Raw genomic sequence first — 72,089 nt, forward strand, 5'->3', positions numbered from 1 at the left:
CAATTACAATGAGATTGAAGCCAGGACTATTGTTAAAGAAAGTGCATTCTTGAATGCAGAATGAGGTTGGTTAAATAGGTGACCTTCTGATTTGAGCTACAAAACCCCAGAAATCCACTAGAGGGCACCCAAAGCAATGCAGAACATTCTGGCTCTGCTCTGTCCTCTAGTGGCCTTCTGGATCTCTGCAGCCCAGATGTTGTGGCAAGCAATGTACACGCTCCCATCATTTTAAGACAACATGCTTGAGTGAATTAAATTGTAATGAGTTCAAATCCTACAGCGAAGCATCTTCCCCTCAACCAGACAGAACACACCTATGTATGCACATGTACAAAGAAAAGAGAAGGGCAGAAAAAAAAAAGATTCTAAAATGGGAAGGGGAAAATATTTGGCTCCAATTTTCAGTTGATTTAACAGCAGAGGGAGTGCTTCCCTTTGGCTCCAGAGATGCAGACATTTGCTTGAGCTCTTAATTTGCACAGCTGACAGCAACCCTGATTATCAGTCCGACTTGATTTGAGAATCATACACCCCTTATTGCTCTCTCGCTTTCTCTCCCTCCCTCCCTCTCTCTCACACACACACATACACAGATGGAGACCCTCAGTTGGTTTACATTGTATAGCAAGGCAAATTTTCACGCACACAAGCAAGCATCCAGCACCTGCTTTTCAAGGAAATGATTCCTTTTACTAAATAGAAACATTCCAGCACCCAGACCCATAGCAGCTGCTAATCAAATTAGAAGCATGCAAACATGACGGATTTATCAAGGCGATCAAGTGATGCCTTGTTTTCTTGGAAGGTAGAGAGAGGTAAAGAAATAACACGGAATCCCCCTTTTTTAAAAAAAAAATAGTTAGCAACAGTGTGTTTCTTTCCTCTCCACAAAGACATTATCCATACACATGAAAATACAACCACTTATCACACACACACACTCATGCATGTACAACCAGGCATGAAATGCATGATGTTGTGTTATATAATTGTCAATTTTCAATTGTCTCTGCCTGCTGCCCAGAGTTGAACATAGAATCATAGGGCTAGGAGGGACTTCAGAGGTCTTCTAGTCCACCTCCCTGCTCAAGGCAGGGAACCTTATGCCAACAGTGGGTTGCTCCTGGTTTGGCCCAGTTCTGTGAACCATTAGTGGTGGCAGCAGGAGGCTCTGCATACACAGAAGTTTTGTACGTGCACACACTCATGAGCAAACTGGTAGAGATGGGGTTTAGAACCCACGACTGCCATATACCATCCCAGTCAAATGGTTGTACATTCTATTATTTGAAAACCCCCAAAGATGAAGCATCCACAACACAGAGGGGCAAGCTGTCTCACTAGTTATCGGTCCTCACTCTTCTGTTGTCCACGTCTGCTTCAAAGGGATGTTCTAACAAAGCCCTGCTATATTTGTATCTCAGCTGGAAAGAAAGAAACATTTGAGATGATAGAAAGGAGTTTAAGAAAGAGAAGAAACAACAAAAAAGAAAGAAAAAGAAAGAAAGAAAGAAAGAAAGAAAGAAAGAAAGAGAGAAACACAGGGGAGAAAGAGAGAGAGAGAAAGAAAGAAAGAAAGAAAGAAAGAAAGAAAGAAAGAAAAAGAGAGAGAGAGATGGTAGCAGATCGATAGGCAGCTAGATAGCTAGATGGATAGCTGGATAGCTGGCTGGCTGGCTGGCCGGATGGATGGATGGACGGATGGGTGGATGGATGGACGGATGGATAGGTGAATAGGTGAATAGGTGGTTAGGTGGATGGATGGATGGAAGTATGGATGTGGGAGTCTATGGAGAGGGGCGGCATACAAATCTAATAAATAAATAAAATAAATACATAAGTCGGAGGAAATCCAGATGCGAGGCACGATAAGTGAGTGAAAAGATTACCCAAGACTTCTGGTGGCATCTAGGATAATAGCTGACTCATGTTGACCATCTTCCTTTGGCCAGCTTGCTGCAATGCAACTTGTTGTGGGATAACTCAAGAGAGGGACAAGTGAATTGCAGCTGGCCTTGTCATGCTTTAGGTTTGAACCTTCTTAAGCCAGAAGTCCTTGCAGCTAGGGTGAGCTGAAGTTCTACGTGTCCCTCTCTTGAGTTGTCCCATGTTGGGTTGTCCCATGGCTGGTAAGAAGAAATCAAAGGGATTTTGCAATAGTAAAAATACCGCAACGCAACAGAAGAAGCTGCCTTAGCTACATTATAGGCATCAGTGGGATCCACCAAGCTAAAAATTCTAAATTTCTTGGGAGGAAATGGAAAAAAAAGTTTGCAGCTTGTGAGATCCAGAGGTGGAACACAGAATATAGGAGAAGCTGATGGCACTATGGAATAAGGTGAAAGGTTATATGCTGAGTAGAATCTGTGACGAAAATGTGAAAAATAAACTCCAATCACTCTTTTAATAATAACAAATGCAAAGTAGAGCTAAGGAAATTAAAATATATATATATATATATAAAAACTAGTAAATATTTGAACCCCCCGCAATTGGTGGTGGTGGTGGTGGGATTGTCAGTCGGGTGATGGGCACATGCACTGTGCACCATTTTACGTTTGTTTTATGTAACTTTATGTGCAAAACCAATAAATATATATATATATATATATATATTTAAAAAGGAACACAGAATATAGAATAATAGAGTTGGAAGGGAATTTGGAGATCTTCTAGTCTAAACCTCTGCTCGAGCAAGAGACCCTATACCAGGGGTAGGCAAAGTTGGCTCTTCTGTGACATATGGACTTCAACTCCCAATTCAAGTTCAATTCTTGAGCTAGCATGATTGGCTTGGGAATTCTGGGAGTTGAAATCCACAAATCATAGAAGAGCCAACTTTGCCTACCCTGCCCTATAACCTTGGTGGCGAACCTTTTTTTCAACTGGTGCCGAAAGAGGGTACGCACATGTGCTATCACGCATGCGTGAGTGCCCACGCCCATAATTCAATGCCAGGGGAGAGCGAACAGCACCCCCATACCCCAGAGGCCCTCTGGAGGCCGGAAACAGACTGTTTCCCAACTTCTGGTGGGCCCAGTAGGCTCGTGTTTCACCCTCCCCAGGCTCCAAAGGCTTCCCTGGAGCCAGGGAAGGGTAAAAACACCCTCCCCCATCCTCCTGGAGGCTCCCTGGAAGCCAAAAAACGCCCTCCCAGAGCCTCTGTGTGAGCCAAAAATCAGCTATCCGGAACCCACATGCACGTTGGAGCTGAGCCAGGGCAATGGCTGGCGTACCAGCAGATATGGCTCCATGTGCCACCTGTGGCACCCATGCCATAGTATCACCATCACTGCCCTCTACATTTCAGACAAATGCTTGTGCAATCTCTCTTTGAATGGCTCCAATGATGGAGCACCCACCACTTCTGCAGGCAAGGCATTCTACTGGTTAATTGTTCTCACTGTCAGGAATTTCCACTTTAGTTCTAGGTTGGTTCTCTCCTTGGTTAGGTTCCAGCCATTGTTTCTTGCCTTGTCTTTTGGGGCTTTGGAAAATAGTTTGACACCCCTGGCCCCTCGTCTTTATAAGAGCCCCTCAAATGAGCCCCTCAAAGCACCACAATCAAAAGTGTTTGAGAAATCATCTAGCGCAGCATTCAGAAGTGAAGGCTGCACTACCCGATCCTGAAACTCGGCTAACTTAACTCGGCTGCTTGGCTTGTGCTTTTAAGCTCCCTCTTTGATAGATCCCACGATAACATTTGGAAGCATGCTCAAAAAGTTTACTGAAATATCAAACATGCTTTCAACTCAGCAGTGGGGAAAATAACCACAGCGAAAGAAAGGAAACCAGCCAGCATAGGCCAAACGGGAATGTTGATCCATGTAGCTTCATATTGACGAGGGTTTATTTAATGCTTATCACCTTTCCACCCCCAGCAAGATGCTCCAGTCAGTTAATAGCTATATTAGATTTCAGGGAGCTCTGCTTCCCACGATTTGGTATCCTTTAGGTTTTGACGGTTGTTGATTTTTTAAAAAATCAACTGGCAACATTACACATAAATATAACTATTTTGACATTGTACAAAGCTTTTAATTTCATTGCATTGTGGACTTGTTTTTTTTTAAGCTTAGTTTTTCCTTTCCTTTGTACATAGTATTGTTCAGTTTCTTTAAAACTCCCCAGAGTCTTCGAAGAGGGGCGGCATACAAATCTAATAAATTATTATTATTATTATTATTATTATTATTATTATTATTATTATTATTATTATTGATAATATTTTTTTTTCTTTATGTAATGACTGAACAGCAAATTTAAAGTATTGAATTTTGTTTCAGTTGATAAGGCTTTTAAAAAAAACCTCAGTAAGATTTGCATAAATAAATACATTTTAAACTCTTGCCAACCTGGAGTTAAAGCTGAGCAGTTCTGCATGTCATTTGGTGAACCAGGAGGTCACATCCTTACAATTCTTCGGCCATTCCTAGGAAAGAACTGGTAAACTTAAAAAAAAAAAAACCTCACAAAATTTTGCATAAAGAAATACATAAATATCTAAAACTCTTCCCAACTAGGAGTTATGCTCTTTCCCCCCAAAATAAGACATCCCCTGATAATAAGCCCAATCGGGCTTTTGAGTGCATGGCAATAAGGCCAAGTACTTATTTCAGGGTTCAAAAATACAGTATATATACACTGCTCAAAAAAATAAACGGGACACTTAAAAAACAGAATATAACTTCAAGAAAATCAAATTTGAGTGAAATCAAACTGTTCACTTAGTAAGTAACACTGATTGACAGTAAATTTCACATGCTGTGGTGCAAATGGAAGAGTTTTGCAAATGAAATATTCAGTGAGAATATTTCATTCATTCAGATCTAGGATGTGTTATTTGAGTGTTCCCTTTATTTTCTTGAGCAGTATATATATAAGACAGGGTCTTATTTTCAGAAAAAAACAGGGTACTTAAATCTGAACAGTTAGCATGTCATTGTAAAGCAAGAGATGGCATCCTCTCAGGCCATTCCTAAGGAAAGATATACCGATGATAGAAGCTAAGCTTCCACAGCTATACTAAAACATCCCCAGCTCTTCCTGTTGGCCATGCATGCTAAAAGCTGTTGATAGTTGTGGTTCAACAATGCAAGAGAGACACTCTTTAAGATCCAAGCTGCGTTCTTAAATGACATGCGGCAATGCACCCTTTTGACTCAGGTTTGGCTGAAAGCGACAGAAGGTTACATGAGCTAAGAGCAGGGAAGGATGAAGAAAACGGATTGTCGTTGCTGAAATGAATCTCTCCTGAGTTGCGGGTTGGTGTGGCCCCGAGGCTTAGTTCAACCTTGTGTTTGAGGTGTGATGTAACAAAAGGTAGCAAAAGTTGTGGATGGAATGTCAGCCGTTTCTCTAAGCATCCTTTTCTTCCACGGGGCTGGATAACCTAATACCAGAGTCACTTCAACCTTGTATTGGGAGTGCCACCTTATATGCTTTCCCTGTCCAAAGAAGCGATGGAGGTCCATTCAATCAGCTGCCAGAACAAAGGACACTTTCTTGAAGCTCCTGAAAGAACTTTTGGTGGGGTTTGTGTGGCGTAACAGGAAGCAGGATTCAGGATTGTTCTACCTGCCTTAATGAATTCAGGGTCTCCTGACCTTTGCTCAGTCCGTCTGATCCGGTTGCTGATAAATAACATGGACCTCGCGAAAGAGCCCTCTTCCCAGCAGTTACTTGTGAACTCTCCCCAAACTTCTGAACCTAAGAAAGAAAGTGCTTAATAGCTTTCAGCAAATTAAAAAAAAAAAGCAGAGGTAAAAGCCTTCAAACAAAACCTGCTAAGAAAAAAATAGCAGTGTTTGTCTTCCTTGCTGTTCATTTGCTATGGAACTGGTCCATTAAAAAAAATACAAAAAACCCTGTTGTAGCCTTGCACAAAAAGTTTCCAACTGCATAAAATATTAGCATAGGTAAGAAATAGACCAAAATAACATTTATCCAGAAATCGAAGCTTTAAAGTTGGACTCCTGGGAATTGTGTTATAATGACTTAATTCTTGGGGATCTTTTCAGTCCACTGCTGACTATGGGTTGACAAATCTATCGGGTTTGATTTCCATCAGTTTTTTCCCTTTCTCTAGGGATTTGGTTCTCTGCTAGTTTTCAATCACTTCACGGCTGACTTCTATTATTATTATTTTTTTAAAGTCTACATGAACATAAGTTTGCATTTTTAACACATTTAAAACTAATGATTTTGCAAGCAGTGTTTTTAATAAAATATCACTTTTTCCCTGTTGAATATGTGTATATATATGTGTGTGTGTGTGTGTGTGTGTGTGTGTGTGTGTGTTTTTTCTGTTGGAAAAAACATGTGATATGTGTGTATATACTGTATATATAGACACTCAAAATATTACACGGGGCAAAACCCGAACTCAGAACAATCTACACACACACACACACACACACACACACATAAATTCCATATTTATTTAAAAAGTGAAATACAATTCTAACTTTCAAAGTGTACCTAAATACATACATACGTACACACACACATACATATAACACACACACACATATAATGAATCTATCTATCTGTCTGTCTGTCTGTCTGTCTGTCTGTCTGTCTGTCTGTCTAATCTATCTATCTATCTATCTATCTATCTATCTATCTATCTATCTATCTATCTATCAATCATCTTTGATTCAGACTACTTTATCTTTGTTTCCAATGACTGGATTCAAATTTCCTTTCCTTTCCTTTCCTCCCCACTCTTTTTCAATAATCCTTGTCTTCTTGATTCAAGAGGATGGGGAGCAGGGTTACATTTATTGTTTCCCAGTTTAAATAGCATGGATTCTTTGTTAGTTTCTTGTATTCTTTATCACTTTCTTTTCCTTTTATGGTCTTTCAGTGGAGGAAACAGAATAAACCTTTTAAAATGTACTGGTTGTTTGTTTTCAGAGGCAAGACTAACATGGGTAAGTATCTACCAATATATTATATATTAGATAAGTGTCTAACATCTCAATATTATGCTTACTATCATGGACTAAGATCCCAGCCGATCAGCTGTTTGAATCTGAAAGAAACAGAAGTGCTAAATAACAATATATTTTGCAGGAGATATTTGGCAGATAATATTCTCAGTTCTTGTTGTCTGAGTGTTAGTTATTCCTTTTGTTGTTTGAGTGTAAGTTATTAACCTACGGCAATTGAGTGAATTAAGTAATGTCTCGCAAGCATCACTCTTCGATTAAATGGATCTTCCCAATCAGCAATTTCTCTCTTTTCTTATAGAGCCAACATTCAGCTTCCTGCCAAGATTTATACTTGAACCTCCCCATTTGTTACTTTATATTCCTGAAGTTATAAGAGACCATTAATAATAGTCATCCTAACATTAGCACTGCCACATTAGATTAACATGTATAACAAAGTAGCTGTACAGCTTTTGTTTGCGGGAGGAATGTACGTCTCTGCGCTTGGTTTCCACTGTAATGGGGATATACTTTATTAACTGCACTTGCATTGCATTTTTATTTCCTCCAGCATCCGTCATTTTCTGGATAGTATACAGAGATTTTTTTAAAAAAGTTTAATTCAAGATGCTGATAAGAAAAGCTCTTATGATGGAATGGTTTTTGGATTGTTCATTAATAATAATAATAATAATAATAATAATAATAATAATAATTATTATTATTATTATTATTATTATTATTTATTAGATTTGTATGCCGCCCCTCTCCGAAGACTTGGAGGGGCTCACAACAATAATAAACAATATACAAATCCAATATTTTAAAAACATCTAAAACCCATATCATTAAAAACCATACAACTCAGTCATACCATTCATCAACCATAATAGCCTGGGGATCTCTCAATTACCCCGTGCCTGGCAACATAGGTGGGTTTTCAATAACTTACGAAATATAAGGAGGGTGTGGGCGGTTCTAATCTCTAGGGGGAGCTGATTCCAGAGAGCGAGGGCTGCCACAGAGAAGGCTCTTCCCCAGGGGCCCACCAGACGACATTGTTTAGTCGACGGGACCTGGAGAAGGCCAACTCTGTGGGACCTTATCGGCTGCTGGGATTCTTGTGGCAGGAGACAGTCCCGAAGGTATTCTGGTCCAATGCCAAAACTTTGAATTGTGACCAGAAACTAATCGGCAGCCAATGCAGGCCACGGAGTGTTGACGAGACTTGGCCGAATCTAGGAAACCCCACAATTGCTCTCTCCTTTTTTCTCCTCCTCCTCCTCCTTTTTCTCCCCCTCCTCCACTCCCTCCTCTTCCTTCTCCTCTCCTCCTCCCCATCCTCCTCCTCCTTGTCTTCCTTCTGAAGTTAGAACCTCAGATTAAGCTTTTAACAGCCTTATTCCATTATTTCACAGGGGGCAAAATCATTAAAGTTGGATGGAAATGTATCTTCAAATATTTCTCAGTTAATTTTACTACCCTTTTCCCAGACTGTGTTTTACTGGAATTTCTCCTCCCTTCAGATTTTTTTTATTAAAGTACAGCAGCTGGAAGTCTTCGGCAACTTGGCTACCTTTCTGAAATGGAATTCATTTTCCATCCCTTGATATATTTTGTTTCTTCCAAAGGTCAACATTAATTGGCAAGACATTGCTTGTAGAAGTCTTGGGACTGATAAATGTAGGGGAAGATTCACACAGTAGTTCTATTTGGTTCTTAAAAGAAATGGGGAAAAAAGTCCTTTGTGCCAATCACCACCCAAAACTCAGCCAATCTGAAATATCTACTTATGGCCTGAAACCTTGAATTACCAATTAACTTTGGATGAAATGCACTTAGCATAGCATTAGCATTTAGACTTATATATCACTTCACAGTGCTTTTACAGCCTTCTGTAAGCGATTTTCAGAATCCGCATATTGCCCCCAGCAATCTGGGTTCGTATTTTACCCACCTTGGAAGGGTGGAAGGCTGAGTCAATCTTTAGCTGGTGGTGAGATTTGAACTGATGAACTACAGCTAGCAGTTAGCTGAAGTAGCCTGCAGTGCTGCACTCTAACCACTGTGCCACCCCGGCTCAAACAACATATTGAGGCTTTCCCTCAACTGTTTTGATCAACCTATTAAAATCTTCACTCTGACTCAAAATTTAACTGCAAAAAATACAACTTCAGCAGCAGAATGGTCAATGCCTGGACTTTACTACCTGACTCTGTGGTTTCTTCCACAAATCCCCAAAATGTTAACCTTAGACTGTCTATTAGCGACCTCACCCCATTCCTAAGAAGTCTATAAGAGGAGTGCATAAGTGCACCAGCTTGCCTACCTGGCAAATACCAGTTCTGGCATCATCTATTTGCTGCCTCCAAGCCCCAGCTGATTGGCTGGATCTTCTTTTGTTGTCCTGCACAGGAGAATGGAGCTGGAAAGCAAGATAGTGGAGTAGGGAGGGAATGGGGATTTTGCAGTATCCTTCCCCTGCCATGCCCATGAATAATAATAATTATTATTTATTAGATTTGTATGCTGCCCCTCTCCGAAGAAAAGCCATGCCCACAAAACCGGTAGTAAAAAAAAATTGAATTCCACCCCTGATGGGAACTAAACATATGTCTGTTCCAGTGATGGGCTCCTACGAGTACGATCAGGTACGCAGAACCAGTAGAAAAAAATTGGCCATGTACACAGAATCATAGAAACATTTTTAATTATTTTCTTTTTTTCCCTTCTGGGCGCTGGGTATGTTTTTCCTATTGCAGTAAATGAAGTTGGGTGTGTATAATTTTAGAAGAGCTGTGTGCACGTATCCCTGTGTGTACATGCACATACAGTTTATATAGTAGATAATGTATATTCTTGTGCGCCTGTGTGTAATATGTATGTACACCTACGGCATATATACATAGAATTAAATAGTATATTTTGGATGGTTCAGTCATAGTAAATAGATAGGGAAATTGTATCTCTTTGAGGTGAGGAGAGGCCAGGCACCCTAACCCTTGACGTGAGTGATGTCAAGTTGGCCACCTTTAAGCCAGTCACATAATCTTTAAGCCATCCCCCCGTCACATGATGGTCACGACACTCCCACCTGATCACATGGCTGGCAACCCACACCCCAAAATAACCTACACCCACAGTGTGGTAGTAAAAATTTTGTAGCCCCTTCACTGGTAAAGAGGGAATATGGATTTTGCAGTATTCTTCCTTGCTATGCCATGAAAACACGCCCACAGAACCAGTAGTGCAAATTGTTTGAATTTCATCCCTGATGGGAATCAAACATATGGCTCAACACTCATATGTCTGTTCAGATCTCAAAAAGCACCATAGGAACCAATTTCCAACATATATCAGAATGTCTTGTTTTAATAAAATAACAGAGTTGGAAGGGACCTTGGAGGTCTTGTAATCCACCTCCCATCCCCCATTCAAGCAGAAGTATCATTTGAGACAAATGCTTGTCCAGTCTCTTCTTTAAAAACGCCAGCGTCGGATCTCTTACAACCTCTGGAGACAAGTCTTTCCACTGATTCATTGTTCTGCCAGGAAATTTCTCCTTAGTTCCAGGTCGGTTCTTGAATAGTTTCCATCGATAGCTTTTGGGAGAATAGATTGACTCCCTCTTCTTTGTGGCAGCCCCTTTGATATTTTTTATGTCAATAATTTTTGACACTGTTGATGTCTCAGTTAACTTTTTTTTAAATTCCAAATCAGCAAATCATTAGTATTCTCTTGCATTATTCCATCTTCCTGCTTTTTGTTAAAAGAAAAGCATAGAATAGAGCTGGAAAGAAATTTCACCCAGACAAGACTAGCCAAAATTTACCCAAATTTAAAAAATGAATGTTGGAAATGTTAATCAACACGTGGCACATTCTACCATATATGGTGGATGTATCCAGAAACAAAAAAAAAAGTTGCATTAAGATTCAAAATTGGTTAAAGAAAATACTAGAGTATGAATTAAAGTTAAAACCCAAAATGTACCTTTTAGGAATAATTAGAGGACAACATGAGAAAGCCAACTATTATTTAATAACTCACCTATTAACTGCGGCACGATTGGTTTTCGCTCAAACTGGAAAAAAGAAAATGTACCATCTGACAATATGGTAATTAGGAAAATATTAGAATGCACAAAATGGAGCAAACTTACACTAGAGCAGTGTTTCTCAACCTTGGGTGTTTGAAGATGGGTGGACTTCAACACCCAGAATTCCCCAGCCAGCATTGCTGGCTGGGGAATTCTGGGAGTTGAAGTCCACCCATCTTCAAATGCCCAAGGTTGAGAAACACTGCACTAGAGTTACAGAACAAACAGGAAAAAGAATACTATACTCTGTGGGCTAAATTCTATAACTGGATTAATGGAAAGCAGGGAATAGGATAATTGTAAACAAAAAAATTGGGGAAACCAAAGAAACAAAAAGAATCAGAATATTAAATATAAACTTGGAGGAATTGAACTTATTGATAACTCTCAATCTGTCAAAGACCTTGGAGTACTCATATCCAATGACCTAAGTCCTAGAGCCCACTGCAACAACATTGCCAAAAAGGCTTTAAGAGTTGTTAGCCTAATCCTTCGCAGCTTCTTCCCTGGTAATTTTGAACTGCTAACAAGAGCTTACAAAACATTTGTCAAACCAATCCTAGAATACAGCTCACCTGTATGGAATCCACATTGCATATCTGACATCAACACAATTGAGAGAGTCCAGAAATATTTCACAAGAAGAGTCCTTCACTCCTTTTCTTACAACAAAATACCTTACTCCGCCAGACTTGAAATTCTTGGTTTAGACAACTTACAACTCCATCGTCTCTGTTCCGACTTATAGTTCATAAAATTATATACCAAAATGTCCTGCCTGTTAACGACTACTTCACCTTCAACCGCAAAAACACACGAGCACGAAATCAATTTAAACTAAATGTCAACCACTCCAAACTTGACTGCAAAAAATACAACTTCAGCAACAGAGTAATCAATGCCTGGAATGCACTACCTGATTCTGTGGTTTCTACTCCTAACCCCCAAACCTTTAGCCTTAGACTATCTACAATTGACCTCTCCTCCTTTCTAAGAATTCTGTAAGGGGCGTGCATGAGCGCACCAATGTGCCTACCGTCCCTGTCCTATTGTCTTCTTTTGTTACTTTTTATCATTACTTATCTAATGTTTTGTTTGTACAAATTATCACCCTATAATTGTTTGACAAAATAAATAAAATAAAAAATATACTCGTATATAAGGTGAGATTTTCAACACAAAAAATGTGCTGAAAAATCCAACTTGGGCTTATATTCGAGTCACTGACCTTCACTGACCTGAAAACTCCCGTGCAGCATTTCCCAGAGCTGCGCAGTTCTGACCTGAAAGGCCAACACCAGGCTTTTTTCTATGCATGGCTACTTCTGTTTTTGCAGGCAAGCCCCCCCTCAGCTGCCTGATTGGCAACAGGCTGAACCAACCACAGCTCCTCCTCTACAGGAAGCACTGGGGGGAAGGGCGGGAGGGTTGAAAAGACTTTTCCTGTTATGTGTTATCTTTTGTTTATTTTATGTTGGATTGTCTTGTTATGTCTTATTATTTTGAAAATAATAAAAAAACATTTTTTTAAAAAAAGAAGAGACTTTCAGAAGGAAGGCACCATGGCTTTCTCTCCTGCTCAGAAAGTAAAATATAAGTTACCCATTTATATTTACAGACCAAAACTGCTTGCAGTATTCCAGGCAGGGTGTTGCTAAGGTTTTATAAAGTAGTACTAATATGGTACTTCACGTGGCTTGTGAAATACCATTCTCAAATACTAACAAGTATGGGGACTTCATGTATAATATCTTCACTTGTGCTACATCACAGATGTATAGATATGGAGGATCTTTCAGCTAGTTTACTTCTTCCTTTGTCTTCTTTGCTGTCTCAATTTGGGTTTTGAGGCTTAAAATGATACCAATCCCATTGTCTTCTTAGTTCTTCTTTCATACGTAGTGGACTTCACATGTTTATGGCAGAAGTAATTGCCCGCATTCCTTCATCCTTTCTTAGTTTGCATTCTCCTGAGATTTAATTTCAGTTAGCTAAGAGTGCTTCACACTTAATTTATACATAATTGTTCATTATCAGATGTATTCACACTTCTTAAAGTGTCTTGAAATCTTGGCTTCCAATTGCTTTTAGCATTTTCTATTATCTCTTCCAGAATGATAGAAGTTTCTTTTTTCTTTCTTTTTATCCTCTGCAATTGTAAAATTACGAGATCATGTTTTGGGAGAGTATTCCTGAAAATGAAGCTATTGCTTTTGGCATTTGTGAGCTTTTGGACTTGTCATATCAGGTAGATTTCTGTCCTAATTTGAGTGTTTACAAGCTAATTGTGAATTGTGTGCAGTTCTATAACATTGCTCCTCATCTAAACATAGATGCATTAAGAATAATTTTAATATTTCAGGAACTTGCATACCATTATCTAAAGTTCAACTATATACTCCCACATAGGCGGAAACAACACAATTGGAGCACTGGTTTTAAGCTGTTCAGCCAAACTTCTTGAAGAATTTTATTATAAAGCTGGTCTTTTGAGTTCCCAAGCTTCTAAAATGATACAGAAAGCATTTTGATGAGTAAGGACACGGGTGGCATTCTTGATCTATTTGAAAAAGGATGGAAATGGGAGAGAAATTGTTAACCTTTCCCTGTTTAATCCCCATATTCCCTTAGATTGTAGTGACCATATTATTTTTGGAAACAATAAAATGCATTTCTGAAACATGGGAAAATCTGAAATAGGTTTATAAGGATTTTAAAAAGATTTCTACTTATAATTTTGTTTTACAAAGAAAAAAATCGAGAGCAAACCTCAGAAAATAAATAAATAAATCCAATAAAACTAAAATCTTTTACACTGAAGGGCACATGGTTACTATCCACTAAATGAATCATTGGTATGGACCTATACAAGAGCTTAAATATATGCACCTATACAGGAATAGAACACAATAACAGATTTGGAAGGGACCTTGGGGGTCTTCTAGTCCAGCCCCTTGCCCAAGCAGGAGACCCTAGCATTCTGGACAAGTGGCTGTCCAGTCTCCTCTTAAAAGCCACCCACAACTCTGAAAACAAGCCATTTTATTGGTTAATTGCTCTCACTGTTAAGGAATTTCCCCTTCGTTCTAGGTTGGTTCTCTCCTTGATTTATTTAGAAACATAGAAGATTGACGGCAGAAAAAGGCCTCATGGTCCATCTAGTCTGCCCTTATACTATTTCTTGTGTTTTATCTTAGGATGGATATATGTTTATCCCAGGCATATTTAAATGTGGATTTACCAACCATGTCTGCTTGAAGTTTGTTCCAGGCATCTACTACTCTTCGATTTAGATTAGATTAAATTAGATTTATTCTTCCAAGCGGTCCTTGGAAGAAGCCGATTATCTAGGCCCTCAGCAGTCGGGTTTCAGGCCCGGTTACAGCACGGAAACTGCTTTGGTCGCATTATTGGATGATCTCTGGCGGGCCCAGGACAGGAGTTTATTCCCTGTCCTGGTGCTTCTTGACCTCTCAGCGGCTTACGATACCATCGACCATGGTATCCTTCTGCGCTGGCTGGAGGGGTTGGGAGTGGGAGGCACTGTTCTCCAGTGGTTCTCCTCCTACCTCTCTGGTCGGTTGCAATCAGTGTTAGTGGGGGGTCAGAGGTCGACCTCTAGGTCTCTCCCTTGCGGGGTGCCTCAGGGGTCGGTCCTCTCCCCCCTGCTATTTAATATCTACATGAAACCACTGGGTGAGATCATCCAAGGGCATGGGGTGAGGTATCATCAATATGCCGATGATACCCAGCTGTACATCTCCACCCCATATCCAGTCAACGAAACAGTGGAAGTGATGTGTTGATGCCTGGAGGCTGTTAGGGTCTGGATGGGTGTCAACAGACTCAAACTCAACCCTGATAAGATGGAGTGGCTGTGGGTTTTGCCTCCCAAGGACAATTCCATCTGTCTGTCCATCACCCTGAGGGGGGAATTATTGACACCCTCAGAGAGGGTTCACAAGTTGGGCATCCTCCTCGATCCACAGCTGACATTAAAGCACCATCTTTCGGCTGTGGCGAGGGGGGCGTTTGCCCAGGTTCGCCTGGTGCACCAGTTGTGGCCCTATTTGGACCGGGAGTCACTGCTCACAGTCACTCATACCCTCATCACCTCGAGGTTCGACTACTGTAACGCTCTCTACATGGGACTACCTTTGAAGAGTGTTCGGAAAATCCAGATCGTGCGAATGCAGCTGCGCGAGCAATCATGGGCTTCCTAGGTATGCCCATATTACACCAACACTCCGCAGTCTGCATTGGTTGCCGATCAGTTTCCGGTCACAATTCAAAGTGTTGGTTATGACCTATAAAGCCCTTCATGGCACCGGACCAAAATATCTGCGAGACCGCCTTCTGCTGCACGAATCCCAGCGGCCAGTTAGGTCCCACAGAGTTGGCCTTCTCCGGGTCCCATCGACTAAACAATGTCATCTGGCGGGACCCAGGGGAAGAGCCTTCTCTGTTGTGGCCCCAACCCTCTGGACCAGCTCCCCCCAGAGATTAGGATTGCCCCCACCCTCCTTGCCTTTCGTAAACTCCTTAAAACCTACCTCTGCCCTCAGGCATGGGGGAACTGAGATATCTCCTCTTGCCTATGCAGTTTTATGTATGGTATGTTGTATGTATGATTTTTAAACAATGGTTTTTTTTAGACTTCTAATGTTAGATTTATTATTACAGATTTTTAATATTAGATTTGTCATTGTATACTGTTTTTATCACTTTTGTGAGGGGCGGCATACAAATCTAATTAATAATAATAATAATAATAATAATAATAATAATAATAATAATAATAATAATAATTTGTATGCCGCCCCTCTCTGAAGACTCGGGGTGGCTCACAGAAAAAACAATACAATATACAAAGTACAAATCCAATATAAATTAAAAAACGAATTTAAAACCCATAAATATTAAAAACGATCATTACCACACAGTCACACCATTCTCATATATTACAGTCAGAAAAAGGTGGTAATGGGGGGAAAAGATCGTTATTCCCCCCATGCCTGGCGACATAGATAGGTCTTCAACATCTTGCGGAAGGCGGGAAGAGTAGGGGCAATTCGAATCTCCGGGGGGAGTTGGTTCCAGAGTTGATTATTTATTGAATAAATAGAAACATAGAAACATAGAAGACTGACGGCAGAAAAAGACCTCATGATCCATCTAGTCTGCCCTTATACTATTTTTTCTATTTTATCTTAGGTGGATATATGTTTATCCCAGGCATGTTTAAATTCAGTTACTGTGGATTTACCAACCACGTCTGCTGGAAGTTTGTTCCAAGCATCTACCACTCTTTCAGTAAAATAATATTTTCCCACGTTGCTTTTGATCTTTCCCCCAACTAACTTCAGATTGTGTTCCCTTGTTCTTGTGTTCACTTGCCTATTAAAAACTCTTCCCTCCTGAACCTTATTGAACCCTTTGACATATTTAAATGTTTCGAATAATTTATTTATTTATTTATTTATTTATTTATTTATTCAATAAATAATCAACTCTGGAATCAACTCCCCCTGGAGATTCGAATTGCCCCTACTCTTCCCACTTTCCGCAAGATGTTAAAGACCTATCTATCTATTTATTTATTTATATTTATTTATTTAAATAATTAATAATTTATTTATTCAATTTTTATGCCACCCTTCTTCTTAGACTCAGGGCGGCTTACAATATGTTAGCAATAGCACTTTTTAATAGAGCCACCCTATTGCCCCCACAATCCGGGTCCCCATTTGACCCACCTCGGAAGAATTGAAGGCTGAGTCAACCTTGAGCCGGTGATGAGATTTGAACCGCTGACCTACAGATCTACAGTCAGCTTCAGTGGCCTGCAGTACAGCACTCTACCTGCTGTGCCACCCCGGCTCTGATTAATTTCCATCCATTGTTTCTAGTCTTGCCTTCTGGGGCTTTAGTAAATAGGTTGACCATCTTTGTGGCATCCCATTTTCATTAAACTAGATAGTCAGGTCCCACAGACTCGGCCTTCTCCAGGTCCTGTCAACTAGACAATGTCACTTGGCGGGGACTAGTGGAAGAGCCTTCTCTGTGGGGCCTCCAGCCCTCTGGAATCAGCTCCCCCCAGAGATATGAAATAAACAGACAAACAAACAAACAAACAAACAAACAAACAAACAGACAAATAAAAAAATTCTGCAACCGTTCTTCATATGTTTTCTCCTCCTGTCTCCTAATCATCTTTATTGTTCTTTTCTGCATTCTTTCCAAAGCTTCTGCCTATTTTTCATAATGTGGTGACCAAAAGCATATGCAGTATTCCAGATGTGGTCTTACTAAGCCTTTATTTATAATGCAGTACTAGTACTTCATGCAATCTTGATTCTGCCTCTCTGTTAAAGCCACCTCGGATTGCATTGGGTTTTTTTCAATCTGCTGCCGCACATTGCTGGCTCATGTTTAAGTGATTTTTCCATGATCTAAAAGTGTAAAAGATTAAGTGCAAAAATATATACAGTCATACCTCGTCTTACGAACCTAATTGGTTCCAGGGAGAGGTTCGTAAGACGAAAGGTTCGTAAGACGAAACATTGTTTCCCATAGGAAACAATGTAAAGTCAATTAATCCGTGCAACCAAAAAAAAAACCCCGTAAAAAAAAGGCATTCGGCGATTGCTGGGAAGCCGCGCGACTATTTTAAAAGGGGACAGCCGGCCTGGGGGGCTTCCCAGCAACCTCCCGAACCCCGAACCGGGAAGTTCAGCAAAGGTTCGGGGTTTGGGAGGTTGCTGGGAAGCCCCCCAGGCCGGCTGTCACCTTTTAAAACAGCTGTGCGGCTTCCCAGCAGCTTCCCGAAGCCGAACGCCAAACCCGAACTTCCGCGTTCGGCATTCGGCGACTGCTGGGAAGCCGCGGGGCTGTTTTAAAAGGTGCCAGCCCCGCTGGGGGGCTTCCCAGCAACCTCCCGAACCCCGAACCCGGAAGTTCAGCAAAAGTTCGGGGTTTGGGAGGTTGCTGGGAAGCCCCCCAGGCCGGCTGTCACCTTTTAAAACAGCCGCGCGGCTTCCCAGCAGCTTCCCGAAGCCGAACGCCAAACCCGAACTTCCGCGTTCGGCGTTCGGCGACTGCTGGGAAGCCGCGCGGCTGTTTTAAAAGGTGACAGCCGGGCTGGGGGGCTTCCCAGCAACCTCCCGAACCGAACCTGGAGTTCAGAAAAATTTTGCCTCTTCTTACGAACTTTTTTCAAGTTACGAACCGGTGTTCGGGAGGCTGCTGAGAAGCCCCGCCGCCCGACTGTCACCTTTTAAAACAGCCGCGCGGCTTCCCAGCAGTCTCCGAATGCTGGTTCGTAACTTGAAAAAAGTTCGTAAGAAGAGGCAAAATTTTTCTGAACCCCGGGTTCGTATCACGAGTTGTTCATAAGACGAGGGGTTCATATCTTGAGGTACCACTGTATATATAAAAATAAGGATTCTCCTTTACGCTGAAGGACATTGTCCTCTCAATGGATCTTTGGAGCTGCTAGCTGTATTTATTTATTTATTTATGAATTGGTAGTATACAAAGATATAACAATGTTTATATACATGATACTAATAAGAGAAAAACGTTAGGACAGGGGAGGGAAGGCACGCAGGTGCACTTATGCACCCCCCTCCCTTACTGACCTCTTAGGAATCGGGAGAGGTCAACAGTGGACAGTCTAACTGGCTAAAGTTTTTGGGGTTTGGTGATGATACTACAGAGCCATTTAGCGAGTTCCATGCATCAACTACTTGGTTACTAAAGTTGCATTTCCTGCAGTTGAGTTTGGAGTGGTTTACTTTAAGTTTGTATCTATTGTGTGCTCATGTATTGCTGTGGTTGAAGCTGAAATAGGAAGGGCGTTGTAGCAGATGATTTTATGGGCTATGCTTAGGTCGTGCTTAAAGAGACAGTTCTAAGCTCTCTAAACCTAGGATTGTAAACCACAGATGCTAACCAACATCTGTGCAAGAGCTCAAATCTATGCTGTCCTATGCTACCCTCACATTAAGAGGAACATTTAGTCCTGGAGATGCCTCATCTGTCCAGCTACTAAACGTCTGGGAAATTATTTGAATACATTTTATGAACTTAAAGTCCACAGAGAGATTCTCCTGCAAGCATTTGAATCTCTCCCCCAGGGTGAAATCTGAGAACTGTTTATGCCTACTATTTGATTTACTGGAGCAAGCTACCAAGCTGACCGTATATAGTTCCTTGCATCAAAACTGGACAATACTATGGTATCAAACGGATAATAATACAAAATGCACAATTTGTTCTCAGACAGTAAGATATTTAGGCAGAACCCCTGGGCATTTGAAAGGGTGTGTGTGAGAGAGATTCCTGTGCAATGTCACACTTTCAAGCGTCGGCATCTCTATGGAAATTCTTCCTAGTAGTTCATATCGCAACAATTAAAGCACATGATAAAAATCAATGAAATGCAATAAAACTAAAAGGAAAGGAACGGCAGTACATTTTTTAAAAAAATTACAAAATTCAGAACAAGGCACAGTCTGGAAGACCGCTGGATTGTTTCTCTGTATCAGATAATATATATATAGGTACAGTGATACCTCTACCTAAGAATGCCTCTACTTACAAACTTTTCTAGATAAGAACCGGGTGTTCAAGATTTTTTTCCCTCTTCTCAAAAACCATTTTCCACTTACAAACCTGATCCTCCAAAACTGTAACCGGAAAAGACAGGGAGAAGCCTCCATGGGGCCTTTCTAGGAATCTCCTGGGAGGAAACAGGGCTGGAAAAGGTGGGGAGAAGCCTCTGTGGGGCCTCTCTAGGAATCTCCTGGGTGGAAAAATGGCCAGAAAAGGTGGGGAGAAGACTGTGGGGCCCCTCTTGGAATCTCCTGGGAGGAAACAGGGCAGGAAAAACCCTCCTTGGGGCCTCTGGAAGAAAACAGGGCTGGAAAAGGTGGGGAGAAGCCTCTGTAAGGCCTCTCTAGGAATCTCCTGAGAAGAAACAGGACCGGAAAAAGTGGGGAGAAGCCTCCAAGGGGCCTCTCTAGGAATCTCCTGGGAAGAAACAGAGCCAGAAAAGGCGGGGAGAAGACTCCATGGGGCCTCTGGAAGGAAACAGGGCTGGAAAAGGTGGGGAGAAGCCTGCAAGGGCCTCTCTAGGAATCTCCTGGGAGGAAACAGGGCCTCCACCCTCCCTGTGGTTTCCCCAGTCGCACACATTATTTGCTTTTATGTTGATTCCTATGGGGAAAATGTCTTCTTGCAAACTTGGATGATAGGAATGATGAGAAAAACTAGTAGAAATAGATGTGCAGATTTAGTAAAAAGTGTGATGGTGTTGAGGAAATTATTTGTTTAGTAGAGTGATGGCGTTTGGGAAAAAACTGTTCTTGTGTCTAGTTTAGTTGTCTTGTCGTGCAGTGCGCTAGATACAAACTTAATAGATACAATAGATGCAAATTTAAAGTAAAACGCTCCAAACTCAATTGCACAAAATACGACTTCAGCACCAGAGTGATCAATGCCTGGAATTCCCTACCCGACTCTGTCTACCTCTGACCTCACCCCATTCCTAAGAGTTTTTTAGAGACGTGCATAACTGCATCATCGTGCCCACCGTCCCTGTCGTAATATCTCAATTTATTTGTATCCATTTCATGTATTCATAAACATGTTTATACTCATATCTATTATCTTATACATACTTGATAAAATAAAATAAATGAAAAAAAACTGTAATCAATGCAGCTCATAAAGCAGGGTTGTCTCATGGGGAAACTGAGGCATGTTCAGCACTGACTGTGTTATTGAATTATTATTTTTGGGGGGGGGGGTCATCTGAAGGTTCCATGTGTTTTTCAGGGGCAATCCCATGTAGGGTGCCTTGTTATAGTTGATCCTTGAGATGATTAGGTCATGGATTACTTTTTGAGGGACATTCTGATCCCGGGAAAAGACCCATTGTCTTGCCAAATGGAGCTGTGCATTAAATTCACTTGGCCAGAGCTCAGCGGTTAACCAAGCAGGAAGTATGAAGCTAAGATTAAACCCCAGATTGTGCATCACTCTTGAGTGGGTGAGTACCGCCTCATCCCATAGTAAAGATGGGAAACCTTCAGATCTTCAGCATCTCTATTAACTTCAAGTAGTTTGGCTAAGAAAACTTTAGAAGATGGCCAGCAGCTTAAGTTGAGTAATTGTGGGGTTTTTTTGCAAAATGTTTTTTTTTATTTTTTTCTCCATCACTCCATACATAAGTTAATATTTCTTAAAGTATTGCAGCATTACAATGAGGTACATAGTTATACATTTAATCAATAATTCATAAATGGTTTATATATAACACTTTATTGCAAGTACATTTTACTAAAATAGTACTGTTTCTAAAAAAAACCCCTAATTTTGTCTTCTGGGATCTCCACCAATTAATTATTCCCCCCCCCCCAATTGATCGCTACTATCTTAATTTACCAAGATTGTTATTCTTTCTCTTGCCTTTTAATTTTAAGTCATATTGCCTATTCACTTTTCTTAATCTTTTTATTCCTTTTTTTAATCACCTATTTTATCATAACTAAATGCCCCATAAAGATCAAAACTTCATTTACGTAATTTTCCTAGGTTCTCATAATACAGTACTTCTCATATTAATGAACTGAGTAATTGTTGAGAAAATCATAATTTTCTTTTATCCACGAGCAACATTTGAAATTTCCAGAGATTAATGAAAGTTTTCTTCTACCACAGCTTCCATTACTAGGGCATCTAAACAGATACAAAAGTTGCTGTCATGGTGACAGATAGTCCTTGACTTACAACCACGACTGAGCTGAACATTAATGTTGCTAAGTGAGACATTGTTAAGTAAATTTTGCTGCATCTTGTGACTTTTGTTGACACTGTTGTTAATTGAATCATGGCAATTGTTTGTTTGTTTGTTTTTTTTATTTTTATTATTATTATTATTATTACTACTACTACTACTACTACTACTACTACTATTATTATTATTATTAATTAGATTTGTATGCCATCCCTCTCACAACAGCAAAGCACAGTACAAATCCAATGATTAAAACGGTTAAAACCCTTAATATAAAAACAGTCATACATCCCAAACAAACCATGCATAAAATGGAATCAATATCCCCATGCTTGGTGGCAGAGGTGGGTTTTTAGGAGTTTGCGAAAGGCAAGGAGGGTGGGGGCAGTCCTGATTTCTGGGGGGAGTTGATTCCAGAGAGTCGGGGCTGCCACAGAGAAGTCTCTTCCTCTGGGTCCCACCAGATGACATTGTTTAGTCGACGGGACCCAGAGAAGGTCAACTCTGTGGGACCTAATCGTCTGCTGGGATTTGTGTGGCAGAAGGTAGTCCCGGAGGTATTCTGCTCCATTGCCATGAAGGGCTTTATAGTGTAGTTGGTAATATGGTCATTGAGCAAATCCGCCTTTCCCTGTTTGTCAGAAGTTCACAAAAAATGACCACAGGACCACAAGGCACTTTGACCGCTGTAAATATGAGTCAGTTGCCAAATGTCTAATGATCATATGACCATTTGCATGTTGCAACTGTCATAAGTGTGAAAAACAGTCATAAGCCACTTTTTTCAGGGCTGTTATAACTTCGAACGGTCACTAAACCAAGTGTTGTAAGTTGAGGACTACCAATAGATAGAAAATATTATTAATATATATTTAATTTACTTAACAGAAGCAAACTGGGTAAATTGCCATGCTGGCACTCTTTTTAGCAATCCAGGATGTCTTTTATAGCTCATTTTTATTTTTGTCCTTTTAATTTTTTTCCCTCAACAGATCATTCCAAATAATAAGAAAAAGTGTTATTATTTTCTAATAATGCCAACAGGCTCTAGAAGCATTCTTCATTGTCATCTTTTTATTATGGTCGCCGACCAATATTGAAATAATAACATAAAACAGAACAGCTACAACACATCTCTGTATAAGCGAGGAAATATCGTGCGGAATGAATTGCCAATCAAGTTGTATGATATTCTCTCATCCTTTGGTGGAACAGAACAAGGATTTCCATTGTAGCTTTGTCAGCTATTAATGGTGACTGGATTCTGCAGGATATTGACATAGATTTGGTGGCGATAAGCATTGCTTTAGGTATTATCTGACTGGGGGGGGGGTCAAACATCTATAACTCGTAGATTGGATTGAGGTGCTGGGAGGCTATTTTGAAATTGTTGGAGAAGACCCAATAAACTAGGACAGTGATGGGCAACCTTTTTTTCCTCTGGTGCCGAAAGAGCATGCGTGCATGATATCACACATGCTCAAGTGCCCACACCCATAATTCAATGCTTGGGGAAGGGTGAAAACAGCTTCTCTCACTCTCCCCGGAGGCCCTCTGGAGGCTAGAAACAGCCTGTTTCTCAGCTTCTGGTGGGCCCAGGAGGCTCATGTTTCACCCTCCCCAGGCTCTAAAGGCTTCCCTGGAGCCATGGAGAGTAAAAATGCCCTCCACCATCCCCCTGGAGGCTCTCTGGAAGCCAAAAATGCCCTCCCAGAGCTCTGTAAGCCAAAAATCAGCTGGCCAGCACACACTTGAACATTGGAGCTGAGCTAGGGCAATGGCTTGTGTGCCAGCATATATGGCCCTGCATGCAACCTATGGTATCCGTGCCATAGGTTCACATCACTGAACTAGGATATACCCCAATGACTCAGCTGTTCCTTTTCTGCCAGAGAGAAGCTTTTCTAGAAATAAAGATGATGTTTGACTATGCTTCCCATCGTAACAGCTTTTTAGATAATGGTTTTATTAAAATAACAAACTATATACTTGTCAGCATTCTGAGTAATGCATCCGTCAAAAGCAGAACTCTGAGGCAGGTAGAGTCCTCAAAGAACATGTTTATTGGATACATTATATCGGCACAGCTAGTGGAAACCAAAGGTTCCCCCTAATTAAAGGAGCAAATATTTCCAGATGTCATCAGCCACATTTGTCCAATGAAAGTGTCTGGGGGCTGGTCATTCCTCCCCTCCTTCATTTGTCATCTGTTTAGATGACCTTGGTTTGCAAAAGAAAATGTTTTGTTTTGACTGGTAGCCAGTCTATCTGCTTCCCGCCTCCCTTCCCCTTTTCAAAGTTTGTGGCAACTATGAGGCAGAAAAAATGTGACTTCAGCCAGGTTCGCTTCAGAGCTGACAGTACTTTTAAGGAATTTAGAAAGTGGTAAAAAAGGGAGTCAAACTGAAAGTTATAGAAGGGAATCTGCTAGAGAGAATTTATCTGAGGGTTTAGTCTCCAGTAGGAATCTCGACGATCAAAAAACTAAATTTCTCTCCCAGTAACTGACCCAGATTGGATCTTGCAGTTGTGGAATATTATATATGGTAGCTGCAACCACTAGCTGTATATTGAACCTCTAATTTTCTATACTGGATATAGAAATGGAATTATGTGGCAGTAGCAGGTACGTGTGGGCCACCAAGCAGCTGAGATGCGCGGCCTCCACTCCAGCCTCTGCCGCCACCACATGCACCCTAGAGCGCAGCAAAGCCCCCAGATTGCCACCCCATTGCCCCCTGCGGGTTCTGGGGTTAAGTAAAACCAGGAATGGAGGAGGGAGGGGGAGGAAGAAAGGAAGCATCTCTACTTCGCAGAAATTAAACTTTCGCGGGCAGTCTCGGAACGCATCCCCCGCGAAAATCGAGGGAACACTGCATTTGAATATCCACAAAAAGGACAAATGATAGACAGCATGATTTGTGGAGGAGCACAGAAACATTTTAAGGTTTTGTACTGAACCCCCAAGGTTCAGAATGATAACGGATTAGGCAAGTAGCTCAGTTTTCTTTAACTGCTATAAAAATTCAGTTCCACATAGTGATTAAAATGTTTAAAGCATTTATGGGTATAAACATACTATTTAATTGTTTCCTATTTTAAAAGTAATTAAGGATCATACTAAGGTACTAGAGAAGGAAGGACAAGAAAAAAACTGTTAAGTATTCAATAAATAGTGCATAAACTTACAACCCTCACTGCGTTCCCCACATGCCGTGGAGGCAGCAGCTCATTATGGTTATGTGGTTTCAGAAAGCGAGAGAATGAGAATACTGCATGTGATGGTGGTTCTCCTTGCATTGTGAACTCCTCTTTCCTGCAGTTTTCCTAGAATATAACCAATCTCGTTGATTCCGGGGTTGGGGGGATCCTTCCATAGATTTTTCTCCCCAAGTCTTGGAAGTTAGGAGAGCTAGGGAGATTTTATAATGATGGAAAGATGCCCTGTCAAATTCATCACCATCCCTTTCATTTCCCTTGAAAGTGGAAAAACAGAACCAAGAGAAAAATAGAACGGAATGATTAAACTGTTTGAGAATAATCTAGAAAAACTGGAGGGGACAGGAAACAAAAATTGGAGAAACACCAACCAGATTTTGGCAGAGCATTAATGGAGAAAGAGTAGAGGAAAGCATTTGATAGTTTGGATTTAGAAGGCCCCGAATGAAAGGTTTGAGATTACTGAATAATCTCTGGCTTGGCACATCAGAATGTTGACTGTCTTTATCACTGTAATCTTGATAGACCAGTTATACAGCTTTCCATACGCTCTCTAAGAAATACTTATTTACATCTCTGAGATTTTTGCTAGGACCTTCCTTCGTCCCTCCCTTCGTCCCTCCCTCTCTCCCTCCCTCTCTCCCTCCCTCCCTCTCTTATTTCCTTCCTTCCTCCCTCCCTTATTTTCTTCCTTCCTTCCTTCCTTCCTTCTTCCCTCTCTGACTCACTCACTTATTTTCTTCCTTCTTCCTTCCTCCACTTCTCTCCCTCCCTCCCTTATTTCCTTCCTTCTTTCCTCCCTCCCTCCCTCCCTTATTTTCTTCCTTTGTTCCTTCCTCCCCTTCTCTACCTCCCTCCCTTCTTTTCTTCCTTCCTTCCTTCCTCCCTCCCTCCCTTATTTCCTTTCTTTCTTCCTCCCTCCCTCCCTTATTTCCTTCCTTCATTCTTTCCTTCCTTCCTTCTTTTCTTCCTCCCTCCCTCCTTTTTTGCTCCCCCTGTCCCTTCTTTTCTTCCCTCCTACCTTCCTTCCTCCGCCCCCTCCCTCCCTCCCACCCACTCCCCCTCCCTCTCTTTTTCTCCGACAAGACCTTTTGCTGGTGTTACCACAGCTCCCTATGTGTCTATGGAGATTCTCCGTCATGGTTGTCCCAAAGGTGCTTTTTTTCAGGAGGCTTTCTTGTTTTCCTTTAAAGACATTTTGCTTCTCATCCAAGCTGAAGAAGCTTCTTGGATGAGAAGCAAGACATCTTATAAGAAAGTAAAAATAAGAAAATCCAGTTGCCTCTTGAAAAAACACCTTTGGTACAGCTCCCTACCTTAGCCAACAAAGTTCGATGAGAAATGTTATCACCTCTTTTTGTTTGTTTATGCTTTTGGCATGCAACCTTCTTTGTGTTTCCCATTTCTCCTCCTTTGGAAAGGAACAAACATCTACCAGGGAGGCTTGCAATCTGGTTGAACTATCTCTCACAGCAATAAATTCAGGCATAGCATTTTTTCAAGGTGCTCTCTAAATAAATACTAACTAAAGTATCTTCCCTTATGTTGGATATTAAAGTTAATGGTGGATATCTTTCCCCTACACATAACCCATACATAGATACAAACACCCAAGCATGATAAAATAGCTCTGGTAACCAGACATTTCGGGAAGTAAGAAATAGATACAAAAAAAAAAAGAATCTAGCCAACTAGAATCTCAAGAGAGAAGCTGCGTATATTTACAATTATTTAATAGTATAAGAATGAAAGACACGTACTTTGGATGAATGCAGTGTGCGGGACTTTTCAGCTCGGATGGGTCAACATTTCTTTCCATTCATTTTTGGATAACATTTTATGAATCCCATTGTATCTTGTCTTTTGACTCATATCTGCTTTACCATGAAAGTCAAGGCAATTTTGGAAACAGTATTTCCAGAATGTATTCATCGCACAGGGTCACCTTAAAAGGGAGATGGACAGGGTAAGAATTTAATAAAAATACATACATAAATAAAATATAAATACACAATATTCCCCCTTTTTCCCCATCATAAATGAGCCGGAGTGGTCCAATGGTTAGAATGCAGTATTGCAAGCTAACTCTGCCCACTGCCAGGAGTTCGAATCTCACCAGGCTCAAGATTGGCTCAGCCTTCTGTTCTTCTGAGGTTGGTAAAATGAGGACCCAGAGTATTGGGGGCAATAGGCTGACTCTGTAAACTGCTTAGAGAGGGTTGTAAAACACTATGGAGCTATTGCTATAATTTTATTTAATCAACCAAGATCAAATGAAACAAATCCTCATTGTGGCCATTGACCAACCTAAACAAGTTAATGTTCTGTCCTCCATGTTTGAAATGGGAAGATTTTTGGGAATGAATTACTATACTATTCTACCTCCATAAGACCACAAGGTACATGTTCCTTCTAATTCTGAAAAAACTACAAATTACAAACTACAAATGAAGGCAGAAATAGCTTTTTTCTACCTGACTCAAGGCTTAAAACTTTCAATGTATTATAGGGTTTGGAGTTTTTCTTTTGATGGGGGGAGGGGCAGCTCTTATTCAGATATATTTTTAAAATTGGTACTCTTAATTTGCCCAATATTTAACTTTAACTTTAAACTGTGGACCTCACCCAATTCCTAAGAGATCTGTAAGGGGAGTTCATAAATCCACCAGCATAACTCCCCGGGGGAAAATCCAGAGGTTCTGGAGAATCGGTAGCGGGAATTTTGACTAGTTCAGAGAACTGGCAAATACCCCCTCTGGCTGGCCCCAGAATGGGACGGGGATGGAGATTTTGCAGTATCCTTACCCTGCCACGCCCACCAAGCCACGCCCATAGAACCAGTAGTAAATTTTAAAACCCCCACCACTGATTTGCACCTTCTAATATATATGTATTCTAAGGGCTGAAAGCAGCCCCTCAATCCAAGGGTTTCTTCAGAGCACCTTCTGGAGACCTTTCTTATGAATCATCTCGAGATGTTTGGAGTCTTCTGGGTTAACCTTGACTCAACTGTCAGGATATCCAAGTTCAGAAGATCCTTAGTCTTCTTCAGGGGCAGCATCAAGTGAGGAAAGGGTACAGGAAATAAACCAGGAACAATTAAACAGTATTAAATTTTGGGAGTAGACTATTTCTAACCATCCTAACAATCATCTCCTAGTAATTTAATTTGATTTGATTTAATTTAATTTAATTTAGTTTAGTTTAATTTAATAATTTAATTTAGTTTAGTTTAGTTTAGTCTAGTTTAATTTAAATTAATAACTTAATTTAATTTAATTTAATTTAATAATGTAATTTAATTTAGTTTAGTTTAATTATTTTATTTTATTTTATGTAACAATTTAATTTAATTTAATTTAATAATTTAATTTAAATTTAACTTAACTTAATTCAGTTCGATTCAATTCGATTCGATTCAATTCAATTCAATTCAATTCAATTCAATTCAATTCAATTTAATTTAATTTAATTTAATTTAATTTAATTTATTCAACTTCTATGCCACCCAATCCTGTAGGATTTGGGGCGGCTTAAAACAATAAAAACAATACAGTAATAAAATAATTTAAAAACTCAAATATTAACAATACTAATTAAAACCCCATTATAAACCCTGACTAAAATAATCCCGCTGAAAACCCTAAATCCAGTCTGAAAACAAAATATATAAGCAGTCGAACATAATTCGGACGCGTCAGATATTAAGATTCATGGCCCCCAGGCCTGTCAGCAAAGTTAGGTCTTAACAGCTTTTCGAAAGGCCTGTAGAGTGGGAGCAATGCGAACATCGGGGGGGGAGTTGGTTCCATATAGCTGGGGCAGCAACAGAAAAGGCCCTACCCCGCGGTCCCGCCAACCTACATTGTTTAGTCAATGGGACCTGGAGGAGGCCAATTCTTTGCGATCTAATAGGCTTCTGGGAGGTATGTGGCAGGATATGTAAAGTACATAATTATGTCTTTCCCATCTGGAAAGACATACTTATGGGACCATGCCTCTAGTTTCATATCTTTGCATTCTGTCGAAATTATGATGACATAAATTACAAAAAAATAGCATAATTCAGTCTAAAGGCATTTGATTTCAATAGTAGCTTTCATCATGCACCATCATGACTTCTACACCATTTTCAGGTCTTCATCCTGTGTATTAAATGTTGTTTTCCCTTGCTGAGAGGGAAAAAAAAAGATAATAAGCTTCAAGAAGAATGTGTTCTATATGTCACCAAAACCAAAGATGAAACTACCGTTTAAACGAATAAACATATTTCTTTGAAGCATTTATTGTATTTTTCACAATGGGGTATTGTAAACAAAAGGCTCACCGACGCCCACCGTTATGTCAGTGGTGATATTTGTCAGCATCAATTTTCCTAATTTGCTTTCTGAAGGTATCGGTATTAGTATTTGTTTGATGTTTTGCAAATTTTTCTATCAGCCACCTGAATGAAATACTAAATCTGTCTTCTTTTGAAGATGTTTTCACAGCAGTCTGGCATTGTCAACGTATATTTTCTAAACATTCTGCAGCCGAGTGTTTCTTGGCACTGTCTTATTGCCAAAGCTAATGAGCTTCCACCGCTCTCGCAAGGATGAAGGCAAGCTTTATTGCAACTGCCATAATATACAATCGTTGCATCTAGCGTAAGGGGGACCTTTGCCCAGGTTCGCCTGGTACACCAGTTGCAGCCCTACTTGGACCAGGAGGCTCAGGCCCTCATCACCTCCCGTCTCGATTATTGCAATGCGCTCTACATGGGGCTACCCTTGAAAAGTGTTCGGAGACTGCAAATAGTCCAGAATGCAGCTGCGAGAGCTTGGTATACCCATAGAACACCTGCGCTCCGTGAGCTGCACTGGCTTTCTATTGGTTGGTTGGTTGGTTGGTTGGTTGGTTGGTTGGTTGGTTGGTTGGTTGGTTGGTTTATGTATGTATGTATGTATGTATGTATGTATGTATGTATGTATGTATGCATTTATTTATTTGCCCCCGCCTCTCCGAGGACTCGGGCTGGCTCACAACATATATAAAGAAAGAATAGTAAAATCAATCCAATTAATACATAAAAACAATCCTTAAAAATCTACTTTAAAAACTTCCATTACCATTCATTCAACAATCATACAAAAAACATTCGTTGGTCAGGGGGAAGATCTAGTTACCCTAGGCCTGGTGAACAAGATGAGTTTTTAGGCTCTTTCAGAAGGCAAGGAGGTTGGGGGCAGTGCGAATCTCCAGGGGGCGCTGATTCCAGAGGGCCTGGCCCCACACAGAGAAGGCTCTTCCCATAAGCCACACCAGCTGACACTGTTTGGTTGATGGGACCCTGAGGAGACCAACTCTGTAGGACCTCACCGGACGCTGGGATTCATTATTACCTATAAAGCCCTATAGGGCTCAGGGCCAGACTATTTATGGGGCCGCCTCTTACCACATACCTCCCAGAGACCAATAAGAGCACACAGGTCCCGTCAACAATGTAGGTTGGCGGGACCACGGGGAAGGGCCTTCTCTGTGGCTGCCCTGACTCTATGGAATCAATTACCCCCCGATGTCCGTACCGCTCTCACCCTACTGGCCTTCTGCAAGGCCACCAAGACCTGGCTTTGCTGGCAGGCCTGGGGGCCATGAATTGTCCATCTTTCATGGCCAAATTTTACTTTATGAATGGTGTGCATGCATAAGATTTGACTGGTTTTCATATAAATGGGTTTTATCAGGGTTAGTTTTTTTAGAGATTATATTCAACTTTTTTTTATTGCTTGCATCCTTTTGCATTGTATTATATTATGTTGTAAGCCGCCCTGAGTCCTTTGGGATTGGGCAGCATAGAAGTCGAATAAATAAATAAGATACAAGGAGGACAGCTTGCTCTAGTGGTTGAAGCATCAGGCTAGAAACCAGGAGACTGTGACTTCTAGTTCCACCTTACACCCAAAATCAACTGGATCAACATGGGGGGGGGGCAGTGGGAGTAGTAATTTTATGCACTATTAATAGAATACGTAATAGTTTTTTAATCATCCTTCCTTCTCTAGTACCTTTGTATGATCTTTAATTACTTTTAAAATAGGAAATATTTTGTTTCTTTTGTTGTATACTGTCTGGATAGTTTTAGTGTAATTAGGGTTTTATAGTTGTAGATTGTGCATTTGACTTCTTTTTTATTGTTTTGTATTTTATATAGTAGCAAGCTGCTCTGAGTCCTTCGGGATTGGAGGTCGAATAAAATAAAATAAATAAATACAAAAATTAGTATGTTTTTACCCATAAACGCTTTAATCATTTTAATCATTATCTAGAACCGAACTTTTATAGCAATTAAAGAAAACTGAGCTACTTGCCAAATCATGCTGTCTATCATTTATCCTTTTTGTGGCTATTCAAATAATGTGACTTCATCAACTGAAAAAGAGTCCAAGCGCCTATTTGAAAACTTATCTTGGCTGGCAAGCCAAGTCACATGCTTGGCAAGCCACACCCACAAAATAATCCATGCCACAGTATGGTAGTAAAAATTTTGACAGCCCATCACTGGACGGAAGAGTCACCACTGCCAACGAAGCCCCAACCTAGCTCTGGGGGTAAAAGGCAGAGGGCAGAGATGAATAAGTGTGGCAAACAACTATTCATCTCCCTGCTGAACAGATTTGTTAGCCTGTTGTGTGTGTGAGAGGGAGACTTTTTGTCGGAATTGCTGGCACTCCTAATAAAGGAATCATTGATTTAACTACAGAGGATTTGTGGTGTTTGGAAGCCAGGTTGGAACACTGCCATTCTCTCTCACCTCTAGGAAAAAAGTGAAAGAGCAAACTACCCTATTTTTCAGAGCATAAGACACACCTTTTCCCTTCCTAAAAGAGGCTGATAATTTGGGCGCGTCTTATGTAGCTTTTCCCCCCCAGCCCTAACTAGCTGCTAACGATCTTCCCAGGTCTTACCTTGCAGGCTCTTTCAGTGTTTCTCTCTGCAAAGAATGTTTTCCAAGCCCTAAGTGTTTGCAGGTTTCTTTTTTTATTCTCTACTTGCTCTGAATGTTTCTTTTCAACCCTAATCAGGTGCTAACAATGTTCTCAGCTCTTACCAGCTTGCAAACTCTTTCATTACTCATGCAATAGGGTTGATATTCCTGGAGGCATCTGTAATATGGTAAATGATTTAGCTTTACAGTGGTACCTCGAGATACGAGTTTAATTCGTTCCGGACCTGGGCTCTTAAGTCGAGCAGCTCTTATCTCGAACGACTTTTCCCCATAGGAATTAATGTAAATAATTTTAATTGGTTCCAGCCCTCAAAAAACTCACAAAGTTAGTCTAAATTATGCAGAAAGACATGTTTTTAATGAAGAAATGTACATGTACATATAAATGAATAATGAAGTTTCTTTCACTTAACTTGTAAACTTTCTTAAACTTTTAAATTTACATATGTTCAACTTCTCTGCCACCCAATCCTGTAGGACAGAGGTCCCCAACCCTTTTTTCACCAGGGACCGGCTTTAAGCGATCAAGAGAGGAATGGGTGAATGAATGGACGGAGGGTGGGAAGGAAGGAAGAAAAGAGGGAAGGAACAGGAACAGAGGAAGGAAGCAAGGAAACTTATGAAAGGGGAGAGTAAGAGAGGAATGAGTGAAGGGAGGGAGGGAAGAAGGTGGGAAGGAGAAAGAAAAGAAGAAATAGAGGACGGGAAGGTAAAAGAGAGAAAGAAAAAGAGCAAGAAAGAAAGCAAGAAAGAAAGAAAGAAAGAAAGGGGGAAGGGACAGGAACAGAGGAAGGAAGCAAGGAAACTTATGAAAGGGGAGAGTAAGAGAGGAATGAGTGAAGGGAGGGAGGGAGGGAAGAAGGTGGGAAGGAGAAAGAAAAGAAGAAATAGAGGAAGGGAAGGTAAAAGAGAGAAAGAAAAAGAGCAAGAAAGAAAGCTGCAAGCACCCCCCCGAACCCCCCAGGTTGGCTGCAACCTTTTAAAACACGCGCGCCGCTTCGCAGCTGTCTCCTGAAGCCGAACGCGGAAGTTAGAGACAGCTCCTTGGCGCTTGTATCTCGAATTTGGGCTTGTAAGTAGAACAAAAATATCTCTCCCCTCCCAGCTCTTATCTCGAGTTGCTCTTAAGTAGAGCAGCTCTTATGTCGGGGTTCCACTGTACTAGATAAATGGTCAAAGCAATGGAAACTGCAGTTTAATGTTTCCAAATGTAAAATAATGCACTTGGGGAAAAGGAATCCTCAATCTGAGTATTGTATTGGCAGTTCTTTGTTAGCAAAAACTTCAGAAGAGAAAGATTTAGAGGTAGTGATTTTGGGCTACAAGAATGGTGGAAGGTCTTAAGTATAAAACGTATCAGGAAATAAATAATGAACTCAATCTGTATAGTCTGGAGGACAGAAGGAGAAGGGGGGACATGACCCTCTCTGAGGGGGTCAATGATTCCCCCCCCCAGGGTGATGGATGGACAGATGGAATTGTCCCTGGGAGGCAAAACCCACAGCCACTCCGTCTTATCAGGGTTGAGTTTGAGTTTGTTGACACCCATCCAGACCCCAACAGCCTCCAGACACCGGCACATCACATCCACTGCTTCGTTGACTGGACATGGGGTAGAGATGTACAACTGGGTATCATCCGCGTACTGATGATACCTCACCCCATGCCCTTGGATGATCTCGCCCAGCGGTTTCATGTAGATATTAAATAGCAGGGGGGAGAGGACATATCCCTGAGGTACCCCACATGGGAGAAGCCTAGAGGTTGACCTCTGATCCCCCACTAACACTGACTGTGACCGACCAGAGAGGTAGGAGGAGAACCACTGAAGGACAGTGCCTCCCACTCCCAACCCCTGCAGCCGGCGCAGAAGGATACCATGGCTGATGGTATCGAAAGCCGCTGAGAGGTCGAGAAGCACCAGGACAGAGGATAAACCCCTGTCCTTGGCCTGCTAGAGATCATCCATCAACATGACCAAAGGAGGGGGCTCACAAGTGCCTCCTTGTAGGAATCCGTAAAGGACCCCCTCCTCAAAGATGTGTTGACAATCTCCTGGACCCAGCTCCGTTTCACCTCCCTGCTGCCCAAGACCAGCCAGGAGGGACACGGATCCAGTAAGCAGATGGCGGAACTCACAGCTCCAATGGCCTTGTCCACTTCATCAGGTGTCACCAGATCAAACTCTTCCCAGAGAGATGGACAAGTATGGGCCCCAGTCACCTTGACTGACTCGTTGTCAGTCGTCTCTGTTATCCAATTGGAGTCAAGGTCCACCCGGATCTGAGCGATTTTATCAGTGAAAAACGTGTTAAAATCCTCGGCACTACTCTGTAAGGGCTCCCCAACTCCCCCCTGGTTAAGGAGGGAGCAGGGCACCCTAAACAGTGCGGCTGGGCAGGATTCCGCTGATGCAATCAAGGTGGCATGGTACGCGCATCTTGCCGCCTTGAGCGCCACTTTGTAAGTCTTAATATGAGCTCTTACAATTGTTCGATCGGATTCGGACTTACTCTTCCTCCATCACTTCTCTAGACGTCTCTTCTGGCGTTTCAACTCTCGGAGCTCCTTGTTGAACCACGGAGTTCTACGGGGTCTAGTGCCGCGGAGAGGTCGCAATGGCGCAATGCGGTCAAGAGCCTCTGCTGCAGCCTTGTTCCAGGCCTCAGCAAGAGACTCTGCCGAACTGTGGACAAGTGCATCTGGAATAATCCCAAGCGCCGTCTGAAAGCCCTCTGGGTCCATCAGGTGTCTGGGGAAGAACCTCCTAGTCGGTTCCGCCTCCCTGCGGGGAAGGATTACATTATGAGACAATGCTTTTTACATAGAAATAGAATAACATAATGGAAGGGATCTTGTAGGTCATCTAGTCCAATCCCCTTTTCAAGCCCTATTATTATTAAGCAACAGCATCTACTGATGTTTTGGTTCTTGGGAAGGACTCACTAAGTTGCACAAAAATGCCAAACGCAGTCTGAACATCTGGCTGACTATGAAAACCAGCCATAATATACAACACTGGCAAGGGGAAAATATGAACCATTAATTATTCCATTCTGAACTGTTCTCAATTTTGTTAAGTTCTTTTTTAAATCTATTTTATTTTTATTTGTTTGTTTTGTCAAGCATTTATATTGGTAATATACAAAGATATAACAATGTTTATATACATGATAACTAGTAAAAAAGAAACATTAGGACAGGGGAAAGTAGGCAGGCTGGTGCACTTATACACATCCCTTACTGACCTCTTATGAATGAGGATAAATTTTGGGGTTTAGGTGATGATACTACAGAGTCAAATAGTGAGTTCCATGCATCAACTACTCGGTTATTAAAGTCGTATTTCCTGCAGTTGAGTTTAGAGTGGTTTACCTTAAGTTTGTATCTGTTGTGTGCTCGTGTATTGTTGTGGTTGAAGCTGAAGCAGTCATTGACAGGAAGGACATTGTAGCAGATGATTTTATGGGCTATGCTTAGGTCGACGTAGTTCTAAGCTTTCTAAACCTAGGATTGTAAGTCTAGTTGCGTAGGGTTATCAGTTAAAGATGATAATTAACAGCTAACAATTAAATGATTAAGCATGTTTGGGTAATCTTCCCAAACATGTTTAACTGTTCTTGTCCTTGAGATTTTGCCTGAGATTTTGCCTGAAGAAAAATCAGAGTGATTTTCAATTGAAGCGAATTCTATTGGGCAGATTTAAGCACCATTATCTCTTCTCCAAAATAGCAAGTGGCCTAAATCAGTTTCCCGGCTGAAATCGCCTCTTTTCAGCAGAAGAATTTCTGTCCGTTTTAATTGTCATTCCTCTGTTTTGCCTGAGAGCTGCAGCACTTCACTGCGTATTGTTCCCATTCCGCTGAAACCCAAATTAATCCTGATCGTCTGCCTCACAGACCCTCTTAAACTATACGGCATGGAACAAGAGGTAAACAAGGGATGCCCTAATACAGGCAATAAAGGGTAAAGAATCTAGTTTTCTTATTTAAGACCACACCTACATCCAGCATTTGAGTTGCATTTAAAGGATTTAGGCTGCATATTTTTTTTCTTGAGCAGGATGCCAATGTTGAAACATAAGTAAAAAAAACATCATTAAAATAATTTATGAAAGTGTTTTTAAACGTTTTCTAAAGAACAAAAAGCCAAACTATTTCCCTTTCTTTCTTTCTTTCTTTCTTTCTTTCTTTCTTTCTTTCTTTCTTTCTTTCTTTTCCTCCCTCCCTCCTATCCTTCCTTCCTTCTTCTTTTAATAGGAGTTCCAATACAACTGAATAAGTTCAGTAAGTGAACTTTTATAGAAAATTGGATGCCTACAACCATTTTAAGATTTCCATTCACTTGTGGAGCAGAGGAAATTGGGTGGTGGGTAAAAAATATTACTTGGCCATTTTGTAAGGCCAGGACCATGAGAAAGTCACCTGGGAAAAGTTTCTGTTGGTGATCTCTTGTCAAAAATAATGCATTAAATTTGTGGTGATTGTTGAGTCTCTAAGTTTTGTCTGACTCTCCACAATCCAATGCATCATATAACATAACCTCTATATTCCACTGTCTCCCAGAGTTTACCCAAATTCATGTTTGTTGCATGGATGACACTAACCTTCTCTTCTTCTTATTGTCCTCTTCTCCTTCTGCCTTTCACCTTTCCCAACATCAGGGTCTTCAACAAGAAGTCCTCTCTTCTCATTAGCTGGCCAAAGTCTTCGAGCTTCAGCTTCAGACCAGTGCATTAAAACTCCATTAAAATGTTTTTCTCCTTTGAAGGATCATTCCCTTCCTCAGAAATCAGAATTGAAGAGTGATGGATAATAAAAATCAGGGATGTGATGGCTCGGGGGCTAAGATGCTGAGCTTCTGTATCAGAAGGTTGGCAGTTCAGCAGGTTGAATCCCCAGCGCCGCGTAGCAGAATGAGCTCCTCTTACTTGCCCCGGCTTCTGCCAACCTACAATAACAGTCTGAAAGCACTGGAAACCAAGACATAGGAAGAGAGGTTGCAGGAACTGGGCATGGATAGTCTAGTGAAAAGAAGGGCCGGGGGGACATGATAGCAGTATACAGGTACATGAGGGGTTGCCACAGAGAGGAGGGGGTCACACTATTTTCCAGGGCACCAGAGGGCCAGACCAGGAGCACCGAATGGAAGTTGACCAAGGAGAGATTGAACCTGGACATAAGGAAGAACTTCCTGACAATCAGAGCGATCAATCAGTGGAACGGCCTGCCAGTGGAGGTTGTGAATTCCCCAACTCTGGACATATTCAAGAAGAAAGTGGACTGCCATCTGGCTGGGGTTGTGCAGGGTTTCCTGCTTGAAAGGTCCCTTTCTACATACATACATACATACATACATACATACATACATACATACAATAATTGAATGAATGAATGAATGAATGAATGAATGAAGCAAGCAAGCAAGCAAGCAAGCAAGCAAGCAAGCAAGCAAGCAAGCAAGCAAGCAAGCAAGCAAGCAAGCAAGCAAGCAAGCAAGCAAGCAAGCAAGCAAGCAAGCAAGCAAGCAAGCAAGCAAGCAAGCAAGCAAGCAAGCAAGCAAGCAAGCAAGCAAGCAAGCAGAAAAATAGGGGCCACCTTTGGTGGGAAGGTAACATTGGCATTGAGTCATGCTGTCCACATGACCACAAAGACACCTTTGGACAGCGCCGGCTCTTCGGCTTTGAAGCGGAGATGGGCACCATCCCTAAAGCTGAAAATGACTGGCATTCCTGTGCGGGGAAAGCTTTACCTTTAATAAAAATGTGAAGCACAAAGATTTTGGAAAGAAATTCAACCCTGGATTGAGAAGATATTGAAAAAGACTATTGAATTAAAACCAGAGATATTTCTACTGGGAATTTTACCAGGAAATTTTAATAGAGAAGAAATTTATTTAATTATTCATATTATAACTATGGCTAGAATTGTTTATGCACAAAATTGGAAATTGAATAGGATACCGACAGAAAGAGAGTTATTAAGAAAGATTATGGTTTGTGCTGTAATGAATAGACTTACTTTATTAAGTCTTAAAGATAAAGAAGATTTGGAATATTATAAAATCTGGAGGGAAATTTTATGAATGGGTGGAAGTGTACTTTTGAAGTGAAGTAAAAGAATGGGAAAATAGATGGTAGACACCCACATGACGAAAAAAGAATGGAGGCAGCACTAGATTTTAATGTAACACAATTTTAAGATAGTTCATATTTTATATTATTCTATAAATGAAAATTTTATTTTTATTAGGTAATTAGCTTAAATGTTGAAGTGATGGAAATTTCTTTTTTTTTTTAAATAATTGAGAAGATGGGATTAATAGAATGTTAGATATTGAAGATGTATTTGTTCTTTTTTTGGCTGTTTAAATATTTTTATTTGTTAATTAGTGTAAACATTGGAGGGATGAAGTTATGGGAATTGAAATGAAAGTAGAAAGTAAAAAAGCTCCTTAAAGTATGTAAATGATATGAAAAATTTGTATAGGCATATAGTTGGATATTGGTATTGTGTTTTTTATATACATTTGTTTTATCTGGTGGAGGGGAAAAATATTATACCCCCCAAAAATTAAAATGTGGGTGAATTTCTTCACCAGGCACGATGTGATGACATATGAAGAATCCTTTCTCTGGATATTCTTGTGAAGGAGTGTGTCCCCCACCCTCACCCCAAGTCAATGACACTTAAAATATTGTAGAGCTCATCTAAAGCAGCTCTGCAACTTTTTTCCTTTCTGTTTCCTCCTGGTTCTGAAACCTGAATGCAAATCTCTCAATGGGACTGGAAACTATTTCCTTTGTCACTTGTATATTCATTTTTATTCTAGATATATTTATATCTGTTATTACCATGACCGCTATTTTATTTTTATTAAGACATAATTTAATTCATTTGAAGAGGGCTGAACAAGCTAATCTTACTAAGCAGTCTAGAAGTGCAGTAATACATGAATCAAAATAAATAATGGTGAAGGAATAACCTTTCTTCTCCCATCTGACATTGATACCTTTGCATTTTGACAAAGAAGGAGAAGAGAGACTATTCCAAAGTTCAGGATTCAGACTCCGTGCCAAAGAAGGAGGAACGGGCAAATTCTGACTGGAGACATCATTAGAGGTTACCATGATGATCAGGTCTTATTCTTATTCGTTATACAAACACACATGGATAGAGGTTATTGGCATCAACTTATTTTCCAAAGCACCCAAAGGTAAGACAAGAAACAATGGATAAAAACTAATCAAAGAGAGAAGCAACCTAGAACTAAGGACAAACTTTCTAACAGTGAGAATCATTCACCAGTAGGACAGCTTGCCTTCAGAAGTTGTGGGTGCTTCATCACTGGAGGTTTTTAAGAAGAGACTGGATGGCAACTTTTCTGAATTGGTATCGGGCAGTGGTTCCTAACTGGTTCCCATGCCCTACAGGGGAGCAATTTGATTTTAAATTGGGGCAATTGGAACCTTTTTAAAATCAAGTGAATGGCCTTTTAGGCTTCCTTCCTCTTCCTGAGTAGGAGTTCACTTTTTGAATAGTAAGAATTATATGTCAGGAAGGGTGGTATCAGGACTTTAGAAATGTTTAGATGGGGCATGACCCAAAAAATAAAGGCTGGGACCACTGATATAGGGTTTTCTGCTACAAATAGGCTCTTATCATAGGCATTATGGGATTATTTGGTTCAATGATAGAGGTGGTTCTTGTACTCATTTATGTTTATTTTTTAAAAAAAATAACTAAAATAAGAAATAAGAAAAGAATAAAAAGAAGACAACAATGTACAACGGACTTTTTCATAAGTATATTGAAAAATTTGAAGCCATTATTCATTGCAGTCATCCATGGTTGGTGTATATTAATTAATTCTACAACCCACTAAATAGTTGGAGCCATATATTTGTGTTTCCGATGTTGAACAATAAATCTTTTGATTATATCATTTCATTTATCATTTTTTATGCATCAATTCATTTTCCCTGTCCCACTCCCCCAGCGACGGAGATAAATCTCAAATTGTAATCTCTTCTTACCAAAATGAAAGAATATATTTCAATAAAGCATTTAGTTTTCACTGCATCCCCATAATAGTCATTTTCAAAATATGGTTTCTTGTTGAACAGGATGTGATCCAATGGTGGTTAAATTCATTCTAGACTGACTAATATTTAATTCACTTTGTCTCCAATTCAAAATCCTCGGCAGAGTTTCAGCATACCAAAAAAAAGGGAGAGGAGAAAAAGAGAGAGAGAGAGAACAACAGCAATAACAACAGCTCTTTTTGTAAATGTTTCCACTTAGTCACTTCATAGCTTGACAAAGGATGAATATTTGATTTAGGGATTGACCTTGCAAAAGAATCCAACTGAACAACAGTCTACTGGACCAGTAGCAAGAGAGCTCAATTTACATTCACGGCTCTTGCAATACATTTCCCATTGTCACCCAGTTCTCCTTCAGTGTGTTTGCAGTGTGGCAGGCTGTTTTCTCTCTCTCTATATATATATAAATCTGATTTAGATTGTCAGCATCTTCTAATTTATTTTTGGTGATCGTCCTTCCATTTGCTTGCTCTTCACCTTCCTCGATCTTTGCTTTCTCCTGCTCTTTCCAAAAAAATTATTTTGTTTATTGTAAATATTCTTTCTCCCTCATTCCATCGCCCTTCCCACACATCACCCATAACTTATTGTTAACACAAACAACACACACACATATAATATTTAATTGTAAATAATGTATTGCTGTGCCTGTATCTTCCTGCCTTTTGTCCTTCTAAGTGGTATACCATATTTTTTGGAGTGTAAGACGCACCTTTTTCCTCCCTAAAAGAGGTTGAAAATTCAGGTGCATCTTATACTCTGAATATAGCTTTTTTTGAAACTTTTTAATTAGATGTTAACAATCTTCCCAGCTCTTACCTTGCAGGTTCTTTCATTGTTACTCTTTGCAAAGAATGATTTCCAAGCCCTAAGTCTTTGCAAGGTTTTTGTTCATTGCTCTACTTGCTCTGAATGTTTCTTTCCAGCCCTAACCAGGTGCTAATGATATTCCTATCTGTTACTGGCTTGCTAGCTCTTTCATTGTTACTCTCTCTGAATAAGGTTTTTTTAAAGCCCTAACCAGGGGATAAAATAATGTGCTAAAGCTGACCAAAGTAAGGATGCTAGCCAGATGAATATCTGGTAATAAGATTTTTTCCCCTATTTTCCTCCCCAGAAAATAAGGTGTATCTTATACTTCAATGCATCTTATACTCTGAAAAATACGATAGTTATGTCCTGAATTTTTTTCTCTCTCTCTCTCCCTCCCTCCGTCCCACTCTCTCTCTCCCCAGTCCCCCCCTCTCTCTCATAATGCCATTGGAGAGATTGGAAAGGCTGAAGACAGACAGAATGGCAATGCCTCAGTCAAATTGTGCTGACAAAGGATTACTGACAATATTGCCAAAGTTATGTGAGCTATTATAAGACACTGTGTACCTTGACTTCCGCACTGATTCTCACAAAATTTAGCAGACTTTGTCCCCTCTTAATGGTCCAGTTTTCCTGCAATTCTGCCCTTTCATTTGGGAAGGCAAAAAACCCCCACCCAACAACACTTTTATAGCTTGGATTAAATTGTACAAGTGCATTATTTGTATGAAATTTGACAGGCATCACTTTTCCTACCGCTATGTTGGCTAAACTCTTTTCCAGATTTCATCTCATTCTGATATAAAACAAACAATAGTTATGAGTGCCATTATTTGTTTATGTTTTTCCCCCTCAATATTGGATAAAGGGAAGGAAAACTTTAATTTCCCACCATCTTCTAAAATCACCCTTACTAACTGTCACCAGAAAAAAGGAAGCAGTGAATTTTAAATTTTAAGCATCTCAGTTGCTATGTTTAGAAAAGACTTGATAGCAGTGTCCCAATATTTGAGGGGCTGCCACAGAGAGGAAGGGGTCAAGCTATTTTCCAAAACACACAAAGGCCAGACAAGGAATAATGGATGGAAGCTGAACAAGGAGAGATTCAACCTGGAAATAAAGAGGAATTTTCTGATAGTGAGAACAATCAACCCATGAAATAGAAGTTGACTTCAGAAGTTGTGGGAGCTTCATCCCTGGAAGCCTCCAAGAGGAGACTGGACTGCCATCTGTCAGAAATGGTGTAGGGTCTCCAAATTGGGAGGGGGTGGACTAGATGACCTACAAGGTCCCTTCCAACTGTTGTTAATCTGTTAAATCTGTTAAAAATATGCTTAACCCAAAGGGCTCATTTTGAGGCTTTGAGAAGCATATTGATCCATAAACTAACCAGGTTTATTACTGAAGTGATTAATTACCATGTAATGCAGCCTGTAGACCATGAAAGACATTTCAGTATGTCACACTAGATAAAAAAATATATTGTCTTGCATCTCAAAAATATACAAATGAACAAACTCGCAAATCCAGCCCAGTAGCCAAAGGAACACATTGATTCCCTGGTTGGTATTGACATAACCTACTTAACTTACTTATCAATTTCTTGATTTCCCTCCATAAAGTAACCCTACAGACTTGGGCAGTGGAAGATATCAACCTCAGACAAAACGAAACAAGACTGGAATTAGTCCAGCTTGGTACATTGTATAACTGTAGTGATTATATTTAAAGGTTTTTATATTATTATTAATTATTGTATTTTATTATTTTTATATTGTTTTTATCTTTGTTGTAAGCCATCCTGAGTCCTTCAGGAGTAGGCGGCATACAAATCTAATAGATAGATAGATAGATAGATAGATGGATGGATGGATGGATGGATGGATGAATGGATGCATCGATAGATGCATGGAAGGAAGGAAGGAAGGAAGGAAGGAAGGAAGGATGGATGGATGGATGGATGGTTGAATGAATGAATGAATGAATTGCAGCCTCTCAGCTTGGCTAACCTGATTAACTGAATTGCATATACACAGCAAGTACAAACTAGCTTAGGATGACAGCTTGCCTGGGTCAGGACACAATATTCCAGAGAAGCATTTGCACAAACAAGTGTACCAGACAAGGATCTTACTTCGTGTAACCGATTATAAAAAAATGATAATAGGTTATCTGCTGAAAAATCAAAAATGTACAGAGCAGAGGGGAGGGTAAGAGGAAGAAAAGGATGGTGGTGGGTCAGGTGTTTTGGCCTTTCTGGGCTCTGGAAGCTTTCCTCAAGCCTCTGGGAGGGTGGAAACAGCCGCCCTAAGGCTTCGGAGGCCCTCTGGAGGCTGAAAATGATTCTATTTATGGCCTTCCAGAACTCCCGGTAAGCCCGGTTTTTTTGCCGTCCCCAAGACTCTGCACTTACTTGTATCCAAAATGGGCCATGTGGGGATCCTGGGAACGGCAGGGTGGGGTTGGTGGGGCTAGCAAGAAGCGGGATTTGGGAGTTCTACAAACTATAGAGAAGGCCCCAGTAGGCCACCCCTGGATACAGGATGTTTGTCACTTCGCCCCCCCCAAATTAACGAATGAACGAACGAGCAAACAAACAAACACATCTCTCTCTGTTTGTTTGTGTGTGTGTGTGTGTACACGTATGTTTGTGTGTATGTATGTATAAAAATAACGTCATCACCATAACATCATCACCGTAACATCATCTCCTCCCTCCCTCCCTCCCTCCCTCCTTCCTTCCTTAATTCCTTCCTTCCTCCCTCCCTCCATCCCTCCCTCCTTCCTTCCTCACATTTCTCCATTCCCCTCTTGTTAACTCATTTTCCTTTCTTTTTTTTTTTAGCACCTTTTCTCTCCCACATTTTTGTCTCAAGAAGAGTACCTGGGCTATTTGGAAAAAATGCATTTGAATGCTATTCTCTAATTCAAGTCCTTTTTTTTTTAGTTACTTTGTTTGTCTGGTTGAGCATAAAATGTTATACATCTGCTGTAGAGTTTGTTGGGGGCACCGATCCCTGTAAGCTGCGTGCGTGCATTCATGCTCCAAAATACCCCCCCCCCCCCCCGCACACCCTTTTCCTCGGTCGCCCGCTCCCCATCCCCCTGCCAGCCCGCGGGGGGCGGGCGGGGAGCCACGGGCAGTAGAAGGGAGCCGTGGCCACCCCTGCCTCTCCATGGTGCCTCCGGTCCCCTCGCGCTCTTGGCCTCTCGGCTCTGCCCCCCACCCACCCGATCCGCCTCTCTTTCTCTTCCGCTGCAAGAGAGGCGGAGCCGGCATTCTCCGGAGGCTGGCGAAAGTGATTTACAATGTTCAAAGTAGATGGGAGATGGGGAGAGCGCGTGCTGGCTGCCCCCCGCCCGCCCGCCCGCCCGATCCCCCTCTCTTTCTCCTCCGCTGCAAGAGAGGCGGGGCAGGCGTTCTCCGGAGGAGAAAGAGAGGCAGAATCGGGCAGGTGGGGGTTAGCCGGCGCGCTCTCTCCCCATCTCCCATCTACTTTGAACATTCAAAGTAAGAGCGAAGGGTTTTCTTATTTTGAATGTTCCGGGGGGCTGGCAGGGAGATGGGGAGAGCGCGCGCCAGCTGCCTCCCGCCTGCCCGATTCCGCCTCACTTTCTTCTCCGGAGAACGCCTGCCCTTCCTCTCTCGCAGCGGAGGAGAAAGAGAGGGGGATCAGGCGGGCGGGTGGGCAGGGGGCAGCCAGCGCGCGCTCTCCCCATCTCCCATCTACTTTGAACATTCAAAGTAAGAGCGAAGGGGTTTCTTATTTTGAATGTTCCGGGGGGCTGGCAGAAAGATGGGGAGAGCACGCGCTGGCCCGCGCGCCCCACATTGTAAATCACTTTCGCCAGCCTCCGGAGAACGAGAGTGAGAGCGACAGAGCAAGATAGAGAGAAAGTGAGAAAGAGAGAGAGAAAGAGGGGGGAGAGAAAGAGATAGCAAGAGAGAGAGAATGAGAGAAAGATGAGAGAAAGAAAACAAGAGAGGGAAAGTGAGAAAAAGAGAGAGAGCAAGAGGGGGAGAGATAGAGAAAGAGAGAGAAGGAAAGAAAGAAAGAGAGAGAGAGCGAGATGAGAGAGGAAGGAAGAGAGTGAGAGAGAGGAAGAAAGCAAGATAGAGAAAGAGAGAGAAAGAAAGAAAAAAGAAAGAAAGAAATGAGAGAGGAAGGAAGAGAGTGAGAGAGAGGAAGAAAGCAAGATAGAGAAAAAGAGAGAGAGAGAGATAAAGAAAGAAAGAAAGATGAGAGAGGAAGGAAGAGAGTGAGAGAGAGGAAGAAAGAGAGAGAGAAGAGTGGAAGGAAGAAAGAGAGAGAAATGATAGAAAAAAGGAGAAAAAAAGAGAAATGAGAAAATGATTGAGGCAGAAAATGACAGGAAAAAGAGAGAAACAGAGAGAGAAGTGACTCTTGATTTAAAGCATATGGTAAAAGCACTTAAATAGTAATAGGAAAAAAAACCTGAGTCCTCACCTGTTTTTATTAATAGTTTTGCTGGTAGTTTTACTTTTAATAGTAATGGATTTTGTTCTTTTAATAAAAAAGAAGGGATTTTTTCCCTTATTTATTTATTTATTTATTTATTTATTTATTTATTTATTTATTTATTTATTTATTTATTTATTTATTTATTTATTTATTTATTTATTTATTTATTTATTTATTTATTTATTTATTTATTTATTTATTTATTTATTTATTTATTTATTTATTTATTTATTTATTTATTTATTTATACTTCTATGCCGCCCAGTCCCAAAGGGACTGTCACTCAGACACTATACTTTTCCACCCACACCGAAAAAAAATTAGAGGGAACATTGGTTGGGGGCTTCCTCTCCAACAAACTCTCTCTTTCTCTCTGTCTCTCTCTTTCTGTCTGTCCGTCTGTCTGTCTGTCTCTCTCTCTCACACACACACACAGACAGAGAGAGAGAGAGAGAGAGAAAGAGAGATTCAGGGGGGGGGTGTGAGCATTCAAAGAGGGTTTCAATCTCCATAATAGCTTGAAAACCATCAAAACCTTCCATTGCACCAGTTCTACCAACCAGTTTTGATTCAGAAAGGGGGGTGGGGGGAGTCTTGGGTCACCCTGAATACTTAAGTGGGCTGCCAGAGGTAACCACAACTGACATTCAACAATTTTAGATCTTAGATCTGAGGAAATCAGCTGTTGGTCTAGAAAGGGATGGCTGGTAAACATGCACAGTAGAAGAAGCTAATAAAAGGAAATAGCAGTGCTAATAATACGGTAGGTCCCATGATATCCCTAAGTATGAAAAAAAGACAAGAGCCTTTTATTGCCTTTAATTTTCCAGAGACAAACGTTTGCCCTCTCCCAATTTTTTTTCTTTCTTTTTTGGTAATATGTGAAGCACCGACATTAGCCCCCCACAAAAGGCCCGATAGGACCTTTTGGTTCTTGAGTTGAGCTGCGAGATGATGGTCGCTCAAGCCAGAGGATTCTTTTTGGAAAGGTACATGAACGATGTCACCTTCAATCACTCCAGAATCACTGACTTACAAACTTCATTGCCTTTGGTATTTTGTGGCTCTCTGGGGTCTTAATAGCAGGTGGGTAGGCAGCCATGACCACGGCAAAAAAAACCCTATAATATTTTGCCAGTCAAATAACCTCTTTAAATTTCAGACATTAACTAGGTTTTTAAATTTTATTTTATTTTATTTACAAAAAATAAATGCCAATATGCATCTTGATTCCTACAGTACCCATGGTAACAATAATTAGTAATTTGACCAGGACATGCATAATGTTTATAGCTTATAAGGATTCTCCCCCCCCCTTTCTCCCCCTCTCTCTCCCTCCCTCCCCAACTCTCTTCTTCCTTCCTCCCTGCCTGCCTGCCTTTCTTTCCTTTCTTTCCTTTCTCTCTCCCTCTTTCTCATTCTCACTTACTTACTTACTTACTTACTTACTTACTTACTTACTTACTCACTCACTCACTCCTGGTCCTTCCAAGTCTTTCTTCCCCTCTCTATTTCTCTTTCCACCCTCCTTCTCTCTTTCTCATTACTTCTTTTTCATTTTATAACATCACCTTCCTTCCTTCCTTCCTTCCTTTTCCCCTCACCACTTTTCTTCCTTCTTAAAAGTGATGCCACTTAACTTTGGGACACTTAACTTTGTTCCTTGGAACAGAGATCCTACATTTGAGGTTATACACTTGGACCCATAATTCAGGCTTTTGAAAACAGAGATGGAGGATTAGATTTTTAACCTATCATCTTGTAGAGGACAAAAGAGAGAAAAAAGAGAAGTGGGAGGAAAGCAAATCAATGAAGATGTGGAAATGAAAAAGAATAAGAATTCTGTCCTTGCACTCTTCCTGTTCTCATTATTTCTGCATCCTTATTCTGTTCAGGATTACAGTAAAAGCATTGGGAGATCTGTAGGGGATAGATAAATTGGAAAGAAGGATGATAGACAAGTAGATAGATAGGTAGATAGGTAGATAGGTAGGTAGGTAGGTAGGTAGAGCAATAGCACTTAGACTTATATACCGTTTCACAGTGCTTTACAGCCCTTTCTAAGTCATTTACAGCCTAAAATGCAAAAGGTTCTTGGGAAATTCTTGGAGTTTTAACTCCAATATTTCTGAAAAGCATCCACTTTGAAAGAAAAAGCTCAGTAGGAATCTCATCCCAATACTATCAAATCTACATTTGTATTTCCCAATGAAGGCAATTTCAAAGTTGAGGACTACCTTCTGTCTTTATATCTTCATGCAAACCGCAAATGTAGAAATGGGAAAGTCACTGAAAAACTCTTTGTATAACTTTCCCTACATCCCAGAATAACAGGAAGCATTGGAGATCTTCTAGTCCAACCCCCTGCTTGGGCAGTAGACCTTATACCATTGGAAACAAATGGCTTCCCAATTTCTTCTTAGAAACCTTCAGAACTAGAAACATCTGGAGGCGAGTTGTTCCACTCATTAGTTGTTCTAATTGTCAGGAAGTTCCTCCTTAGTTCTAGGTTGCTTCTCTTCTTGATTAGTTTCCATCCATTGTTTCATGTCTTGCCTTCTGATGCTTTGGAAAGTTGGCTGAACTCCCCTCCTCCCATCTTCCTTGTGACAACCCTTCAAATATTGGAACACTGCTATCATGTTCCCCCTAGTCCTTCTTTACAAACCCCTCGCATCCTGGACATAAACTTTTTCAGCTCCTACCCTCAAAAAGTCACGACAGAGTATTGCCCACCAAGACAATTAGACACAAGAAGAGTTTTTTCCCCAAAGGCCATTCCTCTGCTAAACAAATAATTCCATCAAAACTGTCAAACTATTTACTAGGTCTGCACTACTACTACATACAATCAATATGAATAAAATTATAAGGATACAAGCAAAAGGTTACAGTCATATGGTCATAAGTGGAAGGAAATTGGTGATAGGTAGTGATGGGCGAACCGAACCCGCACAATTTGGGTCCGTACCGAATTTTACGGTGTTCGGTATGTCGAACCCAAACCCGAAATTTTTTCAGCCTTCAGGCAAAGTTCGGGGTCATGTTCGGCGTTCGGAGCTTTCACCTTGGCGTCCTTAGCAACCTGCCGGTGACGTCAAAGCTCCGTCCCCGGAATCTCTTCGTGGGAGGGATTCCCTGTTCGGGTTTGGGTTCGGTTTGGGTTCGGCCGAATTTTGCGTAAAGTTCATTTGAACTTGCCGAACCCGTACACCGTTGGGTTCGCCCATCACTAATGATAGGAATGATGAGAAAAAACTACTACTACTACTATTAGTAGTAGTTTTTTCTCATCATTCCTATCACTTTTTCCTCATTGCTTATTTTACCCCTATGACAACCATTAAGTGTTGTATTTCATGATTCTTGACAAATGTATCTTTTTTTTATGTACACTGAGAGCATCTGCACCAAAGACAAATCCCTTGTGTGTCCAATCACATTGGCCAATAAAGAATTCTATTCTATTCTTCTCACTAGACTAGCCATATCCAGTACCTGCAGCTGTTCTCCACATGTTCTAGATTAGAAAGGCCTGTTACTACATAAAAAGCAGCTAAAACACTCCTAAACATATTAATGTTCTTCTTGGGGATAAATTTCCTTTTTGACATGGTGATTATTTGATCAAATGAATGGAGAAATGTTAACTATTAAGTTGAAAACTCTTGCTTTAAGAGACCACCTGTTTGTACAGAAGTTGGCAATGGTATATTGAAATTTGCAATATATTAAAATGCAGCTGAATAGCCTGCCCTTTTATTTATAAGATTTTTTAAGAAAGTATTTTTATTAAAAAAAGTTCACAAAAGTAAAAGAAAGCATGAGAAAATATAGAATAAGATTTAAGGAAAACGAATGAAAAAGAAGAGTTATACATAGCATGAAAAAAGGTATTATTAGGAAAAAGATATATGAAGTGACTTTTGGTCTTATAAACAAAGATATTTATTGGTTTGTTGTTTTTTCAAATTTTTGAACTGCCCATTTTCTTCAGAAAAAATCTCTTTCCCTATTAAAATACATAATAATTCCATTTTCCATTCACCTATTAAACCCTCTTATTTATAAGATTTATTGACCTCCTTTACCCAAGAGTTCAGTATGAACCAGGTCATCATGCTAGGCCATAGTGTGGTTTATCTGGAGGGTGTTTGTTAGGGGAACAATTATGTTTTGTTAACCTGAGTTTGGGGCATTCTGTCAACTCTGCTATACAGCACAAAGTTTTCAGTTGTCAGAGAGAATTAATTCAACTGTATTCATGTTGGTAAAATTCCATGAACTTGAAAAGTATTTTTACAACAGCAAAAAGGCTTTAAATCTGAAATCTATCCCATCCTGTTCCATTTGAATTATTATTATCATTATTGTACATACTTTTAATTTCTTATCTTAAGTGGTTAAACACAGGGTTGTGAATTCAGTAACATGAATTCTTCATATGTTTATTTGGAAATAAATTCTACTCTGTTATTTGGACTTTATTTATTAGTATACTTCCAACCATTGGTGTTTCATGAGAGAGAGAGAGAGAGAGAGAGAGAGGCAGAGGGAAGCAGAGAGAGAGGGGGGGTGGTATCTGTTCTCTCTCTCTCTCTCTTTCTCTTTCACACATGCGCATTTCTGATATATAGATATTGAACTACATTAAATATTTGTTGAAAGACGAGAGGGCATTAACTTAGGTAATCAAATGTATTGACAATTTATTTTAAGAGCAGTATATATATTTCCCTAACCCGAATTGGGCATAGGTCAATAATAGCCTGGTTTGATTTTAGATAAGTTCTAAAAGCACTTGTCTATTTATTTTATTTTTATCTTTTGTTTTAAAAAATAATACTGTCTTTGTTTTTTAAAAATGGAAAGAAACAGAACATGTCAAACTCAACAATCTTTCAGGGGATTATGCAGTGAAAGAATAATAGTCTATCTAGACTGTTTGTACATCATTGACACCCTGATTTGTACTTCCAGTGATGTTGATCACCCTGAATTATGAATTTCATCCTTTTTGGGAATGCCTAATACAGAATAATAGTGTTGGAAGGAAGGAAGGAACCTTGGGGATCATTTAGTCCAAACCTCTGTTCAAGCAGGAGACCCTCTACCCATTTCAGACAAATGTTTGTCTACTCTTTTCTTAAAAACCTGCAGTGATAGAACACCCACAACTCCTGATGGAAGCCCTTCCACTGATTAATTGTTCTTACTGTCAAGAAATTTCTTCTTACTTCTAGGTTGGATCTCTCCTTGATAACTTTCCATCCATTATCACTTGTCCTGCCCTCAGGTGCTTTGGAGAAATAATAATAATAATAATAATAATAATAATAATAATAATAATAATAATAATAATAACAACAACAACAACAACAACAACAACAACAACAACAACACAATATAATACAAATCCAATATTAAACTAATTAAAAAACCCATTATTACTAAAAACATTCAATTCTACACAATCACACCACTCTCAAATGCTAAGTCAGGAAGGTGGAGGGGGGGAGAGAGAATTAGTTCCGCCATGCCTGGCAGCATAAATGGGTCTTCAACATCTTTCAGAAGGCAAGGAGGATGGAGACAATCTGAATCTCTGGGGAGACCAGAGATAAGTGGACCCCCTCTTCTTTGTGGCAACTGCTCAGATATTGGAAGACTGCTACCACGTTACCCCTAGTCCTCCTGTTCATTATACTAGTTATACCCAATTCCTGCAACCGTACTTCATATGTTTTAGTTTTTAATTCTGCTAATTTTCATTTTTGCTCTTCTCTGCACTCTATCTAGAGTCATGAGACATGGATGGACAGATGTCTGTAGCTCAAAGCTTCTAAAGACATTCACAATCACAGATGTTCACCCTTAGATGGTTGTGTACAATGCATTAGCTGGATCCTGGTGCTATGTAGTTTGTAGGGCAGGATATATAGAGGCTATCAGAATCTTATATAATGTCCACCTTCCTTTAAGCTATCTGAGAACTTAAGAAAAGATGGACTGTATATAATTCTGATAGCCCTTTTTTTTTAAAAAAAAAAAAACCCACAATTTATGCCGGTTTAAACAAGGACATTGAAGTCCTCCCGTTTTCTTACAAAGACTGAATCCATGCAGCCTTTGAAATTTGCCATTGTGGAAGCGTTTGCTTCCAGGCAGATTTGACACTTTCTCTCAGTTTTAATAGCAAGGCCTTTTGTAAAAAGAAATCTGAGTTTGTTTTGAAATAGCCATTACCAGCAGGAAGATAAAAGGGGTCATTGCTCAAGTTGCTTCAGATTCTGATAAGAGAGTAGATAGATAGATGGATGGATGGATGGATGGATGGATGGATGGATGGATGGATGGATAGATGATAGACAACAGACAGACAGAACCTGCTCATGAAATAAAGAATACCAATGTGTATACAAAGAAAACAAGAGGAAACCAGCCTGGTGTAATGGTTAAAGATACCCAACTGGAGATCAACAGATTGTGAGTTTTAGTTCTGCCTTAGGCCCAAAAGCCAGCTAGATAACCTTGGGCTTATTCATTTCTCTCAGTGCTAGGAAGAAGCAAAACATACACATTTCAGTCAGGGGTGAGTTCAAACTTACCTCGCCACTGATTTGCTTACTCCCACACTGTGTGCGCCTACGCGCAGTGTCAAAAATAAAAAAAATCCCCCAAAAGGCCAAAAACAAGATGTTGGTGCATGTGCAGTGCAAGAAATTTGGTTTCTGCACACACACACACACAAAATTAAAATAAAATAAATATTTCTTTTTTAAAAAATCCAAAAAAAATAAAATAAATAGATGGCAGCGTCCACAGACTGACACCGACCAAACCAGCTCTGTACCATCACCAGCAGTTTGCTACTGGTTCAGGTGAACCGGTCTGAACCGCAAGGAAACCCACTTCTGATTTCAGTTGTCAAAATCTAATTTCACTTGTCAGGCAAGGACTCCTTTTCCTTAAGCCCATATATAATTTGTGGAGGTTTGCTATTCGTTCACAGGACTCTCTTTGATTTCAGAGGATGAAAAGGAGAAAAGGAACAGAAGAAAACATACCATGATGTTGTGGTTGGCTCTGGGCCAGCTTCTGCCCCAAGGACTGTGGGGGTGGATGTGAGTGAATCCTCCCAGTGTCAGAGGCCTGTTTTACTGCCAACTGCCTCAGACAGCGAAGTATCATCAGAAGCAGGGAGTGACTGTGAAATGGGACCCTCAGAGGGGGTCATGGCAGGCATCCCATTAGGAAGCAATGCATCCTCCTCCTTATCTTCACTGGACTCTGATGAAGAAGCATTTATTGACCTACGTAGGCGAAGGGCCTTGAATAGGAAAGAGCAGCTACATAGGTATTACAAGAGATAAGAGAGTTCACCTGTGGTTGTGTGTGGTTCAACTAATTAGGGCTTCTGTTAAATGGGCAGCGTGCCGGCCTCTCTGTATAGAAGATTATCTGTTCGTGATAGTGGATGTGGCTTGACTATTCAGATTCTCCAAGGACCTTGTGCTTTGATACCAGGACTCTGAACGTAAATCATAGTTAAATGTGTGAGTTGGACAATGTCTGAAGGAGAGTAGCTGTGACGACTTCACAACTACTTGTTAATTGCTTTGAGTTTGGTTTTTTTTTGCTTTTTTACTGCATTCAAGTCTGTTTGCTTTGAAAGTGAGCCCTTTGATTACAAAAAGGGTTTTTTGCTTCTTTTTCAGTGGATAAAGAAAGTATTCTTGACTTTTCACATGTGTGTGTCTGTTTTGGCTACCTTTGCATTTAATTAGAGGCTCGTGCAGAGAGCCGGCAGAACACTGTATATTATCTGTTCTACTTTTCTTCTGTAACTCTAAAAGTAGAAAATTGTAAAGCTTAACTCAGAATTGACCATTGAGTTATATTTTTCATTGATATTTAGTCACAAACACAACATACATGGTGGCAATGATGGGTTGCCAACATTTTTACTGCCACACTGTGGTTGTGGCTTATTTTGTGGATGTGGCTTGATGGTCATGTGAGTGTCTTGCCAGCCATGGGACCAGATGGGAGTGGCTTGTCAATCATGTGACCGGGGTGGCTTAAAGGTCATGTGACTGGGTGGGAGTGGCTTACCAACCAAGATAAGTTTTCAAAAAGGCACTTTCAGTTGATTAAGTCACATTACTTGAATAGACACAAAAAGGACAAATGATAGACAGCATTATTTGTTGAGAAGCACAGGAACATTTTAAGGTTCAGTATGATAACAGATTAGGCAATTAGCTCAATTTTCTTTCATTGCTATAAAAGTTCAGTTCTAAATAATGATTAAAATGATTATGGTATTTATGGGTAAAAACATACTATTTTATTATTTCCTATTTAAAAATAATTAAGGATCATACTAAGGTACTAGAAAAGGAAGGACAATAAAAAACTATTAAATAAAGAGTGCATACACTTACTACCCCCCACTGCATTCCCCCCTCCATGCAGCCTATCACTGCTTGGAGGTATATCAAACTTATTTGATTACAGAAGAGATGACCTAAATGTCCTGAAAATTAATGAATGGGCTGCTATATGTTAAATTTCTCCAGCTGCTATTCTTTGAATATGCTGCGTTTGTCAGCTCTGTTGTAATAAAATTATTTCCATGACAAAACCCAAAGAAAATTTATTTGAAAAAGAGTGCTCTATGTACAATGTTGAGTTTCTTACTTGCTCAGAAAAACCTTGACTTTTATGCACTTTATAAGGTGCTGATCATGTGCTGAGTTTATTTATACAGTGTATGTAGGAAAGTGTCTTGGATTGCAATCCAGTGTTCATTTGCCTAGGGTTTAAATCCATGAAATATGGTTGGCTCTTTAAGAGTTAAATCTGCCTAGGACTGTATGCCTCTAGTAGCTCATCTTTGTTTCATGTTATCTGGTCCATCCACTCTTTTCCAAAGAAGTAATGGAGTTCTATTGCTATTACTGGCAGATGTAAAATTAGAGATAGGGAGGACAGAAGTTGAATGTTTGATTAGATATGGAATGAAGAAGATTTATGGAGACATGAATCAGTTTTGTATTTGTTCACCATAAGTCCATCTCTGCATTAGTCTATAAATGTAGACAGATTCATGCTTCTTTTTTTACATTAATTTCACCCGATCTTGCTGATATTGGGCAGAAAATGTCATAGGAAAGTAGTAAAATACCTAAAGGTTTCATGCCATTTAGATGGAAAATACCACATTTAAAGACAGCTGAACACGGGCTGTTTCTCCCCTTAAATCAACAATAAAAAAGGAGAATGCAACAATAACTAAAGTAACATGAAACAAATACAACATAAGAAAGGATAAATGATATTACAACAACAGAAGAAGGAGAAGGAAAGGAGGAGGAGGAAGGAGAGGAAGAAGAGAAGGAGGAGGAATTTCATTAACACTTATTTACCACTAGTTTTCTTTGACTGTTAGTGGTTCAGATTCTTGTAGAGAGCTTAAGCTTGAAATAAATCATTCATTTGAACTGCCTAGATTCCTGATTTCCTATGCTCAGCAAAAACCCACTTAACAACCTGTCTTGCTTAGCAACAGAGATTTTGGATTCAATTATGATTGAAAGTTGAGGATTACCTATACATTGAGTTCCATAATATAATGCTATGGACTTTATTTCTAAGCTGCTGAATTTCACTCTAGTATGTATGTCAAGCTGATGAATATAACTACTTCCGTGTAGATTTTAGTACTTATGTCTAGTGCTCATATCATGGGAAAAAAATTCCTTCAAACCATAATTTAAAAAACAGGAAAAAAGTCAAAGAAGCAATCGGTCCACTAATGGGAGAAGATGCCAAAGAAGTAATGGACAGTAGAGAGAAAGCAGAACTGCTTAATTCATGCTTCACATCTGTCTTCACGCAGGAAAGAAAACACGACTCAATTTACCAAAAACAGAACTATAAGGAATGAAAATTAAAATATGCAAGAAATAAAGTAAGAGGAAACTTGTCAGGCTCTACATGGATTCAAATCACTGAGTCCTGATGGACCACATCTCAGAGTTTTGAAGAAACTGGCAGGCATTATCTCAGAACCATTGAAACCTATCTTTTAAAATTATTGAAGCACTGGAGAACTTCCTGAGGACTCGAGGGGCTGCCCCAGAGAGGAAGGGGTCAGGCTGTTTTCCAAGGCAACAGAAAGCCAGACATGGAACAATGGATGGAAGCTGACCAAGGAGGGATTCAAACTGGAAATAAGGAGGAACTTTCTGATGGTGAGAGCCATCAGCCAATGGAACAGCTTGCCTACAGAGGTTGCAAATGCTTCAACACTAGAGACTTTCAAGGGGAGGTTGGACTGCCATTTGCCCGAAATAGTGTAGGGACTCCCGCTTGAGTGGGGGATTGGACTAGATGACCTACAAGGTCCCTTCCAACTCTAATAATAACCTAATCTAAGAAAAGAGCTGATGTGGTTCCATCTTCAAAACGGAGGTGGGTGGATTACAGACCAATCAGCTTGACATTAATACCTGGTTATTTGTCCTCCTAACAGTGAGGACAAATAACCAGTGGAACAACTTGCCTCCAGAAGTTGTGAATTCTCCAACCCTAGAAGTTTTTAAGAAGAAATTGGACAGACATTTGTCTGAAATGGTGTAGGGCAGTGATGGCAAACCTATGGCACAGGTGCCACAGGGGGCATGCGGAGCCAAATCTGCTGGTGCATGAGCCGTTGCCCTAGCTCAGCTCCAGTGTGCATTTGTGTGCTGGCCAGCTGATATTTAACTTGCACAGAGGCTCTGGGAGGGTGCTTTTGCCTGGAGAGGGCAAAACTCATGCCTACTAGGCCCATACCAGAAGTTGTAAAACAGGCCGTTTCCAGCCTCCAGAGGGCCTCTGGGGATGGGGGTAAGCTGTTTTTGCCCTCCCCAGGCATTGAATTATGGGTATGGGCACTCGTGCATGAGCGATAGTGCATGCCCACACCCAAGGAAAAAAAGGTTCGCCATCACTGGTGTAGGGTTTCCTGCTTGTGCAAAAGGTTAGACTAGAAGACCTCCAAGGTCCCTTCCATTTCTGTTATTCTGCTATTCTGAGATGCTAAGAGCCTCTTCTTGAGCCAGGAGAATGCTTCATCTAGTTAGGGTGTTATAAATTAAAGGCTGTCAGTATTACAATGTATATTAATAGTCACACCTCTTTTTAATGGGTTTGGCATTGGCAGCCGAGAGGAAATACAAGTCATCGGAGTTTGCTCGTGCACACCCCGACAAAGGAATCTGTAATAAATCTTCCTTGAACAGCACTCACCATAAATATGTATCACATAAGGCGTCTGTTTTACATTCTGCATATAAATCAGCTCAGCCGCTGAATAGCAATGAATCAGCTTTCAATGCCTGATTTGATAACAAATCGACTCGGATCCGAGAAAGCAGAATTTACAGCTCTCAGCTTGAAGACAGATAGTCAATACTTAAGCTGACTGCCAAGTTAACTTTCCCTCACCCAGCAAGTTTACACAAGCTGACATTTAGGGGATAAGGAAGGTTGGGGTGTTGGGGAAGGAAGAGGAGGCCAAAAGGAAGGTAATCTTGTATTATTATTATTATTATGATAATTCTCACCTGAAAGAACATTTCACCTTGTTTTGGGGTTTTCCCCCCTGTCTCTCTATGTGCTGCTGAATAAGGCTCCTGACATCATTTGGAAGTAAGATTTGGATGAAGTGGGTGGGAGGGACAACTCCTCCTTAATGGAATGCATAAAATGTGCAGAAGGTAAAGTTGATGATTCTGTGGGAATTTCAGGAGGGGGTTTCATTCCCCCAGTATTTGAAATACCAAGTGATTATCCTGTAGAACAACCTATCTCTCTCCAAAGTCAAATCAACTCTCCATTGACTCAAACTCAACTTTTGAGGGTTTCATAAACATGTCCATACCATTGTCCTTGGCAGCAGTATGGAAATGGGTTGTCACGCCTGGGGTGAGACCTTGTTTGTTTCTGAATTCTTGGTCTAGTCTACAGGCTTGGAAAATCCAAGGTAAGGCCATATTTCTCAACATAAAGCAATAGCATTTTAGACTTATATACCACTTCATACTACTTTTAGTACACAGCCACTACTCTTCAGACATAGTAAAACTCACTGTGATTTATGGTCAAAATCCTGAAATCCAAACAGAGTCCTGAGAACAATCCTGAATGGCAAGTCAAGGTCCACAAGTATGATCAGATAATCTTCCACGCTGCGAGGCCGGCACGCTGCCCATTTAACAGCAGCCCTAATTACTTGAACCCCACCCAACCACCTGTAATACTTTTGAAGCTGTTCTCTCCTGATCTGACCTAAATGTAGTTCAAAAAAATCATTTACCACAATGTCCTTACCTGTCCATGATTTCTTCAGTTTGAACCACAACAATACACGAGCACACAATAGATACAAACTCAAGGTAAATCGCTCCAAACTCGATTGCAGAAAATACAACTTCAGCAACAGGGTGATCAATGCCTGGAATGTTCTACATGACTCTGGGGTTTCTTCCCCAAACCTCTAAAAGTTTACCCTTAGACTGTAAGCGGTGTGCATAAGTACACCAGCATGCCTACCATTCTTGTCCTACTGCCCCCATTTATTCATATCCATTTCCTGTATTCATCATGTTTATAGATATCTGTTATCTTATACATGCTTGACAAATTAGATAGATAGATAGATAGATAGATAGATAGATAGATAGATAGATAGATATAGATAGATAAATCTCTGCAATAAAACAACCAGAGCACTAAGGACTCCTCATTTCAATCCCAACCTATAAATATTCTCCTTTGCTATTCAACATTACATGGAAGAATTCTGAAGAATTACATATGTATTGCTTCCCCTCCCTACAGGTTTTGTTTCTCTATGCCCCATAGTTGCTGTGAAAAATCATTACCACAAAATACACTGCCCCCCAAAATAGAGGGAACACTTAAGCAACACAATATAACTCCAGGTAAATCAAACTTCTGTGAAATCAAGCTGTCCACTTAGGAATTTTACTTGCTGTTGTGCACATTCAACTTTGTACAGAACAAAGTATTCAATGAGAATATTTCATTCGTTCAGATATAGGATGTGTTATTTGAGTGTTCCCTTTATTTTATTCTATTTTTTGAGCAGTATACTCAGACATATATGAAGTGGACATTTAAACACTCTATTTAATGTGTTCTAAAGACATTTATGTGTCTACATATTTCAGCCTCCAAAGTCAAAATAAACGGTTCTTATAAGGGAGGGAAGAGAAATTTGCTTCATGATTATTTCAATGCAAATTTTAAAAGTCACATTTTAATTAATGACTCAATTACTATTCAAAGTCATCATTCCTGGACTTCTGCAGTGCAATTTTTCAATCTTTTTAAGGGACATATCCACGTGAAATTGTACATGGTATTGAAAATGATGTTCCAAATGCATTATTTTAGGAGATAACATTATCCAAAATTCTACAAATTAGGCAATAGTGCAAGCAAACAGCAACAACAACCACATTTGGATAAATCTGTGTTACAATATTTATATCTTTCATTGTTGAAACGCGTTCCCCACCCCCCAGAATCTATGTTTGAACAATGAAAGTTGACAGATTAGTTCAATGACTCAACATGTCATAAATATCCCCTGTTCTCCAGTCTTGAAGTCAGAAATATACATATACATCCTGTTGTGCAAGCAATCAACTTAATTGGGCAAGGTTTTGTTTTTTTTGTTGTTCAAGTCATTACAATCATTTCAACAAAGTTGCAGTTGTCAGTCAAACCAATTTGGTTTGGTCACAGACCAACACATAAAACACAAAAGTCACAATTAATTAAGATAATATATTCTCAAAATATATATACAGTGGTACCTCTACTTAAGAACTTGATTCGTTCCGTGACCAGGTTATTAAGTAGAAACGTTCTTAAGTAGAAGCAATTTTTCCATAGGAATCAATGTAAAAGCAAATAATGCGTGCAAACCCATTAGGAAAGAAATAAAAGCTCAGAATTTGGGGGGGGGGAGGAGGAGGAGGAGGAAGAAGAGGAGGAGGAGAGTCGCTGCCGAAGGAAGAAGGGGAGGGGAGGGGAATCAAAAAAATCCAAAACTTTAAGGCTAAAAAAAAAAAAAGAGGGACTCTGAGGTGGTGAGGAGGAGCATGCGCCTCCCATACACCCGGCGCAAGGCTGCCTCCCATACACTGGCTGCTGCTGCTGCTACCTGCTGCCTCTTCCTTCCCATGCTGATGGGCTCCCTTCTCCTCCCACTCGCTCGCTTTGTAGGCGCCTTTCCTTCACTGTGCTGACTCCTCGGCTGCCCAGAGCGAAGGGAACGTTTCTTTTCTCTGGGTGCTGGCAGAGGTTTATTCCTTCTCCAAGCACCCAAAGAAAGGAAAATGCTTCCTTCACTCTAGACTGCCAAAGCCTACTTAAGCGCCACCGAAAGGCTCCTCTGGCAGTCCAGATGGCCAGGATTAAGGGGGGAATGGCAGGAAACTGGCCGGGCCTTTGTGCCGCTCTCAAAAATTTCCTGGGAATTTTTTTCGGGCTCAGGTTCTTAAGTAGAAAATGGTTCTTGAGTAGAGGCAAAAAAATCTTGAACGCCTGGTTCTTATCTGGGAAAGTTCTTAAGTAGAGGTGTCCTTAGGTAGAGGTACCACTGTATAAGGATTAGACTTAATTCTATATTGTACAAACCAGGGGTGGGCTTCAAAATATTTAGCAAGGGGTTCTCTGTCTGGTTGCTGGGTGGGTGTGGCCATGGTGGAAGACCTTTCCCTCTCATCCAAGAAGCCTTTGAAGACATTTCCCTCTCATTCAAGAAGCTTCTTCATGAGCTGGAGAAGCTTATTTTTTATTTATTTATTTGTTTGTTTTGTCCAATACACAATAATACACAATGAAGGTTATAGAGGATATATACGGATAGAATGTATCAAAGAGTATAGAAGAGAAAATATAGGAGTAAAATATAACTAGGGAGAATAGCAGAAAAGATATAAGGGATAGAAGAGATAGAAGGGATAGAAAAGATAGAAGAGATAGAAGAGATGATATTTGAGATATAGGAGAGACTATAGGACAGGGGATGGTAGGCACTCTTCAACCATAGATAGTCTAAGGGTGAAATGTTGGGGGTTAGGGGATGATACTATGGAGTCCGGAAGTGAGTTCCACACTTCAACAACTTGATTGCTACAGTCATATTTTTTACAATCAAGTTTGGCGTGGTTAATATTAAGCTTGAAGCTGTTGTGTGCTCTTGTGTTGTTGTGGTTGAAGCTGAAGTAATCATTGACAGGCAGGGAGTTGCAGCATATAATGTTGTGGGCAATTTTTACATCATGTTTGAGGCGTCGTAGTTCTAAGGTTTCAAGATCCAGGATTGTAAGTCTTGATTCGTAGGGTATTCTGTTTCGAGTGGAATGTATAAGCTTCTTGGATGATAAGCAGAACTTCTTCAAAGAAACACAAGAAAGTCCAGTTACCTCTTGAAAAAAAGCACATTTGGCACAATCCATTTATAGGTTACTGCAAAGCTACTTTATACCAAAGCTTCAGAATAACAGGCTGTAAGGGAGCTTTTAGGTCTTCTAGGACAACTCCATATTCAAGGAAGTGACCCTATACGACTCCAGACAGGTATAGTCTCTTCTTTAACAGATACTGAAGCATCCACAATTTCTGAAGGGAGGTCATTCCATCGGTTTTGTTATCACTTAGGAAATTTCTCCTTAGTTGTGAGTTGGCTCTCTTCTTGATTAGTGTTACTAAATAGTAGTAATCATAAATCATAAATCATAAATCATAAATCACAAATCACAAATCACAAATCACAAATCACAAATCACAAATCACAAATCACAAATCATAAATCATAAATCATAAATCATAAATCACAATCTATAATCTATAATCTCTCTATATATGTATAATAATATACATCATACAGTCCTAGATGCTTGTGAAGTGTTTGACGTGTGATATTGTGATACAAAATCCAGCATATAAATCTCGTTTGCTGTGTATTACTGTTTTTTAATAACAACAACCACCTAGTTGGAAGGGACCTTGGAGGTCTTCTAGTCCAACCCCCTGTTTAAGCAGGAATCTCTACACTACTTCAGACAAATGGTTATCCACATCTTCTTAAAAACTTCCAGTGCTGAAGCTTTCACAACTTCTGGAGGCAAGATGTTCCACTGATAATTGTTCTAACTGTCAGGAGCCTTCTCCTTAGTTCTAACTTGCTTCTCTACTTCATTAGTTTCCACCCATTGTTTCTTGCCTTATCTTCAGGTGCTTTGGAGAATAGCCTGACTTCTTCTTCTTTGTGCAAGCCCCTGAGATATTGGAACACTGCTCTCATGTCTCCCCTAGTCTTCTTTTAATTAAACTAGCCATGCCCAATTCCTGCAACCGTTCTTCATATGTTTTATCCTCCAGTCCCCTAATCATCTTTATTGTTATCTCTGAATTCTTTCTAGAGTCTCAACATCCTTTCTGCATTGAGGAGACCAAAACTGAATGCAGTATTCCAAGTGTGGCCTTAATTCTTAATACCTAGTGGTATTAATTCTTCACATGATCTTGATTCTATCCCTCTATTAATGCAGCCTAGAACTGTGTTGACTTTTTTGGCAGCTGCTGCACACTGCTGGCTCATATTTAAGTGATTGTTCACTAGGACTGCAACAATGTCGTCTGGCGGGACCCAGGGGAAGAGCCTTCTCTGTGGCGGCCCCGACCCTCTGGAAGCAGCTTCCCCTGGAGATTAGAATTGCCCCCACCCTCCTTGTCTTTCGTAAACTTCTTAAAACCCACCTCTGCCACCAGGCATGGGTGAACTGAGACATCTCCCCTGGGCTTATACAGTTTATACATGGTATGTTTGTGTTTTAATAAGGGGTTTTTAATGACTTTTAATTATTAGATTTGTTATATATTGTGTTATTATTGTTTTGAGCCACCCTGAGTCTACGGAGAGGGGCGGCATACAAATCTAATAAATTGAATTGAATTGAATCCCTCACAGTTACTACTGTTGAGCAAGGTACCACATATACTGTAGCTGTGCATTTTGTTTTTCTTGCATCTAGAACCTTACTTTTTTCATATTGAATTTCATTTTGTTTGGTAGTACCCAATGTTCAAGTCTGTCAAGATCTTTCTGTATCTTGAGCCTATCTTCTGGTGTGCTAGCAACTCCTGCCAGTTTGGTGTCAGGAATCTATCACACATAAATGCTGGAGCAAAGTTCACTTTCCACCAATATGTAGCCTTTGAATGTAGAATTTGAGAGGCTAAAAGATTTATTACCTTTTGAAGTGGGGGAGGAAAAAAATATGCCTGGGAACCACAAGGAGACAAATATAGTATTTAGCTTTAAATCAGTCTTTAAACATACATGCACACAAAGGCACACACACAGCCAGGGCAATAATAATAATAATGGTCAATCGTTGGCTGATATAATGCGGGCCAGAGTTCCGTTTTCACCGCCTCACAGGATTTCCCGTCTGGTTGCAGGAACAAAATGTGGAAATGAATCAGTGAGCCAAGGATTCCTTCCCACTAAAACGGTTGGCAGTTGTTCCTCTTATACGGGAAGTTGAACATTAATATCAGTATTATTATTCATTAAATCCAAACAGGCAATTATGCACAATGTGGAATATAACTTTCTCCCTTTCTCCCACTTGTTTCTTTATTTTTCCCACTTCTATCTCTCCCCCCCCCAATTCCTATTTACTATCTTATTCATTCATTCTTACACTCATAGAAGAAATCCAGGGAAAGATATTGTTTAATTATCCATCCAACATTTTTCATTTGTTGGGAACTTTTGATTAGGATCCTTGCCACAGCATATTCTACCAGTGTTAAGTTATATTTGATTGAAGTAGGCAGGCAATTTTTGTTGAAAACACATCTGGGACCCTGTTTCTCTTTTTTCCCCTTCTGGAAAGAGTTCAATTACAGTTATTTATTTAATCAGTTTGCATAGCAATGCTGTGAAATCAATCCCAAGAAGAAGCACAACATTCAGGAGAAGAACCAATGATAACAAAACAACAGAATAATGGAGTTGAAAGGGATCTTAGAGGTCTTCTAGTCCATCCTCCTGCTCAAGCAGAAGACTCTATACATTCCGGACAAATGACTGTCCAGTCTCTTCTTCAAAGCCTCCAGTGATGGAGCACCCACAGTTTCTGAAGGCAAGCCGTTCCACTGGTTATCTATCTATCTATCTATCTATCTATCTATCTATCTATCTATCTATCTATCTATCTATCTATCTATCTATCTATCTATCTATCCATCCATCCATCCATCCATCCATCCATCCATCCATCCATCCATCCACCCACCCACCCACCCACCCACCCACCCACCCACCCACCCATCCATCCATTCATTTATTGGACTTGTATGCCGCCCCTCTCCACGGACTTGGTTATTTTTTCTTACTGTTAGAAATTTCTTCTTAATTCTAGGTTGGTTCTCTCCTTGATTAGTTTCCATCCATTGCTCCTTGCCTTGCCTTCTGGTGCTTTGGAAAACAGGTTGACTGTCTTTTCTTTGTGGCAGCCCCACAAAAATACTGCAACACTGCTATCCTGTCAACCCTGGTCCAGACTAGACAAGCCCAATTCCTACAACTGTTCTTCATAGGTTGCAATCTGTAGGCTCCTAATCATGTTGTTGCTCTTTTATGCATCCCTTCAAAAGACTCAACCTCTTTTTTGTAACACAGTGACCAATGCTGGATGTTTGGTTCACCATATTGTGGATGTTCTAAGTGTGGTCTTACTAATGGTTTCTATAGCACTTAGTAACGCTTCATGTGATCTTGATTGATATTGATGATAGGAAATCCCAAATGTCTAAAGTATTCCAAGCTAAGAAAATTTGCTTGGTAGAGCTCCTTCTACCCTTCCTTGGGGAAATGGGAGGCAGTTTTGGTGGCGCAACTGTTTTTCCCAAATTTTCTCAGCAGATTTCAAATATACTTTTCCCCACCTACTTATCAAGGTTCTGACAGCAGAACGTTTCTTGTCTTCTAAAATGAACCTAGTTAGTTTGCTCCTTTCTATGGGAAACAAGTTCTCTTATATGTGATGACTCCCAAGATGCCTTCTTGAAAGACATTGGTTTCATATTCTTTCAAAACTTGCATCCTTGACATTTCAAGGCCTCTGCGGATAAACAAAGGGGAACCTTCACACGTCTCCTGACTGTTTGATGACAGTCCTGAGAATAGAGGCGACACAGAATGGTTCCATGCATCAGAGAGAAATCGTTAATCAAGAAGGGACTATTCCTGGCAATGGGTCCCCAGGTAGTCATAGCTACTTTAAAAAAAGGGTGAATAAATGAATCCCCATTGTACTAAATACGCACAGTTACCACAAGAGGGTGCACCCATGAGGGATACTGCACTGACTGTACACAGATGGATGGAATAAAAGCTGCCTTCGTCCCACCAAATTTGATTTCCCCCCAATCTCTACTATAGTGGTTCTCAAACTATGGGTCGTGATCCCTTCGTGTGTGTGTGTGTGTGTGTGTGTGTGTGTGTTGAATGACCCTTTCACAGGGGTTGCCTAAGACCATTGGAAAACATATTTCTGAAGGTCTTAGGAACTGAGACACTGCTTCTCTATCTGTCTCCAGGCAGGTCCACCTACATGCAAATAGACTACTGCAAAATAAATATCTATACTGTACCTATATCATCTCTCTCTCTCTCTCTCTCTCATCTATTTATCTATCATCTATCTATCTATATCCATATCCATATCAATATCAATATCTGTCTATCAATCATCATCTCTAACTCTCTCTATCTCTACATCTCTAATCTTTATATCCCTATATCTATCTCTATCTCTCTATATCTATATCCATCCCTATCATCTCTCTCTCTCTATGTCTCTACATCTCTACATCTTTATATATCTATATCTATCATCTCTATCATCTCTCTCTCATTTCTCTGTCTGTCTGTCTGTCTGTCTGTCTGTCTGTTCTGTCGGGCTCTCTGGTACACTCCTCCCCAAAATTCATAGGTACAAATTTCAGACACACACACATTTGAAAATTCAAAACAATGTTCTTTATAATGAAAATTAACTTAAACTAAGCCCTCTTTTGGTATAGCAAAGAGCACTGGTCTCCAAACAAACTGGTAATTTGTACAAGTCCCTTATCAGTTCTGTGATACTTAGCTTGCAGCTGTGAGGCAATTCACAGTCCTTCTTCTTTCACAAAGTGAAACACACTTTGCTCTGGTTTAGTTTCAAAGCGGGGGAAAATCAGCACACAAAAGGTCAAAGTCAGTAAAGCAGTCATGAAACACAACGATCAGATAATCCTCCACAATGGCCAAATCCACAGGCTGCTATTTATAGCAGCCTCACTAATTACCACAGCCCTACCCAACCACAGGCGGCCTCATTTTTCTTTGATAATAGTCTCTCAGTTGTTGTTGCCTATGCATCGTTCTCCACATGCGTGGCTGTATCATTAACTCTTGTTCTGAATCCAAGGAGGAGCTAGATAATTGATCTCATTCTGAGCTGTCTGCCACACTCTCCTCCTCCCTGTCACTCATGTCTTCTTGGTCAGAGGAGCCTTCATCATCAGATTCCACCAGGGGCAAAACACGCCTGCAGCATGTGGATGTCTCCCCCACATCTACAGTCCTTGGGGCAGGAGCTGGGCCAGAGCTAACCACAACACTATCTATCTATCTATCTATCTGTCTGTCTGTCTGTCTGTCTGTCTGTCTGTCTGTCTGTCTGTCTGTCTGTCTGTCTGTCCGTCCGTCCGTCTGTCTGTCTATCTATCTATCTATCTATCCATATCTATCTATCTATCTATCTATCTATCTATCTATCTATCTATCTATCTATCTACCTACCTACCTACCTACCTATCTCTATATTTCTCTCTAACTATCTCTATCTCTACATCTGTATATTTTTATATCTCTATCTCTATCACACACACACATACATACACATATATACACATACCAAGGGAATATCTAAGCATGCGCAGAAGCTGAATTTCTGGTACTGTGCATGCGTCACCCTCACCATCTTGTTTTGGCTTTTTTGTTTTTTGTTTAAAAAAGAAATTCTCCACTGTGCATGTGTGCGCTTGCAAAGCGCATGTGCACACTCGAAGCGCAGCCCCACAGCACAGGAGGAAGAGAATCAGCAGCGAGGTATGTTAGAACCCCACCTCTGGGTTTCCTCATAATTTTACTATGTTATGATTGACAGTCACCACAACATGAGGACGACCTGCATTAGAGGGTCGCAGCATTAGGAAGGTTGAGAACCTTCTCTTAATCTCTCCCATATGTGAATATCCTTTCCAATTTTTTTTTAAAAAGCACGATAACAGTAATTGAGCCCAGCCCAAGGATTTTGTTGTGTTTTGTTTTGTTTATTGTTCACAGCTTGATCTCTTGCTGTTTTGGGCCACACAGGGAAGCAATGTCTTCCTCCGATCTTTCTGGGAAAGGGATGGTCAGATTAACAAGTTTGTTTTCTCATTCAGATGTATTTGATGGAGTCTGATCATCTCCGGGGTGTGCTGGTGTCAAAGAACAACTCTTCTTCCCTCACTAAGATCTTGGCCGGGACCACCAGAATGGATTTTCTTGTGTGGGCTTTTTCTGGCTATAATTACTTCCCAAAAACCCAGGGAGAGGCAGTGTCCTGGGTCTGCCCACTGGAAAGCAAGAATCAAAGTCAAAGGAACCATGACCCAATCCTCCTCCTTCCCCATTATGTGTGGGGGTCATTTCATAAAAACAACTATTTCCTAGGCAATTTCATAGACAGACAAGGCCATTAAAAAAAGCCCCTCTGTTTTGCAGAACCTTATCTTAAAGGCGGTAAATATGTTTGTTTTGTTGTTCCTGTTGTTATAGTTCTTTGAAGGGTTGAAATCAGATGTGATTCCCCGCTTCTTTAAATGAGACCAATGACCTGATGCTGTGATTAAAACATCTGGCTCCTATTCCTGCAATAATAATGGGTGCTTTGTGTGAAGGTTGAGTTGATAGTGTGCCTGTGGCTGACTTTACAGCACTTTGGGTTGGACAGGATTGTTCATATAAGTGTGTGAAGGTGTGTGCATGTCCACATATGAAAGAAATCTGTGTCATCCTTCTCTGGAGTATGACTAGTTCCATCAATAGTACTAAAAGCTATGGAGGAAATTGATTGATTGATTGATTGATTGATTGATTGATTGATTGGATTTATATGCTGCCCCTTTATGAGGACTTGGGGCATCTTACAACATATAAAAAGAATAATATAATACAAATCCTAAATCCAATAATAAAATAAAATAAAATCTGCTAATAATCATAATAAATAATAATAATAATAATAATAATAATAATAATAATAATAATAATAATTATTATTATTATTATTAATTATATTTGTATGCTGCCCCTCTCCGAAGACTCGGAGCGGCTCACAACAGTAATAAACAATGTGACAAATCCAATACTTAGAAACATCTAAAAACCCATATCATTAAAACCATACAACTCAGTCATACCATACATAAACCATACTAGCCTGGGGATACCTCAATTTCCCTACGCCTGGCGCCATAGGTGGTGTGAGCCGCCTCGAGTCTGCGGAGAGGGGCAGCATACAAATCTAATAAATAAATAAATAGATCAATAAAATAGGTGCGTCTTCAGTAACTTATGAAAGGCAAGGAGGGTGGGGGTGGTTCTAATCTCTGGGGGGAGTTGATTCCAGAGGGCCGGGGCCACCCCAGAGAAGGCTCTTCCACTGGGTCCCGCCAGACAACATTGTTTAGTCAACGGGGAAGGCCCGGAGAAGGCCAACTCTGTGGGACCTGATCGTTTGCTGGGATTCGTGCGGTAGAAGACGGTTCTGAAGGTATTCTAATCTAATCTAGAATCCCCATTATATTAAAAATCAATCATTCCCACTCAACAACAACATACATATCATTCGTCAGCCAGAGGACTATTGTCTAATGGCCCCAAGCCTGGTGGCATAGATAAGTTTTAGACTTTTATGGAAGGCGGGGAGGGTGGGGGCAGTATGAGTCTCGGGAAGAGCTGATTCCAGATGGCCAGGGCCTTCACAGAAAAAGGAAAATGCTCCGTTCACTCTGGACTGCCAAAGCCTCCTTAAGCGCCACTGAAAGGCTCCTCTGGCAGCCCAGAAAAGCCCGAGATGACCGGGATTAAAGGGGGAATGGCAGGAAACTGGTCGGGCCTTTGTGCCGCTCTCAAATTTCCTAGGAAATTTTTCCGGGCTCGGGTTCTTAAGTAGAAAATGGTTCTTGAGAAGAGGCAAAAAAATCTTGAACATCCGGTCCTTATCTAGAAAAGTTTTAAGTAGAGACGTTCTTAGGTAGAAGTACCACTGTACTGAGCATGCGTGGAAGTGAAATTGTAGAAGTGAAATTTGTGCATGCCCAACGTCATGATGCAAACTGGTGGCAAAGGTAAGATTTAGTTTTAAACCATTAGTTTTAATTTTCAAATTCTATTGTTTTATTTGAATGTATTTATTATATGTTGTAAGCCACCCTGAGTCTCTGGAGAAGGGCAGCCTAGAAACCAAAATAATAAATAAACAAGCAAGCAAGCAAACAAGTGGAACCCACCCTGCCCTCTTCCAAAAACTGTGGCTCCTACTGGGCATGCAGTTAGTATTAGAGAATATCGAATAATGCGTTCCATAGGACAGGTATGGAGGTATACAACACAGTGCACCGTAATTAGTCCTACTTGCTTTCTCTGTTTATTGAGAGAGGAAATAGCATGTGCTCTATTAAAACAAGGATAATTCTTCATCAGTTAAAAACAAAGCCCAGTAAATTTTGCAGGTGTTTCCTATCACCACAATTTTTACAAATAGCTGTCTATTCTAGCTAAGCAATCCAATGCACCAGAATTCTCAGCATCTTAATGAAGAAGAGGCGGGAGGAAAAGGAACTCTGAATACTGGCTGGAAAGTGGCAAGAAGAGACCTGCCAAATCTTACTGAGTTTTCAAGACTGTTCAACCAACTTCTGTTTGCAGCCTGTGTTAGTGTCTTGAATAGAAAATGGCTAATGACTTCCTTCTTGGGCTCTAAGATCACTGCAGACGGTGACTGCAGCCATGAAACTAAAACACACAGGTTTCTTACGGCTAACTTAGAGAGCATGTTAAAAAGAAGATATTACTTTGCTGACAAAAGTCTGTAGAGTTAATGCTATGGTTTTCCTGGTAGTAATGTATTTCTGTGAGTGCTGAAGAATTAATGCTTGCAAATTGTGGTGCTGGAGAATGATTCGTGAGAGATCCTTTGGACTGCAAGGAGATCTAATCAGTTGATCCTAAAAGGTAACCTGCCTCACATATCCCAGCGACTGGTTAGATCCCACAGAGCCAGCCTTCTCCAGATCCCATCAACCAACCAATGTGGCCTGGCGGGGCCTAGGGGAAGGGCCTTCTCTGTGGCAGCTCCACTCCTATGGAACCAACTCCCCCCAGAGATTCACACTGCCCCCACTCTTCTGGCTTTTACCTGGGGTCATTGACCATGGGCATTCTACTCCGGCCAATAGTATGATTATAACTGGATGAGTTACAATGAATGTGTTTAAATCCATAATAATTACCACAAAATCTGTGAGAACAATGACAGCTTGTTCCAAGAGAATCTTTACAAAATTCAGCTGAGAAACGTCTCCAGATACAACATTCCAAAGTCTTGAGATCTCCTTCAAATCATCCAGGATCACTGCGAAACTTGTAAAATTCTGTAGAGGCATGTGCAAATTTATTTAACAAGGACGCTGTTCTGTCACATATATTTCTGGTGAAATCTAGGCCATTTTGTGACCTTACTTTCTTTGGATTAAGGGAAAAAATTGCTAAAAAACAAACAGCATCTTAATCATATCACATACTGACCCAGTGATGGGCTGCTGCCTGTTCGGAAATTTGTCCCCACTTGCTGGATCGGCAGCAATAGCCGGCTAGCCACATCCCCAAACCAGTCCTCCGGTTGTCACTCCTTGAAAGCAGCTGGTAAAGAACCCTTTACACATGCGCAGAGGAGCATTTCTCCAATATGATGTACACTTCCAACCAGGCAGGGGTCTCACTTACTGATCGCTAATGATATGTCCTCTGGGATTGTTGCGGGTGTCTTTGATTGATTGATTGGACTTGTATGCCGCCCCTTTCCGCGGACTCGGGGAAGCTCACAGCATATACCAAAAACATAACAATACAGTTTATCCAATTAATATACCAATTATATCCAATTAATATTCTTTAAAATTCTAACTTTAAAACATTCATTTGCATTCATTCAATAATCACACTAATGACATTTGTTGGACAGGGGAAGGTCTAATGTCCCCAGGTCTTGCGGCAAAGATGAGTTTTTAAACTCTTTCAGAAGGCGAGGAGAGTGGGGGCAGTGCGAATCTCTAGGCGGAGCTGATTCCAGAGGCCCGGGCCCCCCACAGAGAAGGCTCTTCCCCTAGGCCCTGCCAAATGACATTGTTTCGTCAACGGGACCCTAAGGAGACCAACTCTGTGGGACCTCACCAGACACTAGGATTCGTGTGGCAGGAGGCAGTCTCGGAGATAATCTGTTCTTATGCCATGTAGGGCTTTATAGATCATAAGTAACACTTTGAATTGTGTCTGGAAACAGATCAGCAGCCAGTGCAGTCTGCGGAGTAATGACGAAATATGGGCATGCCTTGGAAGGCCCATAACCGCTTGTGCGGCTGCATTTTGGATGATTTGAAGTTTCTGAACACTCTTGAAAGGTAGCCCCACGTAGAGAGCATTGCAGTAGTTGAGGTGATGAGGGCATGAGTGACTGTGAGCAAAGACTCCCTGTCCAAATAGGGCTGCAACTGATGCACCAGGCGAACCTGGGCAAACACCCTCCTCGCCACAGCTGAAAGGTGGTGTTCTAAAATCAGCTGTGGATCGAGGAGGACATGTTACGGACCCTTTCTGAGGGGGTCAGTGATTCCCCCCCAGGGTAATGAACGGACAGATGGACGTGTCCTTGGGAGGCAGCACCCACAGCCACTCCGTCTTGTCTGTATTGAGCCTTAGCCTGTTGGCACACATCTAACAGCCCCAACAGCCTCCAGGCACTGGCACATTACTTCTACTGCTTCACTGAGTGGGCACAGAGTGGAGATGTACAGCTGAGTATCATCAGCATACTGGCGGTAGCTCACCCCCTGCCGCTTGAGATTTGGATTCTGTGCCTGCACGGCAAGTGAAATCTTGCACAAGGATGCTCTCACGCCAGAGATTTCACTGATTTTCAGCAAATCTTTGCTTCTGTGCATGCGCAGAAGCAAAAAACCCCACCAAAAATTTTTGAAATCTCATGCACGAGAGTGTCCTCGCGCAAGATTTCACTTGCAGGCACAGAAGCCAAATCTCAAGTGTTTATGCACACGGATATGCGTGCAATCTCAATTTCTGACACCAGAACCCCGATCCCAGCTGTACCAGCTGCAACTCATAACTGCTTTTGACGCAATGCGAACCAGTAAGGAATAGCAATAACAATT

This window comes from Erythrolamprus reginae, chromosome 10, assembly GCF_031021105.1.
Source record: "Erythrolamprus reginae isolate rEryReg1 chromosome 10, rEryReg1.hap1, whole genome shotgun sequence".
NCBI lineage: Eukaryota > Metazoa > Chordata > Lepidosauria > Squamata > Dipsadidae > Erythrolamprus > Erythrolamprus reginae.